We start from the raw sequence: 72089 nt of genomic DNA, 5'->3' as shown, positions 1-72089 counted from the left end.
TCGATTCAGCAAAGAATGTCTGGAATCCATAGCTCTCTCTCTGGATGGCCCCCAGCACCGTCTGACTGTCAATGAAGTGGTACCACTTCTCCACATCTAACCGTCCATGCTTCAATACATATACCTTTAGACGTGTGGCAAAGACAGCCCCGCGATACCTCAGCCTTGACTGCGTCACCTTTTTGGTCGAGGGGGGTTAACTTGGCCTTTGATTCTACCAGCCGGGTGACCACACCATTTGACGTCTCCCATCGCAAGTACAGTACAGCGCCATAGGACTCACAGCTCCCGTCAGAAAACGTGATTCCCCAGGGTTTACCCCACCAGTCAGGGGGCGTGAGGCTTCTGTGGAACTTAATACTGCTCAAACGAGCGTACTCTTTGAACAATTCAATTGCCTTTCCCCTGAGCTCGTCAGACAGAGGTTCATCCCAGGTGTCTTTAGTAAGCTTGCCAGCTTCCTGGAAGGCTCTTCTCACAAGGATAACTCCTTTCTGTTTCACAGGTGTTACTAGACCGATCGGGTCATACAGCCCGGCGATCTGGCTCAGTAGAACACGACGAGTCAGTGGGTTCGGTGTGTTTACTTCCACTTTTTCTTCAGTGAGGTCAATCTCAGTTCTCATCTTCTTCTTCCTTCTGGAGAAGTTGACTGAGACCATCACAAAGAGTTTGTCCTCTTGCACAAGGTAACCAACTCCGAGGGCTTTGTTATCTTCCTCCCTTAGCTGGTTGGGCAACGTCAGAGTCACTGGCTTGGACTCTGCTCCGTCCCTCCTCCCACTTTGACCGGACCGGACCCAAGGCTTGAGGTAGAAGCCTCCTGCTTTCAGTATTTTCTCCACCCCTCTTGGATCTTGTCTAGACAGTGTGGGTCATTGTGGGACGTGAGGAGGTCATCGACGTAGGAGTCTTCCTCGATGACTCTTCTTTCCTCCCTCATATCAGAGAACTGGGGCAACTTCGCGGTCTCTCGCATGGCAACCTGTGCAATGCACCCTGCTGGTTTGTCCCCCATGTTCACCCTCACGACAGCATAATCTTCAATCTCATCCTCTGGTGAGTCTCTCCATAGGAACCGATGCACATGGACCTCTTGTTCCTCCAGCCAAACCGAATTGTACATCTTGGTGATGTCTCCGATGGCTGCATGTTTTCCTTCCTGGAATCTGAGGAGCACCGCTCTGATGGGATTTAGGACGTCTGGGCCTTTGAGCAAAATGCTATTCATGCTCACCCCTCTGAACTCCTGGCTGCTATTCCAGACGAGGCGCACTGGCGTAGTCACTGAGTGGGGATTTGGAGCGGTCAAGTGGCTCACCCACCACACAGCACCTTTCCAGCTGTCCATCATGTCCTTAGTGAGCTTAACAGCAGCTCCTCTCTCCACCATCTCGTGGACTTGCTTCATGTAAGCCTCTTTCCACAGGGGTCTTTCACAAGCCGCTTCTCAGCTCTCAGGAACGTAGCTTCCACAGCTTTTCGGTTGTTGGGAAGAGAGGCTGGGTTTTCCTTCCAGGGGTACTTCGCATCCCAGTGTGGCTGGTCGCTGTGGGCGTCTCTCTCCCTGAAGGTTAGACCTGCCTTTATTATCTCCAGCTCTTTCTCATCAACCAGGGACATCTCCTTTCCTCCTGGTGGGCACTTTCCACAGCGACACCCTCCACAGATAGGGTCACAGGCAGTACCGATACTGTCCCATTTTAGCCACTCAAGGATATCTTTATTGCACACTGCTGTCGTTCGAACTTCTACACTGTTTTCTTGCTCCAAATGGCTTCCTGGCCTTCCCACGAAGTGCTCTTCAACTTTGACGGCTACCGTCCTCATTGAGTGAGCTGAAGTGCGTCTTCGACTGCCACGTGGTCACCTCCACTTCTTCGAAGAGGTCTGGATGCACCCCACTCACGATCTTGCCCAGGGGACCATCCCACAACACCAGGTCGCCAACCCTTTGCAGCCTATGGGGAGCTAATCGACCTTCTCGAGTACTGATCAATAGATCGATCTTCTCTGGGCGGGCCAGTTCTCCCGGCTTAGTTTCAGGGAAGAACTGCTCTAGTCGCTCTGATTTCACCACTCGATCCACTTTGGCGATGTCTTCCATCCCGTAGCAGATCATCTCATGAAACTTCAGGGTTCCTCGTGAGGTCCACACTTTTATAGTCACGAGATACCTTTTTGTATCAACTTTCACTTTCATCGTGCCGACACCATACACGACAAGGGAGATTGGTTCACCCGTCAGTCCGAGCTTTTCTGCAGCTTGGTGTGTGATGTAATTCGTGTCGGAAGCTGAGATCCACCAAGGCTCCGAGACTGTCTCCTCTCTTTGTCGTGACAGGTGCAAGCATCATGAGGACTGGATGTTCTTTCAAGCCACTCTGTTCTATCACACTCTTGCCAGAACACACTGTCGACGTTGCCTTGTTAGTACAGGCTCTGCGGACAGCATCCAACTGGTTAGGAGTCAGTCCCAACTCAGCTGAACACAGCCTCTTGCTCTTCTGTCGGACCACGAGGTCCCCTCTTTTCCTCTGTTTTGTTTTCCCTCTTAGTAGCATCCTTCTCATTTGATGCCTTAGGGCAGAGGAAATAGTGGTGATCTACTGGAGTGTCGCCTTTTTACACTCCTCCTTACGACAAAGGAACTTCGAGTGCAGCCGCTCCCGACCCGTGAACATCCAGGCATTTTGTACATGCTTTTGCCTTTTTAACCTGAGCTCTCTTCTCCGACAGACCGGCCTTCCTGAAAGTTTTACAGCGAAACAGTTTACCTCCATGTTCTTCATTACCACACACGGCACATGGTAACTGTTTGGAGTCTCTTTGACTTCACTTGCCGTAGTCTTAGTAAACGACTTCTTTTCTCTCCATCTGTCACCTGGTTTCTCCCGGTAGCTTGGTCGCTCAGGAGCATTAGCAGGCCATGGCTTGCTGGGCAGCAACTGCTCCAACCTCACTAGCAACGACTTTTGGTCTTCCAGGAACAGCAAGAGCCTGTCGAAACGGTTTCCTGGGTGGACGTCGTTAACAGGGTTTCTCGCACACATGAGCCACTCTCTTTTCATGACATCAGGAGTTTACTCTCCAAAGACCGTATCACTAGCTGATTCTGTACAGCATCTGCACACCCCAGGTCTGTGAGGTCCAATGCTGCCCTCTCCACCGCTAGGATCAACTCTAACGTCTCTCGTGGCTGGTGGTTCTTTACAGCAGGTCGTGATTGAAGCTCCAACACAATCTCTTCTGCCGTTTGTGCTTTGTCACCATAACGGTTCTCTAATTCCCTGAAGATATCGTTTGCATCTCTGCAACGCAACAGTCTGAGTTCACTTTTCACAGACTCGCCTATACTGTCCAGCAAGTGAAGTTTCTTGCATTCCCTTGACCCCGTAGGGTTCCGCCTGCGCCTGGATACTCTCCCATTCAGCCTTCCAGCGCTAATAGTCCCTCCTGTCCCCGGAGAACTTAGGCAAACTTATGGGTGTGAGCCTTATTTTTGGTCGGGCCCATTGAGAGCTGTTATCCCCACCAGTGTATAAACCAGAGCTGCCATATGGCATGCTACTACCCTGTCCCATGCTGAGATTGACGGGCGGAGCAGCATGAACACTCATCAATCGTGGCGTGCTGGCATGGGTCGGAGGTTGGGCGAAACTGACACCAAGTCCACCATCAGACTGTCTTGACTGCAGGTTGGGCCTTAACGTCTCTTGGGGGGCACTGTGTGTGGTAGCTGCTACATACCTGCTCTGAGGACGACTAGTGACAATATCACCTTGAGCAGCATAGGTAGAGATGCCTGCTCTCTCAGATAACTTTATTGAAGGAGAACTTGTTGTATATACAGTTCCCTGCCCATCAGTGGGCTGGATTGATGACAGCATGCCAGGTGTTAACAGGTGGAGTAGCAATAGCAAGGCTTACTGGTTGTGTAAAGGTGATGTTATCTGCAGCTGCTGAGGCTGTCAATATCTGTTCTTACAGGCCCACCAACTGCATCATCGCCTCCCACATCTTCATCCTCTTCCTCCTCACCCCCGTCTACACCGTCTTTTAGTTCTGTACTGTTCCTCTTCATGGCCTCATTTTCACGTCGGCATGTCCACTCATCCATCAGTTGCTCCTTGTCCTCTCTCAATGATCCAAGGAGCATCCATTTATCCTTTCCATGTGGCCGATAGTCTCTCCAAGTGTACACAGCCTCCCTGAGATCATGGAGTTTCCTATCCAGCTTACCACTTTCGACCCCTTGCTGTGTCCATGGCACTACCTTACTTTTCCCGAGCGCCTCAGCCCGATCAAGAGCAGACTTGAACTGTGTTACAAGATCGTCTATGTCCGGCGCTGCATACTTGGACCACAGGATTTCCATGACCTTGCTCTCAGTTTCAAGGAACCTTTGCTCACTGGCATCTCTCTTCGCCAGGGCGTCCCGCGACTCACTGTCATCACCCGTAGGGTCTATCTGGCTCTGTGCGTCAACATATTCATTACTGACATCGAGGAGTTTGTCATAATCATCCTTCAATCTCGCTAACTCTTCTGACAACTCAACTTCACGTAAACGGCCAGCACTAACATTAAGGCGGTTTATACGTGTTGTAAAGTTTCGTTGCGCATTTGAGCGTTTCCGCTTTAAGCTCTCTAGATCTGGCTTGTCATCTGCCATCTTGTCCTTTTTATTTTTATTTTATTTTCTTCTTCTTTCTCTTTTCTAGTGAACAGAATCTCTAAAATCACCTTTAATCAAAATGACTCGTTCAAAGAATCGTTCAAGGGAATCGTTCAAAGGAGTCGTTCCAAAGAATCGTTCAAAAGAATCGTTCGATCCGCGAACAACACAGACGTCTTTGCCAGCTGTTATGTCTCAGAGCAGCGTTGTTTTACAAAGTCACTATAGTATCCCCGCGGCTGTCATCATTATCCACACAGTCTTACTCACGGTTGTAGAAGTTATTCAGCCCTTTAACGGTTCTATCAGCCCTTGACTTTGGCTCCTCCGTTGTCGTGGTGTTGTTGACGGCCGCTCCAGAATCCGACTCTCCGATCCCGGCGCCGGTCATCAACTCTCCTCCGCTCGGGGTTCGTGTACTCTCTAGCACGGCTCCGACAGCGGTTTACAACTGTCCAGTTCTTTACTAAGCAACCTGCTATAGCTCAATAAACTCCCCACTGGAAGGGTTTCAGGACAAGTACGGCGGATACAACTCGTGTCACTTCATGAGCTTTTATTGCGCACATACACAATACTCATCCACAAACAAGGTAGCCAGAATGCTACAGCAACGCTAGCCTGTCAGTTGGACATTTGTGACGTTAGTTAGATTAGTTAGGTTAGGTTGTAAACCTGCAATAAAACACAAACATCAGAATTAACTAATAAAGTTACACAATCATGTGATATTAATTTTTGACATGAATTACTAGCAATGCTATTTTATAGTCTCTCACCGGCAAGGCATACCAGTCCTGAACATCAACTAAATGAAAATGAATATAAAGGCGAGACGCCTGCGCACTGTAACTAATCAAGCATACACAGACACATAGTCTGGGGACCAGGAATAAATAATAAACAAACCTTTAACCTAGTCAGAATATAACATATAACATGAAATATAACATAAATATGCCTTCATTTGGAATAAGTCGGTAAATGTACACACTTATTTTCTCAAATACCCCAGAACAAAATAATAACATCCATCACTTGTAATATATATTTATATATATATATTTATAAACACTAGTTATACCTGCTGGAAAGTTCTACAATTATCAAAGGACATAGATTACTTACTCTAGCCAGCACTGCATGATGTATTGTGTATATGTATCTTTCATATAGAATACACAATGTCTGAGGGATCGGAGATCACGTGCATTCAGAAGCTGTTTTCAAGCAGGACAATGTCAAACCACATTCTGCCCAGATAACAAGTGCATGTCTGTGTAAGCAGAGAGAGCAGGTGCGAGATTGATCTGCAGTCCTGACCTGTCTCAAATTGAGAATGTGTGACACATTATGAAGCGGTAACGAAGGCCCCATACAATTGTGCAGCGGAAGACCTGCATAATGGATAAATGGGGGAAAATTCAGCTTGCTAAACTTAAACTTGTGTCTTCAATGACCTAAAAACTGTCATTAAAAGAAATGGTGATGTCACACAGTGGTAAACTTTTGTAGATTGTGTAACAATCATCTGATTTGAAATGTGTGTGCGTGTTCCAAACACTAATGGTAACACGTTATAATAACAACATGTTATAAAGTATTTGTAAAGCATTAGTTTGTAGTTAATTGATCATTTATTAATGATTGTTCCTACATTATTAATACATTAATAAGCTACATATAAATTAGGGGTGGGAATCACGAGGTAACTGGTGATACAGTATAATATCGATATTTGGGTCATGCTACGATATTATTGCGATTCTTTATTTTTGGTGTATTGCGATTCAAAGCTATGATAAATTGAGATATTTCACCCAAAGTTTCTCATTCGTGCCAAAGAGAAAAAATTTCCCATCACCACAATATTAATATGGAAAAAATGACATTTTAATATCGATATTTGCCATGCAAAAAATCACGATACATCAACGTATCAATATTTTTCCCACCTCTAATATAAATAGTATGATATTTGTTTCTATTCACTTCAGCAAATGATTTATTATTGTTTAATAAGTTCATACTCTATATAGGCAGCTTGATCATGTTTTTTACAACTCTGTTAATCATAACTAACTAATGCATTTTAGTTGATGCAAACCAGTGGTAAAGAAGTGTTTATGATAGCATTAAAAATGCATAAATTCATAGTTAATAAAGACGTGAAATATGGATTTCAATGAATTGGATACACATTTCTGCTTAATTCATGTGTTTATTAATATTTAAGGAGCACTTACTAATAAATCAATGAATGCTTAATAAAGGTCATAATAATGTGCTTACTAATGGCTAGCTAAGCATTTTGCATGGCCTAATCTAAAGTTAGAACTATATACAGCCACAACATTAAAACCACCTGCCTAATATTGTGTAGGTCCCCCCCGTGACACCAAAACAGCGCCAACCCGCATCTCAGTAATAGGATGGAAAATGCTAAAGTGGCATTTGAGCAATTAGAAGATCTCTTTGAATAAGCTCATTATTATGGGTTCCCACGCATCAAAGAAATCCTGGAAAACCTGGAATTTTGCAATGCAGTTTTCCAGTCCTGGACAAGACATGGAAAATGAGAAAAACACCTAAATGTCCTGGAAAATTATTATTTGTCCTGGAAAATATTTGAGTATTTTGATTATGTAGTTGACGATGTTTTAGTTACACCTCTGTATGTAAATGTTTTTTGTAATAATTCAACGATCTGTTTACACCGCCATCACCACATGTAGGGTACTAAGACTTTCACAATGTGGAAAACATGGATAAAAATCACTTGACTTGACTTGACCAATAGTTTATAAATGATCAATTGACAATAAACTAATGCTTTACAAATACTTTTATAAGTTGTTACCAAACTAATATTTTTTTTTTTTTGGCCAATAACCAATATAAAGACCGAAATTATACATCTATACTGCCTGAAGAACAAACAGGATAAAGTGTATTTTTCTCTTGGCTGTAGTTGATGTAATGTTATGTAATTTCACATAAAGTATTTATAAATCCACAGTTAGTGAGTTTTCGACTCTCAGAAGAGAGCAAGCGTGCCACTCAAGCCCTCAAAAGTGAAGCCAAAACGTCTCGATCGCCCCCCGGTGGCTGGTCCTAGTATAGGTCATAAACCCCGCCTCCCCATGTTATTCAACGGGACGTGAGACCAACTAAACAATTCAATTACACTTCACATATCTTTTTTCCAAAGATAGTTTCTGTCATTTACTGTCGTTTCTATCACGTTGATGTCATTTCAAGTGTTTGTTTTCAAAATAAGTTTGTTTTTAGTTATTTGATGCTATAAAAACGCTGCTGTGACATCATGATTGACAGCTGTGATTGACAGGTTCTCTGAGCGAAGTAGTCACTGAAGCACCTACGGACTTTTTTTCGGGATCTTCGGAGGACTGAGGAGCTTGGAGCTTTAAATGTAATATCTAAATTTCTATAATTAATTATTTAAAACCGTCATAAGTCAAAAGTCAAAAGTGCAGGGGCGTGTGCTTGCGATTGATACAAGGACAGTGAGGGCGGGGCCTTGATTTCGCTGCTTTACTTCCTGCTCACTACTGCGCAGGTCTGGTCCCGAAATCGCAACTGTGCAGACTCAAGCCCCAAGATGTCAGCGCCATATCGGGACACTGGCGGCTTCAGTTCTCACCAATGGAAAAGAGCGAAGGGGCGTCGACCATCTTTTTTACAGTCTATGGAAGAGAGAAAGATGCCAAATTTACTGTCACTCGCCCAGCAGCTGTGTGAGAACCCCAATCTCATCAGTTCTGACCATTTTTATTAATGATTCATCATTTTAATAGTACATTTTGATATTAAATAAAAAAACGTTTGCAAAATGCACACTGCTAAATTAAGGCAGAAATGCATCATGAAACTGGAACGTGCTGGTTTAAACTATCACTGCTGTACTTCATTATATTGGGATATCAGTGCGGCATGGACATGTTAATATAAAGTTTTGCTCTATAGGATAAGATAAGGTGAAGTGTCATCTTGACCCTGCTAATGAGCTCATTTTTATTTGACTGAGGCATCATGGGGCTTGTCTCGAGTTTGCATCAGCTTTAGCTATAAAACTCAATTAGCAAGGCTGGAAAGTTTATGTGAATCAGTTTCATGCACGGACATGAATTTTGACATTTATGATGTCGTTTGTTATTTAAACATGGTGATGTAGATAAAAAGCTTGGAGATCCATTAATTATAAAACCAGAAGGAAATGTTGTAGTTGTGCCAATTTATTAGCATTTTACAATATATTTGTATTAACTAACTTTATGGTTTTGATGTAGTGTTTCCAAATCCACTTATTTATTAAGTTTCATCCTGGTATTAATTCGATTTTTATTGTGAATCCTTAAATCTGAAACATAATTACATTAACTCGCATGCCATTTTTTCCCCAAAAAGATTATCAGAGTGCCATAAAAGTGCAAAGCACACAGCAGATGAGCCTCTTTTATGTACATTTATGTACATTCACGTTTTCAGCCAATAGAATATCTGGAAATATCATAAAAGCATGTAGATCCCAACTGAACACTTTCCTTTTGAACAGAATTCTGCACGCTAAGGCCATTTCCTGCAGAATTCATTCTTGGCTGCCGATATCTTCAGTTTAATGACTGATCATTAAGTCAAATTTGATGCGCTGGCTCCCAGTCCTTTGGAGAGAACAGTGCGGCTTTAAACCAAAAGTTCTTGGCCACCCAAGAGTGTGTCTTGCTTTAAACAATGCCTTTGTCCCTTAATAAACTATAAAGTGCGCCGTTACGACCGACCCTGAACTCTAGTCCTTTAAAAGCTCTGGAGATTGTGCAGTTTGGTTAAAAATATCTTTCCAAATGGTTACGAAGAAGAGGAGAATGATAAAGGAATACTTTCGCTTATAATTAGGGTTAGCAATTCAATACAAGTTAAGCTCAATCGACAGCATTTGTGGCACAATGTTGATTACCAATGATTGACATTTTTGAATGTTAAAATACTGTTTCAAATGTATAGCCACAAGACATAAACAATATGCGTGTAAACATTATTTTAGTCTGATAAAATCACTTACTAACCATTTCTGTTTTAAGTTACTGCCAATATTACTTCGTTGCCATGACAATGTACCCTAAAACCCTAAAATTACTGTAAAAATGATGATTTTGCATGTAAGTACTTTTATAAAGCCTTACTGTAACCTCGAATCATTTTGTATTTTTTTTTTAGGGTAATCAACATTATGCCAAAAATGCTGTCGAATGAGCTTAACTTGTATTGAATCCGGAACATTTCTTTAATTCCTGTTCCATAAGGTTCCCCTGGCGGATGGCAGCGGCGATGACTCCGTGACAGCACATCCCTCCTTCTTCCCAGGTTTCGGCACCACTCTAACAGTATCTAACAGAACTGGCTGAACGATCAACATAAACTTTGAATGCATAAATGAACTTAAACATAAACAGACACAAAAGCAATGCAACCGGCGTCTCCAGCCACCCCTTTATCTTGCTCTCCCGCTGATCAGCTGATTCAGCACCAGCCGTGCTCCATCACGGTCTGGCCACGCCCTCCTCCTCATCACAATCATTTCTCAAACCATGGTATAATTTTTATAGCCAATATGCCAAAATAAATGAACAGCAGCCAGCGATCACCAAAGCCACCCTCTTCAGCCACCGGGCAAATTGCAGAATTGGCCCACACAAAAGAGTCATGACTGCTTCCAAGCCATTTTACCACAAGGTCAGTGAAGATCCTCAGGTGATCACACACACTTACATTTACATTTACATTTATGCATTTGGCAGACACTTTTATCCAAAGTGACTTACAGTGCAATTATTACAGGGACAATCCCCGGAGCAACCTGGAGTTAAGTGCCTTGCTCAAGGACACAATGGTGGTGGCTGTGGGGATCGAACCAGCGACCTTCTGATTAACAGATATGTGCTTTAGCCCACTATGCCACCACCACTCTACTTGAACATTAATGGCTGGATAGCCCTTCCCTGAATTTACCACAGGGCTTGATACTGGGATATGGGTGCCATCGATGATGCTAATCACTCTGGGGACATTGGCAGTATTGTGGAACTGTTGATTGGTCTGCTGGATTTCTTGAGGAGTTTGGGGAAAGTCAGTATGCTGTTCATAAGCTGTAACAGCAAAGGTGTTACTGCTGTCACAGTCTTGCTGACTGAAGACTTGCTAAGCCCCAGGCCATCACCAACCACCACCATAAAACTTCCAACAGCATAATAATAAGAACTGCACCGCTGAACTTAAGGCATAGTTTCTACTTGTAACCCTCTGAAGGTGTGGTTTCACAACCTGCAGCAATTCAAGTATCTTGGTCCTTGGAAGCCGGAATTTTCTAACGATGGCATCATCAGATAGAGAGTCAAGTGGGGTCAAATGTGTCCTTATGTAGGCATTTATGTACACTGCCTGATTTCTGCCTGACTTCTGCGTCGCCTTCTGTGCTCAAGCTGTAAGATTCTTTTATTAGTGGAGAGGTGGTGGTGTAGTGGTCCAAACCACAGTACTGGTAAACTGGTAATCAGAAGGTTGTTGGTTTGATCCCCACAGTCACCACCATTGTGTCCTTGAGTAAGACACTTAACTCCAGGTTGCTCCGGGGGGATTGTCCCTGTAATAAGTGCACTGTAAGTCTCTTTGGATAAAAGCGTCTGCCAAATGCATACATGTAAATGTATTTTAAAAGTCATTAGTACACCTGCTATTGATGGATAGATAGAAGGGATGATAGAAACACATTGGTGGCTAACAATCATTCTAAATTAACTAACTAAACGTGAGTGATTCATCAATGATTTGTGACAGTAATAAGGCAAAGCTTCATTATTATAGTTTTTGGCCTAGGACAAAGAAGACCTCTCTTAAAGAGCAACATGCAGGTTGAATTTATAACTGAATTAATACTTTATATTGTCTGCAGAGGTCTTTTAAAAACACATATGTAGAAATTACGAATGAAATCTCATTTGATGTAGAGATTTTGATGAAAATGTGCTAGGCTCTGGAATACGCCTTTCCCGCTATCAACGCGTCATATGACGTAGGGCGAGGCAAACAAAAGAGCTCGCGGTCAGCTCTCATTGTGGGTGTTGATGTAGTTAGAGCAGTAGTGAGAGACAGAAAGTTTTAGAGAAGCCATAATGGTACATTATTGTGTTTGTGCTGGTTGCACGAATTCCAGCCTGTCAGGACATTGTGTCCATCATTTTCCTTCTAGAAAAAACAAGGCTTTTCGGTCTTGAGTGCGTTTTGTGCAGGTGAAGAGAGCAGACTTCACTGCCGCGTCTGTTACCACACACTCGGTCGTTTGTGGCGCACATTTCACTCCGGAGAATTATCGACCTGGAGATTTGTTGGAGTCTCGGATGGGATTTCGGAGTAAGGACCACGTGAGGCTGATTACTGATGCTGTTCCCTCGGTGCACTCGATGGAATCAAGTCCACCGTCAAAGTGTACACCGGATTTTGGCGCGGGCTGGACTGGAGGACAAAGTGCTAACGTTAGCAGACATTCTGTGCAACGAAAACGAGGACTTAGCAGAGTAAGTCTTACTTTTAATTATTTTAACTCTTAATTTGCTCATAATTATAGGCCTGTGGGCCATCATAGGCATGTTCGTCCACACCGGAGAACTCGGTTTCTTCATTCGCATCCATTGTAACCTGAGCTTGAACTTGACCAGACTCCCTCGCCCATCGTCACTTCCGGTTAGTGCTTTATAGACGCGGAAGTTATTTTATCACAATTTATCTCAAAATATCGTTAATGGCTAAATATATATTACTCCAGTTCAGAAAATCTAGTTGTTTTATCATCAACATACACTATGCTATATAGGGGTGTCCAACCTGCATGTTGCGCTTTAAAGGAGGTCTATCATGCCCCTTTTCACAAGATGTCATTTAAATCTTTGGTGTCCCCAGAATATGTCTGTAAAGTTTTAGCTCAAAATACCCTTCAGATCATTTATTATACCATGTTGAAAATGTCTTTAAATGCAAATGAGCTGCTGCTCCCCACCCCGTATCCAGAATAGGGTGGATGGAGTTTTTTCAGCAGTTTTGCAACGATGGATGAGCAACACACACACACACACACACACACACACACACATAATGTTACAATGTTCACTATGCGCTATAATGAAACAACACACAAACAATCATGTTGAACATGTTGCGTAATGTTCACTTATTAATTGGTGTACTAGTGTGGCAGTGACCGTCAACAGTCGTGGGCAGGGCCTATACAATGGGTGGCTGAGGCTCAGGTGGTAGAGCGGGTTGGCCACTAATCGCAGGGTTGGTGGTTTGATTCCCAGCCCACATGACTACACATGCCGAAGTGTCCTTTGGCAAGACACTGAACCCCAAGTTGCTCCCAATGTGCTGGCTAGCACCTTGAATGGAAGCTCTGCCATCATTGGTGTGTGAATGGGTGAATGGGACACAGTGTAAAGCACTTTGAATACTGCTAAGGTTAAAAAAAGCACTATATAAGTGAAGACCATATAAAAAATGATGTGACTTTGTACAGAATCTGCGAACGGCTTGTTCTTAGACAGTGCTTAAGATTAATAGTCCTTTAAAAAAAAGGACTGGGTGGACTTTTCACATTATTGGGTGGTTGTGTACACGCACTGCCAACACACATTTATGTTCAAACACCATGTAAAAGGGAATTTTGCATAATAGGTCCATAGCCAACTTCAGTTACTTGATGGTTGGAGTTTATGTGATGGTTGCTCACCACTGCAAAATAATACCATTTTAAATCCCATTCCATACATATGCTTCATAATCAGACTTGGTCACATTAGTCAGGTATTTAATAAGGGATGACATTGAAGCTGAAGCATGTCTCCAATGCACTCAGCAATTGCTTGCATGATCTGGCATTACTATACTACTTTGATGAATCAAGTTACAATGATGTGCTCATTTCCACATGTTAAAATACTGCATGAATTCCCAGTATATTAGAAAAGCACTTACCCAAAAATACCTTTTATAAAAGAGTATATTTGGTCATCAAATGGGTTATTTTATTTTGTATTTCAATTTAACTGGTGAAGGTTTTTAACTTCTCTGTCGTTGAAGAGCAAATTCAATGCCATGCACCACACAGCTTCACCAGAGCCCCATTTGCCAGACCCAGTCTATTTCCACCTCCCAAAACAAGGAGGGGTTGGATTTTGGAAGGCATGGTGGCCAACAATGTAGCCAAAATACAAAATATAAAAAGAAGAGTGTTACGTCTGTGGATCTGTAAAAAACTACATTTCAAAAAGGTTACAAAGGTGTCAGAGACATATCATTTGACTCTCCATATTGAATAAAGTCTAATGCCATTTGCACTTACTGTCTGTTGGTAAAAACATGGTTAAATAGGGCTTGCAGGCTATTGCTGTAATAGTTCTAATATAGCCCTCCTGTATGCCATAGCCTCCTCATGATGCTAGTCTTGCTGTTCCCTCAGTGTTCTTAATTCCTTCCTGTTTCCCTGGAGTTCAGCTATTTGTTTTTCCTCTCAGACTGAAGCAGCTTCTCACTCCAGCTACAACGTCCCCTGTTTCTCCTTTGGGGGCAGATTATTGGATTGTTCTCTGAAATGTCAAGAGGACGTTGCTCAGCACATAGGGAGGCCTCGGAGTGAGCTGAGTCAGGGGAAGTGAGCAATAGCCCAGTATTAGAACCCATTGCCAATGTTGACAGTCCAGGCTGGTGGGGGCCTGATGTTGAGGATACAGGCTGGAGGGGGTTGAATGTTGAAGGGCCAGGCTGGAGGGGGCCTGATGTTGAAGGGCCAGGCTGAAGGGGGTCTGATGTTGAGGTGCCAGGCTGGAGGGGGCCTGATGTTGAGGGGCCAGGCTGGAGGGGGCCTGATGTTGAAGGGCCAGGCTGAAGGGGGTCTGATGTTGAGGTGCCAGGCTGGAGGGGGCCTGATGTTGAGGGGCCAGGCTGGAGGGGGCCTGATGTTGAAGGGCCAGGCTGGAGGGGGCCTGATGTTGAGGGGCTTGGCTGGAGGGGGCCTGATGTTGAGGGGCTTGGCTGGATGGGGCCTGATGTTGAAGGGCCAGGCTGAAGGGGGCCTGATGTTGAGGTGCCAGGCTGGAGGGGGCCTGATGTTGAGGGGCCAGGCTGGAGGGGGCCTGATGTTGAAGGGCCAGGCTGGAGGGGGCCTGATGTTGAGAGGCCAGGCTGGATGGGGCCTGATGTTGAAGGGCCAGGCTGAAGGGGGCCTGATGTTGAGGTGCCAGGCTGGAGGGGGCCTGATGTTGAGGGGCCAGGCTGGAGGGGGCCTGATGTTGAAGGGCCAGGCTGGAGGGGGCCTGATGTTGAAGGGCCAGGCTGGAGGGGGCCTGATGTTGAGGGGCTTGGCTGGAGGGGGCCTGATGTTGAGGGGCTTGGCTGGATGGGGCCTGATGTTGAAGGGCCAGGCTGAAGGGGGCCTGATGTTGAGGTGCCAGGCTGGAGGGGGCCTGATGTTGAGGGGCCAGGCTGGAGGGGGCCTGATGTTGAAGGGCCAGGCTGGAGGGGGCCTGATGTTGAGAGGCCAGGCTGGATGGGGCCTGATGTTGAAGGGCCAGGCTGAAGGGGGCCTGATGTTGAGGTGCCAGGCTGGAGGGGGCCTGATGTTGAGGGGCCAGGCTGGAGGGGGCCTGATGTTGAAGGGCCAGGCTGGAGGGGGCCTGATGTTGAAGGGCCAGGCTGGAGGGGGTCTGAAGTTGAGGGGCCAGGCTGGAGGGGGCTGGTGTTGAGGGGCCAGGCTGGAGGAGGCCTTATGTTAAGGGGCCAGGCTGGAGGGTGCTGGATGTTGAAGGGCCAGGCTGGAGGGGGCCTGATGTTCCCTGATCAAGAAGGCTCACCAGCGTCTCTTCTTTCTGAGGAGACTCAAGAAGGTCCACCTGTCTCCTCAGATCCTGGTAAACTTCTACCGCTGCACCATTGAGAGCATCCTTACCAACTGTGTCACAGTTTGGTATAGCAACTGCTCTGCCCATGACCGCAAAGCACTGCAGAGGGTAGTGAAAACTGCCCACGCATCACTGGTTCCTCACCCCCCTCCATCGAGGCCATCCAGGGCAAAGGATGCTTGCGTAAGGCGCGCAGCATCATCAAAGACTGTTCCCACCCCAACCACAGACTGTTCACCCCACTCCCCTCCGGGAGGCTTTTCAGGTCCCTCCACACCCGAACCAGCAGGTTCAGAGGAAGCTTCTTTCCTGCGGCTGTCACCCTACTGAACTCTAGCTCTGCATCCCGGTGACAATTGAAAATAACGATGAGACAGCTGTTCGGGAGACGTGGGTGATGTTTTTATTTTCTAATATTTGTTTGTCTGCTGCTTTCCAATGTCTTTTACTCCTCTTGCACTCTTTATATTCGCTGTTGCACATCGCCAGTCTCTCGCTCGTCAGGAAGAGTGCGCCCACCTGACAGCTCGTTAGATAAATGTTAACCAGGTGAGCCTTCTACTCGCAGAACAAACAGGTAGAACAGGGCATTCGAGATGTTAGATAGATTTTTTTATCTCCTGCTTAAAACTCCCACTATTTGTGCCAATTGATCACCTGTGGTGAGGAGTTACTGTGATTTTCTCCAAACCTGCTTATAGTTGAGGGAGACCTGCCAATCACAGGGCAACTTACAATCTAAAAACTCAAATTTTGGTCAAAATGTAAAGTTACTCTGTTTTGCCTTTACACAGCAAAGTAGCACCATTTTTGCACAAAAAAAAAAATGTAGATGTATCAGGAATCAACTATTATTTAATTTTATTTTTTTTACTCTGTAGTGAGATAAGGAGAGACACATTACACGGACACATTATGTCTGTTTTCATGGCAACTGAGCCCAAACAGTTCCCCTAAACAATTTTTGTAGCACTTATTGCCAGTTTTACATACAGTTGGGCAACAGAAGCTTTAAAGCCATTTTGATGGCATTATGGGTAAGAATGTACCGTATGAGCTCACCCTCATTCATAATGAGAGTTGCAGCTGTATGCTACGGTAAAATCCTTTACAACCACTTTGGAAAAAGAATCATCATCTCAGGGCCAAGAAATATAAGTGCTTGCACGCTGTGTCTCCCCGGGTTTCTTTACCAACCTGAAATCTTACAATGTGCAAATGATTTGATAATGAGCCACTGGTGATGACCTCATTGAACAGTTGGCTTATCTCGTAAAGCAGCTTTTTAACATTTGAACTTAAAACTCAGCTGCCTTAGTATGATATCAAATGTATAAACGTTGGAAAACTTGAACATCTTGCCAACATGTTCAAACATATTTTCTTTATTTCATAAGTCAATGACTATAACACGATTGTGGCACATTTATCTTAATAAAGATCATACTGAAATGAAATTTTCAGTATAAAACAAAGTAGATGTATTTGGGGAATTTTGTCAGAACTGTAAGGGTTTCAGGGTCATACCACTCACAGGACATATCCTCATTCCTTCATATGACCTGTTTAAGATTAAATCCAGGCTGGAGAAAGTGATTTTCCAATGGGAAGATTTCAAAAACGTCCTAGTGTTTTTTCTTCTTCGAACTTTTACTGTGGCCTTAGTTCCAGAAGTATTTTTCCTATTCATTTTCTCCATGGGGATTTTAAAATATTCTTCAATAGTTGTGAATCAAAGCAACCAGCTTTAAGACATTATAATCAACTTTGAAAAAAACAGGTACTTATTGTCTTTAGAGGGAATTAACTACAATTCGTTGAAACATTGCAAATAACATAGTTGAATCAAAAGCAACATTACAATATAAAACTCTTTAGACTTAACTCAGATATTGAATATCAGTATCAAAACAATATGGCAAAGTTTCCACATATACAGTACTGTATACCAATGAGTTGTTTGAGAGTGTAGGGAGAGTTACTTACATTCCATGCAAGTGTGCCGCACAAGCCCTCAAAAGTGAAGCCAAAACGTCTCGATCGCCCCCGGTGACTGGTCCTAGTATAGGTCATAAACCCCGCCTCCCCATGTTATTCAACGGGACGTGAGACCAACTAAACAATTAAATTACACTTCACATATCTTTTTTCCAAAGATAGTTTCTGTCATTTACTGTCGTTTCTATCACGTTGATGTCATTTCAAGTGTTTGTTTTCAAAATAAGTTTGTTTTTAGTTATTTGATGCTATAAAAACGGTGCTGTGACATCATGATTGACAGCTGTGATTGACAGGTTCTCTGAGCGAAGTAGTCACTGAAGCACCAAGGACTTTTTTCCGGGATCTTCGGAGGACTGAGGAGATTGGAGCTTTCAATTTAATATCTACATTTCTATAATTAATTATTTCACACCGTCATAAGTCAAAAGTCAAAAGTGCAGGGGCGTGTGGTTGCGATTGATTCAGCGAGAGTGAGGGCGGGGCCTTGATTTCGCTGCTTTACTTCCTGCTCACTACTGCGCAGGTCTGGTCCCGAAATCGCAACTGTGCAGACTCAAGTCCCAAGATGTCAGCGCCATATCGGGACACTGGCGGCTTCAGTTCTCACCAATGGAAAAGAGCGAAGGGGCGTCGTCCATCTTTTTTTACAGTGTATGGTTCCATGGCAGTGGTCGGTCATAGCATTAATTATAGCATTAATGCAAGCTAAAAATATTCATACAAATAGTTCACTATAATTCAAATGGACTATTTTACCAAATATTGGTATGCTATGTGTGTTTAAGCTTATAAGTGTATCGCATTGTTGCATAACCGACATGCTAGTGCCAATCTCTATTGAAATCAGTTTTTGTGTTGCACACTATTTGTGTGGTACTCAGAGTTGTTGACTATGTAGAGCATTTTGCAAGTCAGTTACTTATGAGATTGCATTTCAGTTAGGATGCTGCCTTAAGCCACATTCGAACTACAATATCATTTTCCTCCGCTGAAAACAGAGCGATTCGAACACTTTGGAAACGATGACATTATGAAACTGAAAACGGATTAGTGTGGAAGGAGTCTTATAGAAGATACGTGAGCTTCCATTGTAGGCAGCTGGGCAGCTCTTTATGTTGTGGGACAGAGTCTACCGGTATATAATTCTATAATATTCATTCTTACCAGTGTACCAGTTTTTGCTGACTTTTTGGGGTGAAAATCAAGAGGCCAACTTCACAATTTATCAACCGTATGTGGACTGTGTTCCCCCTTCATGTGCTATGACTTCCTGAGGGTCACTGGAAAAGACAATTTGCAGACGCTTCAGTCCATATAATCTTAGTTTCCTCTGGGAGCTGTGCTTCCATTTGTAAGTTGTAAACAAGTTGTGTGTCTTTAGCTTTTTCCCCTCCTCTAGTAAACCAGTACATTTGTTTCTAACCACATTTTTATGTTTTGTTTATCTTATGTATATCTTCTGTACATATGTACATACTCATATCTCTTTACACACTGTATTAAAACACGCGCTTAAAAAAATAATATGTTGTTGTAGAGCGGACGAGGGCGGGGCCGGGAGGGAACAACGCAAGCCCGTTCCCCTATCAGCCTGAAGGGGGCGCGCGAGGGATAAAGGCGGCCGGTGACGACGGTTCGAGAGACAGAGAGAATGACACGCAGCTGTTCTGTGTTTATGTGTGTGTGTTTTCCGTTCAGTTTATTATTAAAACTATTATTTTTATATTGACAAGCCGGTTCTCGCCTCCTCCTTTCCATTTAACCCGCTTTACAGTTGTCCTCATATTTTACCTGTGATGTTTATTTTAAGTTCTGTTACTATTAAATTACTATTAGTGTTTTTGTTAAGGCAAGCATCACTATTGCTGTTAGAGTTAGACCAATATGTCTAATCCATCAGCACATATCTTGCATTTCCATCTGCATGCTTTGTGAATAATAATAATAATAAACTTTATTCCTCATTAAACCTCATCTAGTGACCTTTTAAGATCATTTTAACTATTATACTAACAAACAATAAGCATTCTTATGGAAATTTCACAGAAAGTGCATCACTATACTTAAACTGTGAGCTGATTTTGATTCCTAAAGAGGCAAACTGAAGTAAAAAAAATGGACATCTATCCAAGACTACATGAATTAGATGTTTCCACTTTAGATTTGCATGTATTCAATAACACCTGACTGTAATTGTAATATTTAGGAGAACATCAAAACTCGTTTAGTGGCTCTTTCTCAGAGTGCGTTCTTTGGCGTTCTTACGTTCTCTTGGAGTCGTTCGACATCATCATCCACTGCCTGCAGTCAATTCCAGTCCTCAAGGCCGCAAGTTCAGGGAATGCATAAAATTACCCGGAAGTGTTCTTTTTTTTTTTTGGAATGCCCAATTCCCAATTAGCTCTAAGTCCTCGTGGTGGCATAGTGCCTCAATCCGGGTGGCGGAGGACGAATCTCAGTCGTCTCCACGTCTGAGATCGGCAATCTGCGCAGCTTATCACGTGGCTTGTTGAGCGCATTACCGCGGATAATTCACGCTATTCTCCGTGGCATCCACGTACAACTCACCACGTGCCCCACCGAGAGCGAGAACCACATTATAGCAACCATGAGGAGGTTACCTCATGTGCCTCTACCCTCCCTAGCAACCAACCAATTTGGGTGCTTAGGAGACCTGGCTTGAGTCACTCAGCACGCCTTGGATTCAAACTCGCGACTCCAGGGGTGATAGTCAGCATCTTTACTCCCTGAGCAACCCAGCACACCACCCCCGGATGTGTTCTTGATCAGGCCGAATATCAAGGACTTGTGGGTTAGAACCCAGTATTACGGTGGCATTTATCTTTGAGTTTTCTCTCAAGAGTTTCCATGATTTTAATCAAGTAATAAGCACATGGAGGAAACAAGAGTTTACAGACTAGTAGTTCTCTGGGACAGGCAACTGCACAGAAGGATTAGCGCAGTAAACCTCAAAGCTTGCAATAGATGCATTCCATGTACTCCTGTCCTTCCAAGTCAGTTCTTCCAAGGTAACTTGTTAAGACTTGTCTTCATAGGAACGCTACTCCATTATCTGTGTTCTTAGCATTGAGAATCACCAATTATTCCTGACTTTAGGCCTCCATGATAGACTCTGTTCCCATAGAATTAACTGCTTCTCCCTTTACGTTTGCATGTGAAACTGTACACACAATCTGAATGTGTGCAAAGCGAGCCGACAGAATGCCACAAAGGTTCTTTTATTTAAAGAGCGCTGAAGGTCAAACCTCCTGTGCAAAGAGATTAAATGTTGCATGTTTACCATAACGCCATAAACGTAAACATATGTTTGAGTGTTGCTCAATCACTTTTTGTGGAAGTTTTTGTTTACTGTAGTGAGTAACTTGACTATTGTGTTTAATTCTTTGTAAGTATCTGTCTAATCGAATTTAAAACATTTAGGAAAGATGGAATTCAGAGTTCAACAGAAGTCACGACTCCTTATAATGTGGTTTCACAAACCTTGTAGTTTTAGTTTCAGAAACCGTTCTCACTATTTTGTTGGATACGTTTCCAAAAGTAAATCAGAACGTTTATTTACACAAATTGTCAAGTTGTTCACAGAGTATCTCTATAATTGTCCATGAATCTCCTCTTTTAATTCTCTTGAGACTGTTTACATTCCTTAATTTAGCCGTACATATGGTGCATCAACCAACATATTATAGCTGATTTAGGACATGCCGTTAGTTCTTCTGATAGCTGTCGATTTCAGTTAAAACCTGCCTGGCTGAACTGCTTCAATTGTTTTAATATGTAGTCGTCAAAAATTAAACAGTTGACCTTTCAACAATTTTCTTGATTTTGATTCCCCCCCTTGTGAAACGTGATAGTCTACAGTTTTGAGGTAATTGTTGTGTTTGTGTTCTCTGAGGGAAAACTCTTAAAACTTTTTGCTACGGTCAGAATCTGTCCGACTTCATCTGCTTTATAATTTCATTTTTTTTCATTTGGCGTCTCGCGTTGGAGTCTCCGCCAAGTGAAGTCTGTGTGCCAAGCGTTCAGTGTTCGCTGTACAATTGTAATCAGAGCTAAGTGTCTTGTTTTCCAGACGTTGCATAACTAGCTTTTCCTCCATCTTCCACATTATTTCCAGTGTTTTTGTCCATCCGAAATGGGCTTTCCACATTGTTGGACTCCATTTGAGTTTCTCTTCAGTGCAAAAATTCCAAAAACACAAAGGAAAGTTTTGGGCTTGACTTGTGACATGACCTCCACTGACCTCTGCTTTTCCCTCTGAGACTGGTTCTTGTGATTAAAATCTTGATAATTCTCTCAGAAATGTGACTATCATCAATGGGCAAAGACATTCTCAGTTTATTAAGTGATCCTTAACAAGCATCAGTTTTACCATTTCTCACATTTAGGGTTAGGGATTGGAACAAATGTCAAATGTAAATATCTAGCTGGAACGATGCACGTCCGGTCCCCAATCAGCCTGATGGGACGCGTAAGGGATAAAGGCAGCCGGTGACAACAGTTCGAGAGAGAGAGAATTACGAGCAGCTGGCTTGTATGTGTTTGTCTTTTTATTTAATTAGTCGGTTCTCGCCTCCTCCTTTCCCTTTAACCCCCTTACACTGTTGCCGAAACCCGGGAGGTGGGAGGGATGCCTGTCGTATGGTCCTCGACACTGCCCGACCGCCCAGACGTAGGGAATGGCCGGCGTCCGCGAGGCGTGGAGGGACGGGACTCCCCGACCGCCTGGAGCGATGGAGTCGCTGCCAGGGGCAGAGGAGTGTACCCACGTGCCGCCAGAAAAGCGGATGGGCGTTCTGTCTGCTGGGGGTCGGAGGTTTGACTCCGGTCCGCCCGGGGAGGAGTGGCTGTCATCCACTTGAGAGTGTGGAGGAGTGATCGGGGACCATCTGACGGCGCATCAAAGAACCGGTGAGTGAGCTTCTTCTCTCTTTCCTCTCTCTCACTCTGATGCTCTGTGTTGGCCTTTCACTCACCTATTTAATTATTTTAAATAATTAAGGCAACGCTGGGAGGAATGTAAAAAAAATTAAGATATCATCTCAAAATATATCATGGTTTCTTATCACTATTTGAAAAGTAACCTGGTCACTTTATCTAGAATTTTGATTCCGATTTGCCTACGATTTCAGGCTTTTGTCGGCGATCTCCACAAAACTGTTGGCGAGCAAAAATCGGGCTTAAAATCGTGTAGTGTAAACTCGGCTTAAGTGGAGCATTAACTTTAAAAACCTCATCTGTTATGGAGCAAATGTACTCACTTTTGGGGGGGAGGGGTTGGGGTAGATGTTCGCTGTCCTTCCTGCATTTCGTGGCAGCGTTTTGTGGTCCGTTCCGCATAACGCGGCGGCTCATTTTTATCTCGTATCGCTGCCCATTTGGCACGTTTCACGGCCAACCCACCGGCCCGCTCGGTTCTCCCCATGGCCAGTCCGCCCTTGATCGGCCCCAAAGTGCGTCGGCCGACCGGGAAAATGCCCAGTATGCCAGATTACCAGTCCAGCCCTGGGGATAGTTTACCCCAAAATGTGTATTCTCTCATTATTTACTCACTCTCATGATATCCCAGATGTGTATGACTTTCATTCTTCAGCAGAACATATTTGAAGAAAAACAGAAAAAGATCTCAGCTCAGTAGGTCCTTAACATGCAAGTGGATGGTGATCAGACCTTTGAAGCTCCAAAACTCACAGACGTCATCCATACGACACCATCGGTTAAAGTAATATCTTCTAAAATGATATGATTGCTTTTGGTGTGAAACAGTTCAATATTGAAGTACTTTTTAACTCTAAATCATTACGTTGGCATGTGAGACGCACAAGAACTGAAGTACGTGTGACACACCCAGAAGACCTGCGATGTTTACAACTGATTAGAAAGGAACGCTGTACAGAAGCTTTGTTGGTTTTGGTTTAGATCTGTATTTATCTGTTTGTTTACACACAATGGTGCATTTATGTGGTTATCCTGGATGTCTCCACCGAGAGAAGAACGTGAGATTACATCCCTAACATGCCAATGCAAATACTTCACATGAGGGACCGCGTGATCTCAGCGCTCTTGTGAAAGCGTGTACGGCTGCTGACCAGAAGTGATGGTTTATAGTTAAAAAGTACTTAAATATTTATCTTTTTCCCGCACCAAATGTGATTGTGTCGCTTTAGAAGATATTGATTTAACTGCTGGTGTCGTATGGATGACATATGGGATTTTTGGAGCTTCAAAGGTCTGATCACCATCCACTTGCATGTTAAGGACCTTCTGAGCTGAGATTGTTTTCTATTTTTCTTCAAATGTGTTCTGCTGAAGAATGAAAGTCATACACACCTGGGATATCATGAGGGTGAGAAAATAATGAGAGAATTATTTTTTTTGGATGAACTATCCCTTTAAATGATGAGCTGTTTCCTGACTAAAGCAGTTTATTCAGCACACTCAAGCATCTCCTCCAAACTAAACGGCCTTTTGTCTCCTCGCCAGTGTACCGCCCATATAATGTCTATGGGACCGCCACGTTATGCATTGCTTTACTAACCTTGTTGGCTCCCTTTGATAGAGGGGTTCTGGTATGGTGCGCAGCTCACTACAATTCGGAACAGCGCTGGAACAGAATTGTAACTAAGGCAGAAATGTTTTTGATTTGGTCATGAATCAAATGGTTTTAATGGTACTGTTGATAAAAGTATGATTGCAAGATATTAACAATGCACTAACACTGTTTGTTTGTTTATTTTTTAAAGAAAGAAAAATCTCAAAAGAATTCGAAAGAGCTGAACACCCGTACAATGATCTTTACTAACAGGTTAATGACCTCACTCAAACACATCCTATATATGTGACATCAATCAGCTATATCTACATCATAAACATAATACTACAACATCTGCACAGACTATCAAGCCAATGAACAGGTGAACTTGAAGTTATGCGCTAGCCAGAATGTGTAACTTGCGTTGTGAATACAACGTTTCTTTTTAAAAAAATGCTACACGTAGCGTAATATCCTAAACTGTCTAAATGTGAGGACAACAGAGTAACTTCTAAAAGTAGCCCATACTTCAGTGTATACATTATATGCTCTTCTTTCAAGAGCTCAGGTTCCCCTTCTGTCGCTCTCTCCACGTTGTGTCGGAGAAGCGACACTAGGGGTCTCTCTTGAGCGCTGATATATGCCTCTGATCTATGAAAAAAGGCCAATGAGAAGTTGGCAGACAGTATTTGCATACCCCACCCCCAGACATACGGGTATTTAAGGGGGCAAATACGGGAGTCCATTCAGGATTTTTCTGAGGAGCCGGAAATGGTCCGGCCACAACAGTGGCTCGGCTCAGCGACATGCCAGGCGCCCCAACCCGATCTGGAGGTGTCGGTCGGGACCAGGACGAGTCGGGACACCTGCTGCAAGGGTACTCCTGCTTGTAGAAAGCAGAGGTCTATCCAGGGTTTGAATGTTTGGCGGCAGGCGGTGGTGATCATCACACAGTGCGTGCCGCAGCGCCATGCTCGTCTCGGGACTCGAGTCTGAAGCCAGTGCTGTAGTGATCTCATATGCATCAACCCCAGCGGCGTGACAGCGTCAAGTTAAATATAGTTTAATACTTTGAACACATCTTGAGATCTCTTAGTTCGAATTTGCGCTCCATCAAGTGTTTTGAACGCAAGAATATAACGCATGTTTGTGTTGTGTGTCTACTGAAGTGTGGTTTTGTTCACTGTATAAACTGTGTGTTGCCACACAGCTGAAGTGTCACTTACTGCCCTCTGGAGTAAACAGGTGGTACTACAAGCTTGCATTTCTCAGGAATCTTCCTTATTACGGTCATTGCGATTAATTGCATTCATTTTTTTAAAGCATTATTTTTTATAAAATTAATCGCACTGAATTAACGCGTTAAATCGACATCCCTAATATACGTTTTTAAAATGTTTGATACATGTTTAAATACTTGTAAGTAAAGTTTGCTTACTGTAAATTTTGGTCTGTTACAGTTAATTTTTTTCATTTTCCACAAAAATGTGTTAAAGCCTGTCAAATCTTTTGCTGGTTCTGTCCGTGTAGCACCTGCAGCTCTGTAGATTCTTCTGAAGAATCCCAAAGTTAGAAACAAGAGGCTAAAGTTGATTTTTAACAAAATCCTTGATCATTTCAGTCTGATTATAACATGTTTGCCTGGATTATTTTGTGAATCTGTCACATTGTAATTCAGGCTTTGCAAACACTCAATAGTCAAAGGTGTCCGTCTAGTGCATGTTTAAACATAAAAACAATTGAAAAACAAACAAAGAATACAAAAACACGTTGGTGTGAAAAGCCACTAAACGTCAGATAAAGGATTGAAAACTTTTTTTTTTTAAACTAAGCTATGATTGTTATTGGTGCTAAAAAGCTTGTGTTGTGTTCCGGTCATTTTGACCCGACGACTTTTTTATTTTATAATTGTACTTGTACAATTCCTTGACATTGTTCACATATGTTATCTGAAAACACTCACTCGCACAAATGATAATAACTGGACCATTTTCTTTACATTTTGGGGGGTTTTTTTACTTTGTTACACAGAATTTGTGTTTCCGGTCAAAAATGACCGGCCATTGGAAATGAATGGATCAGGTTACAAAATACAGAAATATTGAATGTTCAGGAGCATGTGGATGTGTGTATGCGCGTACATGTCCGTGGACTATGTGGACTCACACACACACACACACGCACGCATTCACACACACACACACACACACACACACACACACACACACACACACACACACACACACACACACACACACACACGTAGTGTTTCCATGTTTTATGGGGACTTTCCATAGACATAATGGTTTTTATACTGTACAAACTTTATATTCTATCCCCTAAACCTAACCCTACCCCTAAACCTAACCCTCACAGAAAACATTCTGCATTTTTACATTTTCAAAAAACATCATTTAGTATGATTTATAAGCTGTTTTCCTCATGGGGACCGACAAAATGTCCCCACAAGGTCAAAAATTTCGGGTTTTACTATCCTTATGGGGACATTTGGTCCCCACAAAGTGATAAATACACGCTCACACACACACAGAAATACACACACACACACATACACACACACACACACACACACACACACATCATGTGTTGAATGCCCTCTTGTGCATCATCATCTTTCCATGTCCACTCTTTGAGGATTATTTCAAGATCTCCTTATCATATTATCTTGTATTTGGGCTCATTTGAATCGGGACAGTCTGCTGTAAGTTGTGATACATTATTGTCTAGCTCATATGTATGTTTAGGGAAGTAATAAAAAAAAAAAACATGACAAAAAGACACTCCTGTTTATTATATTTATGTGTGCCAGTGGGAATGTCATACACTAATATTCACTGCACAGGCCTCTGAAACAAATGTACTTATTGCAGTCTACTAATCAAGACCTTTCCAATGATGTATAACACATGGCTATCTCATCATTTTTATGGTTTTACCAACTCTGAATATAGTTGTTGTGATAACACAATTTCAATTGAATAGAACCCCCCACTGGCCCGGTTTATGCTCAGTTTAATGAATCCTTCTAACAATAATATGTATATGTGTATGCATATATACTGTTTGGTTGATTGTGGGTGTGATGATGAAAGCAGGTGTGTATCTTACTGACAGTCACTCTCTTTTTGTGGACGACATCCAGTCAGAAAGCAGAAGAGTTTAAAGTGTGGGCGGGAATTGTGACATCATCTAACCTAACAAACAGACAGTAGTACATGTCTGTCTCACATTGTTAAAGGTACATTGGATTTTCTCCTTTTCCACAATATGAAGCCTTACGTTTTATGATGTGCGAACCTTTGATTACATTACAACTATATTAGCGAAACATGATAAAATGCAATGTTACAATCTCTCTCTCTCTCTCTCTCTCTCTCTCTCTCTCTCTCTCTCTCTCTCTCTCTCTCTTTCACTTTAAAAGTCCTTGCATTGAGTTTTGTGAACATATAGCTATTAACTACAATTATAATTTATGTTCTCTCTCCTGGAACTGAATAACCTGCATTCTCTGGTGTCAGCATTGCAGAGTGCTCATAACTTCAGGCTCTGGAAGATCTGGGCGGTAAGACAAACTCACACATTACCATACTACTCTTACTGTATCTACACTATATACATTTGCACATTGAACATTTGTTCACTTTTTACATTAAAATTATTTTCATATGTCTTTACATATATCCAAGTATGGGGGCATAGAAGCCCTTGTCATGGGCCGGGTCGTAACACACCCGGTCCCTTATCAGGCTAATTAAGCCTTGGAGAGGGATAAAGGCCGATGGCAGACGGTGGTGCAACGAGAGAGAGATAGTTTACAGACATGTCCGTCATGTGTCTTCTGTTTTAAGTTTCTCATTAAAATATTATTTATATTGAAAAGCCGGTTCTCGCCTCCTCCTTTCCCTTGAATCCTTTACACGCATTTATTGCATCTGATTTGATGCAGTATTTCATAAGTAACGGAGGTTTTGTTAGATTTAGCAAACACTCATATTGCAATTACTCATGTTCTAATTGCATTTATTTGTGAAATTAAAATGACAGTAAGTTGGCTAATTTCAATGAATTGTCTCAATACTCTCCTCATTTTACTAAGACTTTGGGGGGGTGGTTAAGGGCATCTGGGAGGCGAAAGGTTGTGTACCTTTAACGATATACACACATTTCTGTATGAAACGATAAACCACAACTTATGCGACAAAGTGTTTTTTAAGCATGACGTCATCACTCACACCATTTTTATCGATAAAAGGCAGTGTGACTGGAAACAGGCAGAAGATGGCAAATTTCGCAAACACGTTTTATTTACGCATTTTCATTTGTCGATAACAAAACAGCACAAAACGTGGATGGAAACTAGGTTGCAAACCTTTGTCTATTTCTGCTGTGCGTATGCCTACATCTGACTTATATATGTGTGTGTTGCTCAGACATCATGAGAATGAAGTTTTCCACACTTTACTCCCTTAGTTGTATAATAATTTTTTCCCCTACTTACAACAACTGTTCCTCTTACAGCATCCCCCATTTTAAAAAAGGAAAATTACACTTCTTTAAAACTAATGTGTGTGAAAAGAGCTACAGCATCCAAACATAACACTTTTCTCAGCCCATATGAGATTTCAATAAGTGTGGATTGCAAAAGAAATTAGCCATAAAAAAATAAGAATTATGATGCACTAAAATGACACTTTTGCCCAAAACCAAAATTCAGAGCACACTTGGAATTTGGCCAGAATAAGATGTTTTAGAGAGCAGTGTAATGTGGTTAGAAAATGTTTTGGATAAGGAAATGTTTCAATTTAATTGCAAAACAGTGCAGATGGAAGCAAAAACACATTATGCGTGAACGACCCTTAGAATTAGGCCGAAGGAAGCTGTCTTGGAAGAATAATTGTGCCACCAGCATTCGTGGAACAGCATTCGTGTCCGGAGAGCACCTTTGATGGCTTAAAATGCTGTCTTGGGAGGCAGCACACTAGGTTTTGAAACAGAGCTAATGTCAATGTCTGATCCACTTTAGCATCCTGTATAATTGTTCAATATATTGCATTTTAAACTCGCATTTGAGCCGCGCTTCTATAAAGTTAACCATTTTTAGCCCCAGGCTTATTTCATTGATTCTTACCTTTGCTTTGGCTGCGGATCATGCCAAGATCAACACAGCAGACAGATTTATAGCCCTGTACATCCACTCTAAGAGAAACACCAGGGATATTTTGTCCACAGACATTGGGAGGGTCAGTGGCGCCGGAGGTCTGGCGTTAGTCAAGGCGACGTGGATGAGAGATACTTGTTTATGTCCAGCATATGAAATAGCAATGTACAGTTTCAGATATGATGTGAAGCACAGATTCATGTACAATATGTAATTGTCAAGGGAAGAACACCAATAAAATAAAAGATGATTCATTGATTGATTGTTGCTCCAAATAAAATAGGCTATGGCTATGCTGATGATTTTAAACGCAGCAAGGCAAGCATCATTTTTACTATTGCTCATATTTAGGGTAAGTTAGTTTGAACAGACTTCTAACCCAGGGCTGTACACGTTCTCACTGGTGCTAGTGGACTTAAAAATGAATTAGCACAAACTGAAATAAATTAGCACAAAGAAAAGTGCTGTCAAAATTGTTTTATTGTTATTTTTGTATTATTATTTACTACTACGGTTCACTACGACTACAAAAATGTTGATACAAGAACATATCTTTAATGATTTTATATAATTATATATTTTTATTACTAAGATAAATCTGAAACATCCTCGTAATTTGTTTGACTGAGTATTTGCCCCGTTGGCAGTGGTGGACTGGGAAGAGAAATCGGCCCGGGATTCAGTGTCGCTGACCTGTTCTACATATCGTTGCACCCTTCGGCATATCGTGGCGACGTTTTGTGGCCTGTTCTGCATAACGCGGTAGCTCATTTCAGTTTAGTCCTGGTTCTCCCGATGGCCAATCCGCCCCTGATCAGCCCCAAAGTGCATTGGCGCACCTGGAAAATGACGGTATGCCAGATTACCAATCCAGCCCTTCCCATTGGCCATCATCACAGATTATGTATTTCCTAATTTCTTGATGTGTTGTAATAAAAAAACGAATCAAAACAACAATACTTAGATTTTTTTAATCATTTTATTAGCAAATTAAATGTAATGAGTTTTAAGAATAGACCACTGAAAAACTCATATCAACAAACCAACCGCCACTTAGTCTCATAGAATAAACGTTACTATAACTACGTTTTTGAAAACTGCCGAATTCTACGTTTTGTCGCAGTTTCCTGGTGAAATGAACACTAGAGGCGCTACAACAACTGCGTGTTTTATTCACTTTCACACAAATCACGACTACAATGGCTGGTATGACTTTATAAACACTTATTTTTCAACCTACTACTCACACACTGCTATGATATGATATCGAAACACTGAAAAGCGATACATTTTATAGCCTGCATTACTTGCACGTTAGCTCACATGATAGATTGTTGGACTTTGGACATGGAAGTACTCGGTTCGAGACCAGTCAAGCACGCAAGGTGACATGAGAGTATTAAAAGCAACACAAAATGACGTGGTTGCTTCAGAAAATGTGCTTGTCATTTCGCATTTTGTTTTTGGACACTATCGTTTAAGGTTTGGCCATTGGTTTAGTGTTGGGGTGTCTGTTTTGTTCACCTCTTATTTGATTTTTAGATCACTATTGGTTAGGTTTAGGTTAAAGATACCTTTTAACATTCCCTTTAAAAACTTTTACGACACAATTTCACTCGCTGTTGGCGCCCCCATTAGTCAACAAAACAAGCCAAATGTACTCAAAGACTCTTAAGTGCTCTCACATCTGCCCAAAGTGAGATATGCCTCTAATCATTATTCTTTTGTCTTATGCACGCATCTTTGTAGTATCGGTGTCATCATAAATTACAATAACAGAGTGTAATTGTCACTTATTATGGTTGCGTACAGCATGTTAGCATATTAGCATATTAGCTGAATGAATTTAGAATGGAAATGAAACAAATTACAAATTATCTACTGCTTATATTTACTTTTAACCACCATTGAGTATTTAAAACTGCTTCTTTTAATGAACTCATGTAAAATCTACTCATAGAATGAGGCCTGAAGTCACTGATAACTTATTTTAATGTCATATTAGTTCATATTTTACATGTTGGCCCCTATTTTAAGAGCGCAAGCGCTAAACGCAGCACTATGCAATAAATCATGAGTGCAAATTCAGTGGGCATGGCCATAAAGTTTGGGTATTTTCGTGCAAGTACGCGCTAAGTCTAGGCGCAGGTGGGTTTGGCAAAAGCGCTAATCGGTAAAATGTGATTGTAAATAAGTCAATGGGAAGGAGGAGGCGAGAACCGGCTTGACAATATAAATAGTAGTTTTAATGATAAACTTAAAAGACAAACACACACATGACGGACATGTCCGTAAACTATCTCTCTCTCCCGCACAATCCTAGGCAGTCGATCTTTATCCCTCTCTGAGGCTTAATTAGCCCAATACCGGACCGGGTGTGTTGTCTCTGTCCTATAATATAGTCCATTATCTATCAAGCACCAGGGATATAAACAGAGAAAGCTTAATTATAAGAAAATGTTTGTATGCTGTAAATTAGAAGTATAGAAATATGGATTTACGTTCTTTTGTGCATTAGCTGCGTCCATTTTTAATGTCAGGCATATTTCTATGACAATGACATGCTCTTTAACACGCATGGAAAATGTGGTTAAGAATTTGCATGTTGGCTCTGTTAAATGTTAGAGAATGTAAGTATTATTAACCATTTTCATGTATGAACAGCTAATATTAATGGGGATTGTATTGGCACGCTCTTCACTTCTACCGGTCGATTTTTAACAATTAAATAAATGTATTGAAACATGAACAAATTTAACAAAACTATTTCTACATTCAAATTACACTTCAAATTAAATGAAATTATATAATTAAAATAACAAAGTGGTCAAAAAAATCGGACCAAATCCAAACATTTTATCATCTCCAACTTCTTCCTCTGGCCCACTGACTTAAAACCCACTCTACGACAACAGGTGGAAAAATACCATCATAAAGATAATAAAAACATAAGCGATGACCTATATATAGTTGAACACAAATCTCATATATTTTTGTTTAATAAAATGGTGATTGTCAGGGACATTGTCTCCTGCTGGTGAAATACCCAAACTGCAAATGAAAGCACCGAATTCAGACTTTGCGCTGAAAACAGACATGGTTTTGAAACCTCTTAGTGCTATGACTTATTTCTCAGGAAAATAGCAAATTGAGCTTTGGGCCACTTTATTAACATACAAAACACCCACAGTTTTTGCACATACACACACAGATAGTGCAAACACTCCCACCCACGCCCTCTTGCACTTTGGGCTGTCACGAAAATTGTACTTAGAATTAGCGCTCTTACGAAAACTGGATAGGAAGTAGTGCACGGTTGTAGCACATAAAGCTTGCTTATGAAAATAAAGCCTGTAGTCTTCAGTGTCCTCATATTTAAATGCTCCTCTAAACACCTCCCCCAGCTGTGTGGCCTGTGTCTGAATGTTCCCAAGCGGTATGTCGTTGGTCAGCTGTTCCAAACGTATTTTTGGCTTTCACAGAAGAATGAAGACGCACTACGCCGTGAGTGTGATGGGGCCTTTATACCACACGTATAAATAGGTTAAAATTTGTCGTTGCAAATTTGCAATCACAAATGCAAAAAGAAATAAAATACAAATGTTACACTGTTAGAGATGCACGGACCTTACAATTAAGCATGAACCCGAACCTTATGGAGTGCTGGTGGCATAGTGGCTAAAGCACAGGGCTGTTAATCAGAAGGATGCTGGTTCGAACCCCACAGCCACCACCATTGTGCCCTTGAGCAAGGCACTTAACTCCAGGTTGCTGTGGGGGATTGTCCCTGTAATAAGGGCACTGTAAGTGAAAAATATGGAATCATATGTGTTCTTCTTTGGAGACATTTTACTGTAAATCTATTAAAAGTAATCCAAAATAACATAACATAAATGAATAACATTGGTCATCTGTATTTTGTTTGTGACTCTTTGAAATGTGTTTCAAAGCACTTGGCAAATCTTTGGATTTCAAAAAGTGCTGTTTCAGACAATTACAGACTTCACCTTTTTAAAAATTTAAGGAATTCGGTCTGTTTTCACTCTTGGTTTGTTTGCTTGGTCAGGATCTGAGTTTGGTTCCACTTTGGTTCTCCCTCTTACCCCCTCTGACCCATGGTATCTTTGCGTCACATATTAGTGCCACCTCAATTACTAGAAGAAGCTATGTGCCACTTTAACTAGGTAGCGACTCAAGACCAGAAGCAGCAAAAATGGAAAGCATTGTTAACTTTAATGTTTAGGTTACATCGTTCGTCCATTTAGTTTACTAAAACTTGCATATGTCTGCCATGGATGCATCACAAGAGATGCAAAGAGTGCATTGTCAGTGCAAATTTGACTGGATTGTTTTCATTACACTTAGAAACCATACTTGAACCATATTCCAGACCGCCGTTTTCAGGCGTACTCAAGGTGTGATTCATTAGTGCCCACATGAGTTTTGACACTAAGCTAACAAATCAAACTCTGATGTCAAACATAGTTTATCTGGTGTGTAATTGCTTTAAAACTTAAAAATCTTCAGTGATATATGAATCTTTTTACTCAAAGTGATTCTGATTTGTCTTGACAGCATGAAACTGGGTAATTTAAGTCCAATCAGACTTTTCATCATAAACTATAGTGGAAATCTAAGCATATATTGTAACTGGAGAAATGCCTTCTTGGAACTGAAAGCACTGTGGTTTCGTGGTTGACAGACTATCAAAGCTGTGCGACAGATTTCAGAAATCATCTGTGCTTTGTTGCATTGAGACATCACATTTATGTGTAATCCACATGACAGTTTTTCCATTGATCGTTTGTTAATGTGTCTTCTTTCATGTGCAATGATGGAATGAAAGTCTTTGCGCCAGGATTCCTCCTGTAAGTCTTTCCCAACATTAAACTTTAATGTGTAAGATGGGAACCATCGTTTTTGATGCGTGTGATGACATAAACCATTTGTCTAGACAATTAAAAAAAGAATACATCTTTTTAAAGTCACTCTCCGTTGATTTTAGTATCCTAAACTTTGGACCTAACCGATGAGTTTGCAGCTGATTTTAAAAAGATAAAAGAGTGATCTTACATGCACATCCTTGCATCTGGCAAGTACTTTTATCCAAAAGAACTTGCGGTGCATTTAATGTTTACTGTACATTATATGGGTGTTTCTTAAACGTCAGGTGTCTGTGTCTCACTGTAATGTTCTGTGTGCACTTGTTTCTCCTATCACCAAAACAAAATAACTTGTGTACGTGAGAACACCTGGCAATAAAGTTCATTCTGATTCTGAACAATGTGCATGTATGTACATGTAGGGCTGGGCCCACATGGTGATAAATGGAAGAGCAGCGTAGTTCTAACGGGAAGACTAGCAGCGTACATCACATCATTAGCTGGGTAATTCCCAGCCAATCTCATGTAAGCCATTGCTTTATAAGTCTGCTCACATTCTATCACATTGCTGTTTCAGTGTGCTAACACGGCAACCTCCACCACCCCACCACCACCAGTTGAGCCCCGTCCCGCACGGGGGTAGGCTCCTCGCCCCTGCCTCCTATCTCCGGCAGGATAGAGGAGGCACCACCAGACGGGGCCTACGCCAAAGAGAGACATTACCGTTCTGTTTTACATTCATCAAATAAATGGCATCTTAAACCTCACTCAAGCCTGCGTGTCTTTCCGATAGAAATGAACTGTAGCCGGTAAAAGCACAGTTTTTTATGTGCTGGTTTAACCCCAGATTCACTAAAGGAATTATGCAGATCAGGCAACGCTGCTAACGTGCTCACAAATGCGTTGCTAATTCTTTGCAATTCTGATATTGCAGGCCGTTTCTCTATAGCACTCTATAGTGGAGGATGTAGCAGTCCACCATGATCTGACACACTCTAATGTGCAGCATCACTGTTATCTAGACACCTGAAACATCTCTTTAACATGCCGAGGTGTGCTTGACTACATCGCACATCTGAACTTCTCCATCATTTGATGAATTATTGCTGATATGATCAATAGAAAAGTCAAGAAAATTAAAAGGAACTTGCTATTAAGAGTTGCGACATCTGTGGTGTGGGTTCATAAAAGCCGACGGGAGAAAATGAATTCTGCAAAGTGTGTAGCACAATGATTATCACGCGTGAATCCAGACATCGTTAGTGCCAACATGAATAACAATCTTAGAAAATCTACATTTAGCTTTAGCCAGCACTTGTAAATGTAATCTGATGTTAGGCGCTCTGGAACCCAGAATGCATTTAACAATAGTGGCTGGAGTCTTTATTTCCTCATTCCTTACAATAGAGTCACTAATAACAAGGGTTCTTTCAACATGATTCTCAGTGGATGCAGTGGGGAGAATTGATTGGAAATCCTAACAGGAAGGGGTGTTGTTTGCCTTACAACTATGCTGCTGAAACGTCACTCAAACGCCCTGCTGCGGTGGCTCTACAGCCGGAACCAAAGCGTGTGTGTTGCTCTCTGTACTACCCGCATCCGAAACATTATCTACAAGCTTCTCTTTCTCACTGACCTCCTCTAGCATTCGGATGTGTTTCTCTAACTCATTTATCTTCTCCGTCAGCTTGACTATTAATTTATATTCATCACATGTAAATCCCTCACTGCTGATAAAAAAGCTATAGTAAACATGTAATGTGTTGTTAGTAACGATAACGTGAGGTGATGCCATGACTTTCCGCAATTGTTTGCTGTCCATTTAAGAATACCTCAGGTTTCGAAGCATTGTCCGTGTGTGTGTGTGTGTGTGTGTGTGTGTGTGTGTGTGTGTGTGTGTGTGTGTGTGTGTGTGTGTGTGTGTGTGTGTGTGTGTGAGCATGTATTTATCACTTTGTCCCCATAAGGTTAGTAAAACCCAATATTTTTGCAGTTGTGGGGACATTTTGTGGGGACATTCCCCATGAGGAGAACAGCTTATAAATTATACTAAATTGTAATTGTAAAAATGCCGAAAGTTTTCTGTGAGGGTTAGTTTAAGGGGTAGGGTTAGGGGATAGAATTTAAAGTTTGTACAGTATAAAAGCCATTATGTCTATGGAAATTCCCCATAAAACATGGAAACCCAACATGTGTGTGTGTGTGTGTGTGTGTGTGTGTGCGTTCATATAATCTACACTCCCATGTTTCCTATAGGTCTCAAACTCCATCCATCCATCCATCTTCAACCGCTTATCCAAAGTCGGGTCGCGGGGGGCAGCTGCTCCAGCAGGGGGCCCCAAACTTCCCTATCCTGAGACACATTAACCAGCTCTGACTGGGGGACCCCGGGGCGTTCCCAGGCCAGTGTGGAGATGTAATCTCTCCACCTAATCCTGGGTCTTCCCCGAGGCCTCCTCCCAGCTGGGCATGCCTGAAACACCTCCCTAGAGAGGCGGCCAGGGGGCATCCTTACCAGATGCCCAAACCACATCAACTGACTCCTTTCGATGCAAAGGAGCAGCGGCTCTACTCCGAGCTCCTCACGGATGACTGAGCTCCTCACCCTATCTCTAAGGCAGAAGCCCGCCACCCTTCTGAGGAAGCCCATTTCGGCTGCTTGTACCGGTCTCAAACTCTTCCATTGCAATTTATCCACTCTGTGCATCCGTGTTCACAGAACGGATCATGAAGCCATTTACTTCCGCACATTAAACATATTCATCAATCATTTTTGTATTGTTTTTCTGTAAAATATATAAAAATCCTTAAAAAAAAGATCAGTTTGATTGATCTTGTTTTAGAAACAACGCTGCATAAGATATTTCGGTTTTTCAGAGAATGTATTTATAACATGTGTATTTTGTCGTACTGTACTGACAGAGCTTTATAGATAAAAGAAGTGAAAAAGTCTATCAGTGCTGAAGAAGTAATCCAAAGTATATAGAATATGTTACTGACCTCGAGTAATCTAATGGAATACTTTACAAATTACATTTTACAGCATGTATTCTGTAATCTGTAGTGGAATATATTTCAAAAGTAACCCTCACAACTCTGCTCATATCCCATATCAGGTCACTCTCAGTTTCTATAAGGCTAGAGTTTGATTTCTCTATCTAGTGTCTCTATAAATCAATGCTTCAAGTGTTCATTTAGCTTAATCTCAAATCCCATCATAACATTTTTCTTATGTAGCCACAGAAAGGATATTTGTCTGCTTACACACTCTGAAAGGGTCGTGTCAGTGTTGAGTGATATATTACTGCAATCTCTACACCGCCTGCAAAGAAATTCCCTCCTGCTGTGCAATCATTTTTCCATCGACCCCACAATGCTTCTTTAGCCTCTTATGTCCATGTAATTGATATGAAATCATAATTACTACTATTGTTCATAGTTAGGGATTTCGACAAACTCCTGACTCTTTAGTGTTTTTATGTTGCACAAATCTTTTTGTATTTGAAAGCGTGATTGTGTGTGTTTGTATGTGCAATCTGACCCTAAAAAAATAATCCCAATGTAACATTTTTAGGGGTAGGGTAATTTTGCCTTTTTTAAGTGGATATAGTGTAGAGGGGCCAGGAAATTATTGGAAAGAGAGGAGGGGATTGGACTGTTGGTGGCTAGACTCAAACCTGTACCACAATAGCCAAACTTATGGGTCAGGATCAGTTTTTGTAATAGATTAAAGCACAGATACGCTATAGGCTGCCCGCTGCCCTCCAAAAGTTATATTATTAATTTTACGCATACAGCAATATAATTTATGGAAGCGCAGCGTAGTTCTAGCGGGAAGACTAGCAGGTGTACATCATTACATCATTAGCTTGATAACTCCTAGCCAATCGCATGTAAGCCATTGCTTTATAAGTCTGCTCACAATCTATTACATTGCTGTTCCAGTGTGCTAACATGGCAACCTCCACCACCCCACCACCACCAGTTGAGCCCCGTCTCGCATGGAGGTAGGCTCCTCGCCCCTGCCTCCTATCTCCGGCAGGATATGACGATTCCAAGTACAACTCCCTCGGACCGCCAGACGAGGCCTACCCCAAAGAGAGAAATTACCTTTCTGTTTTACATTCATCAAATAAATGTCATCTTAAACCTCACTCAAGCCTGCGTGTCTTCCCGATAGAAATCTATTTATCGCAAAAGCTCATCAATTAAACCAATGTCGATGATGGCAAAAGTATACACTACATCGAAAGACAGACATAGACAGATAGACGGACAGACAGGCAGGCAGAGGTAGAGAGAGGCATGGGCAGGCATCGTACAATACATAAAGAAATAAATTATAGTGTAATTAAAATCAAGCAGTGCCACATTGAGAGCTGCAAAACAGTCTCCTCGTGGAGAGGTGGCACTGAACATTCACAGGAAAACATAGGCGTCAAAGCGGGAAGATTGATTACTGTAAATTTTACAGTAGCGGTACAGCTTGTTGAATTTGCCAAACAATGGTGTCATGCCTCGGCTCTATTGTACATGAAACATGCCGTTTTATTTATGCCGACATCGCAGCACAAATCGGTGGATTAGAGACTAGACTCTTGTGTTGTTTTCTTGTCAAAGACATGAGCCCAAATGCCCTCTGTTAGCACTGACGTGCGGTGATGTCTTAAAGAGGCTAGGCACTGAGTTATGAAAGCCAGATTACCTGATTTATTGTTTAAGCTAATAATACGTAATAACAGTGAACGTTACACACAAGCGCGGCATATCAAGAAATGTACAAATCAGGATGTATATCGTGTACTCACACTCTCTCTCTCTCTCACGCACACACACACACACAAGTGCGTAAACAGTGAACGTTATGCATTTATCAGATCCTTCAAAACCTCTCGGTTTTCCTTTACCTTTTCATTGTGGTAGGTTATATACAGCTTCCTTTGCTCGTCAAGTGCAAGGTCGATCCGAGATTTTCCAAAGGTTTTCAGTGTAATTTGACACTGGATGTGAGCTGACGACTTTTCATGCTTGGTTAAAGCTGCGGGCAGGTTGTTCAAATCACAATATCCCGCTGAAGTCCAAACAGTCTGACTGATTGAAAGAAGCAGGCAGGGATAGCAGTACAGCCGCTGATTGTTAGCACAGCCACATAGCCAATCTTTTCTTACATGCCAATCAGTTTGAAATGATCGGATAATTTTTGGGCCCCATCTAAGGCTGGCGTAGACCTCCCTCTTGCAATTAACTCCTATTTGGAATTAAAATCGAGCTTGGAAAAATTTCTTAATTCCGTGATTATGGCTGGTGCTGTCATTTTTAATTTTGCGGGGATTAGGCATGTACGCTAGCTGTGGTGTAATGACGTTAGCTACGCAAATATCCAGGAATATCTCGATTTTAATTGGTCCATGTCTGATACGTAACGGAGATGATTACGGGCATAACATATTTACGTCAAAAGGCACAGCAGATTTGTGCTTTTTGCCGTACATGTTAAAGAATACAGGATCGAAGTGCGCATGCGCAACATGGGTTTTCCGCTTGTCTTCTGCAATGAATGGCGTAACTGCTACATTTGTCATCATAACGTCTAAACAATTGGAATAACACACATATTGCATATATAAATCACAAGAATAAAAAGTAAAAATCCAAATACAAGTTTATTATTTAATAAACATTTTATTTTTGAATTTTGGCAGGGTAGGCAGTGCCTAGTTTGCCTACCCAGACCGCACGTCAGTGTCTGTTAGTTTTACTCACAGTTTTCTGCAGAAGTCAGTGGAATTTCAAATGTGTCTATTTCTTCCCATCATGCGGTGTTTACCACTGTAGATGTTTAAGTTTTAAGTATTGTCCCCAGAGTCTAGTTAACCAATGAGCTCTCAACTTCCATGAGCTCATGCTGTGACCTGCTGGAGCCATTAATAATGAGGCACATGTATGAAACGGGGGTGTTTCTTAAATTTTACACCATATTTCCACTTTGGATTTATAATTGTTTGTACACTAGAAAAAGCTGGGCGGGCAGAGGTGTATTTGGCAGGGAGGAGGGCATGGCCGGGTTCCACACACCCGGCCCCTGATTAGGCTATTTAAGCCCGGGAGGGATAAAGACGGGTGGAAGGCCCCCCAGAGAAAGGTGCTCCCTGGCTTAAACGAACGAGGGAGGAATGTGGCAGGGCGGGGCCGGGTCGTGATTCTGCACACCCGGCATCTAATTAGGCTGATAAAGCCCAAGAGGGACAAAGGTGACCGGAGACGGCGGTGTGACAGAGAGAGAGATACGGCCAGCTTTTTGACACCTGTGTGTGTGTGTGCGTGCATGTGTGCGTGCGTGTGTGTGTGTGTGTGTGTGTGTGTGTGTGTCTTTTGGTTCAGTTTCTCATTACATTATTATTTATATCATCAAGCCGGTTCTCTCCTCCTCCTTTCCATTGAACTTTGTTACACTGGTGCCACAACCCAGGAAGGAGGAGGGATGTGCCATAGTAGAGTCCTCGCCACTACCATCCACCCCAACGGAGAAGCCGCGGCCATCCGCCGGGGGACGGAGGAGCCCGGCCACCTGAGAGTGGAGGAATGAGGAGACCCCAACCAGCTCTCTCTCCTTCATCACATCTTTATGTTGTTGAGAAAAACCTAACAAAATCTTTAGGATGATACTAAGTGTTGGGGGTGTTACCAAATCTTATGTAATGGTACAATTAATTTTATCTCATCAGCGAAATTGCTGATAAAATGAGTAGTGACGAGATTAACAATAATCTAAAATAACTTGATCTAATGAACTAAACCCCCTCACCACACACACACACCCACACCCTTGGGATTAATAACAAGTTGACAGGTGTGTCTTTTTATCATAGACATTTTTTTGTTCATCCAAAGAACACACTGCTTCCTCACACTAATACTTGATGCATCCCAATGTTTCTGCATTGAACTGAAGTCTAACACAGATTACAGACATATGGATCTTATTACGGCACAGATTTGCTGTAAAGTCCACAGACTCAACAATAAATTGATTCCATACGCTATCTCTGTTTACACTGATGTCGATGACCAGGGATTGTTGGAAACTATGTCTCATATTGCTTATCATTGAAACATTCACAACCTCTGTTAGGTTCAATTGGAAGAACAAGTAAGGATGCCACATGAGTCTGTATCGTATTAGATTTTCTACCCTCAAGGCTTATGTCAAGAAGTCTAGTTCTATCAGGAAGACACACAGGCTTGAGTGAAGTTTAAGATGCCATTTATTTGATAAATGTAAAACAGAAAGTAATGTCTCAATCTTTGGCGTAGGCCACATCCGGCGGTCCGAGGGAGTTGTACCCGGATCCGTCATGTCCTGCCGGAGATAGGAAGCAGGGGCGAGGAGCCTACCCCCGTGCGGGACAGGGCTCAACTGGTGGTGGAGGTTGCCGTGTTAGCACACTGAAGCAACAATGTGATAGATTGTGAGCAGACTTATAAAGCAATGGCTTACATGCGATTGGCTAGGAATTACCCAGCTAATGATGTGATGATGTACAGCTGCTAGTCTTCCCACTAGAACTATGCTGTGCTTCCATTTCTATCAGGAAGACACACAGGCTTGAGTGAAGTTTAAGATGCCATTTATTTGATAAATGTAAAACAGAAAGTAATGTCTCTCTTTGGCGTAGGCCCCGTCCAGGGGTCCGAGGGAGTTGTACCCGGAACCGTCATGTCCTGTCAGAGATAGGAGGCAGGGGCGAGGAGCCTACCCCCAAAAAGAGAGAAAGTAGTATACTACCCCCAAAAGAGATGATCTAGTTTGGTACGAACCAGGTCTTGTGTTAGGCGTTCATTCTGGAGAAGGAGAAAATAAGAGATGTGAGCATGAGAATTGACTTGAAATTTGCGATATCTCTGGTATGGTTGTGTGAAGCCTTTGCAATAGGAAAGTTTTTTTTTTGGGGTGTGATTTTGGGCTCTCCGTCGAAGCCCCTGGTTGTGCAGAATCTGCCTAAGGTGAGCAGCGTGATATGCGGCCCTACGTTAGGCCGGCGTTGCTGTGCAGTATCTTTGTTGAAAGACAACATTTGATATGAAAACCCTCTGATGAGGGAAGAGTTGTTTGAGGTATCTTTGCTGAAGGTGGGCAACGTGTCTAAAGCCATACGATAATGGCGACGTTGCGCGCAGTCCCTTTGTGTCTATTTGCCGTGTTAGCACACTGGAACAGCAATGTGATAGATTGTGAGCAGACTTATAAAGCAATGGCTTACATGCGATTTGCTAGCAATTACCCAGCTAATGATGTGATGATGTACAGCTGCTAGTCTTCCCGCTAGAACTACGCTGCGCTTCCATGTCTGATTTTACGCAATAATGCATACGTTTTCTACATAATCACCAAGATTTTGTTAGCTTGATATTTTGATGGTCAGTCTTGTATGTACTGTGTTTATATTTTGGTAGTTTTGTAGTTGATGTCTTAAAGTATGTTGTCCAGACTAGTTGGTAATTTAGATGAATCCCTTATACCCTGAAGGCATTTTTGAAAGATTTAGCTTCTTATAGGCAAACATAAAATAAATGCTCATAACTTTAAGCAAAAATTAAATGGGTAAATTGTATGGATTAATTTGATAGAAAACCTTTTGAAAGATGAAAAAATTCTGAAAAAATTCAGCAATTTTCTGTATTAGACACTGCTGAGAAAACGTGGTAGTTGCCAAAAGTAAAGGAGAGCCATCCGGCCTGTCACTTACAGGCTAAAAGCTCCTTCTCTATCATGCTGTACCTAGTCTCCCACAGTGAGAGTTTGTGACTAATGTACAGCACGGGGCGCTCCTCCCCCTCCACCATCTGGGGCAGTACCACTCCCAACCTCCTGTACGATGCGTTAGTCTGCAATATAATAGGGAGAGAGAAGTCAGGTGAGTGGTCCGAGCTCCTCCCTGTCCGGGAGCACCTTCGATAAAGTCATGAGGACCGCCTATCTCCATGGTTTTAGGAGGTTGAGGTGGTAAATTTGCCGTGCTCTGCCTCTCTGTTCGTTTCACCTCATAATGGCGAGTAATTTAGAGTTGATGTGGGGAGCAATACAAGGACTTTTCCTTGTATATTTCCTGGTGTAAATTCCTGTAGCCAAGTACCCCTATTATACAGTCGGCTTTGATATTCTTGAGCCTGGAGCAAATTCTCCTGTGTTAATTGCCCCAGTGTGTGGAGTTTTGCTCTTAGGTCAAGAATGTTTTGAATAAAATTTTTAATGATCCCTTCTCTTAATTTTGTCATAGGACGTCGTGCATGGCACATGGTCAATAATTACAATAATTTAAATGGGGAGAACCCCGTGGAGGCTTGCAGGACCTCTCGTACAGAAAATAATAGGAGCTTGAGCCTCTTGTCCCACTTTCGAGCATACCTGTGCAGGAATTTAGGAATCATATTTATTAGTGTTTGATTAAACTGTTCGACCAAGCTGTCCATTTGGGGGTGGTAAACGCTGGTCCAAATCGATTTAATCCCAAATAATTCATACAGTTAGCATAGTGTATGTGACATAAACATTGTGACTTGATCAGTGAGGATTTCTTTTGGAATCCCCACTCGGGAGATTATTATGAAGAGTGCCTCCGCTACACTACATGTTGAGATGTTGTGCAGAGTCACTGCTTCTGCATATCGTGTTGAGTAGTCCAACAGAACCAACACAAAGCAATTCCTGCATGCCATCGGCACCAAAGGCCTGAAGAGGTCCATACCAACTATTAAGAAGGGGATCAATGGAAAACGTCACAAAGGCGCTTTTAGGGGTGGCCGCCGGATTCACCAGCTGACATTCATGGCATGCTGCACACTACATGTGAACATCCCTGATCAATAGAAATGGGCCATTAGAACGTTCAGTGTCCTTTCCTACCCTAAGTGACCCGCCATCGGATTATAAAGAGCCATCTGGAATAGCATTTTCTGACGGCTCTGCGGTATTAACAATTTGTTGTATCCTCCTTTGTCTGAGCGCCCTGCATCACACAACCAATACTTGATCATTGAAAAATACGGATATGCAAAGTCTTGCTGGAGGCATTGACCCTTCATCACTTTCACTTGTTCAAAGGTGTGTCTAAGGGTCTCATCTTGAATCTGCTCCAGAGGGAAATCCCTTGCAGGGAGTCCTCTAAGGGCTGAGGAAGCCAAGACTTCCCCCTCTCTTACGTCCTCCTGACATGGAGCTGATGTAGACTGACCTGGCTCCGCCTCCCCAGCCAGTGAGTCACACACCACACACTGATAAGCTTTGTTGCAGGACCCATCCACACACACTCCCCTTATGAAAGTAGTAAATGCCAACCAATTAATTCCCAAGATTAGTGGATGGGTAAGGCGGGAATTAACCACAGACTCAACACCATTTTTTTGTCTCTGAAATTGAATAGTGACCATCACTACAGGGTCATTTTGAATATCCCCATGCACACACCTTAACTTCACCTGCCAGCTTGTATCCAAAGCCTTGGATTGAACCAATCTTTGGTGAATGAAGGTTTTATTACAACCTGAATCCACCAAGGCTTGATATTTACCCTACCTTAATACTCCCAGATATCCAGTACCCTCCTGCTCGATCGGGGGCGGCCTGTGGTGTGTAGGGGACCCAGACCAATGTCTCAACCTCCATCATGGGGCATTGGTCCTGGAAATGCCCAGGTTCCTCGCAGCTCCAACAGACTGGCCCAGTCTTCACGCCCCCACACGTGGCAGCAGATTCACCAGCCTGTGGGGGAGAGTGGAGAAGGTTAGTGGAAACTGGCAGGATGCCGTTTCTGGGGCATAGGAACAGGATGAGGTGAAGAAGAGGAGGCAGGAGAGAGACAGGGAGAGAGAAAAGAAGAGGGCTCGCCGGCCCGCCGCCATATGGTCCTCAGCCAGCTGGACCGCCTTGTCCAGCGATTCCAGTTGGTGGCACTTGACACTTATAAGGTGTATTATGAGACCTTACAAATGCATTAAAATGTGTTTCTAATGTCTTTACAATGCATTATAAATATGGGCAAGAATAAGTGTTATTCTTGTTTTGTTTTTGTTTTTTTATAAACTGCTGTCCATACAGTAGATATTAACTTATATTCAAACTGGAACACTCCTTTAAATCTTTTGACTCTACCACATACAAAATTACACACATAAGCCTACATAATAACACACATAAACAAATTATATTCATGAGTTATTGCATGCTTTGTGCAGTGGATCATAAAAGAGCTCATCTCTACACCACAGTATCTGTACATAATTTATTGAAATGTTGTGGTATTACACACACAGCTAAGCATTGCATTACAAAACACTCACTCTTTATTTTTTCTGTACAAATTGGATCCAAAAAAATAAAAATAAAATAATATTAAACAATTGTTGCACTAAAAGAGTCATGTCGACAATAGCAAACTAGACAAACATGTTTTCGACTTGTGACGTTGGAAAGGCTTTGCATTTGTGATAAAATGTGTGTGTTCATTGTAATATGTAAACAAGTGCAAGCACTTAAAGTACTGAAGTGGCACACAATGATGAATAAACTTCCCTATCTACTTCATGTTATCATGATTGATTCTTCCTATTGCTGTTTGCAATGCCCTTTTATTGAGCATATACTGGACAGCCTCTCCCTACGACTTGAAATCTCACTAATGATGTCTGACCACCCTGCTTAGTTCACTTTGCAGGTCCCTGATTGGGACGCACCCTTTACTAGTCAATGCGATGAGAATATGGCTCAAATGAGGATGTATATGTTGCTCTATGTGCATGCTCCCACATTGTGGAACCCCTATTTCCAGGTTTAACTTACTGAAGATTAAATATGTTTTCCTAGCAGATGCACTTGCTTGATGGGGATCTGTCTTTCCAAGGATCCCAAGACAGGTTGTCTCTCCTCCAATGAAAAGTCATTGCACTTTCATAGTTTTGAATGTAGAAATGTATGACTAAATTATATGAATTCATAAGACCGATAAACAAAGTAAACAATCAACCATTATTGAAAATGAAACATTAACAATCATAAAAACAGTTTTTGAGTTGTGTCATGTTCGATTCGTGTTCTTCCTCCACATGATGCTCTAATGGAAAGTGTTGGGATTCGGACGGATCATCATTGAGACCTTCTTCAAAGAATACGACCCACCACGGAATTCCGCCCAGTAAACTCCGTCTTGGTAGCGGCTGCGGTAATGCCCGCCTCGGTACCAAACGCCATTCAGGTTAGAGTGGGCACAAGCATTGTACCACCAACCACCCTTCTGATAGTGGGCACAATTTCCTGTTTGAGTCAAGACAGAAGACACAAAAGTTATACAGGTTATCATATTTTGGTGAACTACTGTATACCTTTAATGGAAAACAATCTATGGGACAATTTCTGTTAAAGGAATAGTTCATCCAAAAATTATAATTCTCTCATAATTTACATACCCTTATGCCATCTCATACGCCAATGACTTCCTTTCTTCTGCAGAACACAAATATTTTTTTGAAAGATGTATGATGTGAATAAATATCCATCCGATGCAGGTGAGAAAAGACCAAAATTTAACTCCTTTTTCACTGTCAATCTTGCCAAGAAGACTACAGATGTCAAGATTTACAATATAGTGCAAGAGGAGTTAAATTTTGGTCTGTTCTCACCCAAAACCAATTGGATCACTCCAGAAGACGTGGATTAAACCACTCGAGGCATATGGATTACGTTTATGATGGCTTTATGTACTTGTTGGTGTTTGAAAGTTTTATATCCTATTGACTTGCATTGAAAGGGTGATCAGATTTTCTCGTGTTCCATGGAGGAGAAAGTCAGATGGGTTTGAGCGCCATCAGTGTGAATGAATGAATGACTGAATGAGATCATTATTATTTTAGGGTGAACTATTTCTTTTTGTTTTTTTGTGATACCTGTGTATGCATCATGATCTCTGTCCAGGGTGGTAAACTGCTTTCCATTGTGCCAGGTGAGCGAATCTCCAGCGTTGCCATGATAACGACCCACCCTCAGTTTGTAGAATTCAGCCTCTGGTTCTATTCGAAAACTGGCATATTCCGCAAACGTCTTCCTGCCTGACCAGTCCTCGAGAGTCACTAGCAGCTTATAGTTGCCTTGGTTGGTCAACCAATAGATATTCTCCAAACCAAGCCAGTATTCCCCATCGATGTTCCCAAATCCTTGCTGAGAAAGAGAAGACCAAAGAAGGAAAATAAATTATATAGGAGCTCAAGAGTTGCCCTCCAACTTTCCAAGCCATCCTGGTTCCAGAAGTATTTTTCCAATTAATTTAATTCATAGGGATTTCATAAAATCCTTCATAAAAGAGTTATCTATGAACCAAACTAACCAGCTCTGAGGTGAATCAGAACATTACAAATTTTGATTTGAAGCAAAAAAGAATTTGATAATCGGACAAAAACACAAAGATACAAGACCGTGTATTGAAAGTTGTAGATTGGAGGAGGACGGGGCCGGGCTGGAACAACGCACGCCCGGTCCCCAATCAGCCTGAAGGGGGCGTGTAATGGATAAAGGCGGCCGGTGACAAATGTTTGAGAGAGAGAGAGAGAGAATGACATGGAGCTGCTCTTTGTTTATGTTTGTGTGTTTTCCGTTCAGTTTATTATTAAAACTACTATTTATATTGCCAAGCCGGTTCTCGCCTCCTCCTTTCCATTAACTGCTTTACAATATATATATATATACAATATATATATATACAATATATATATATATATATATGCACACACACACACACACACACACTGGGGTTTTTGATCAAATCTAGACAATCTACCCCATTTCCAGCAGTCATCAGTCCAACACTGATGCCAAAAGGCATCCTTGAGTTATCATGCTAAATTGCTAATTTGGTACTAGAAAATCACTTGCCATTATATCAAACACATTTACATTTATGCATTTGGCAGATGCTTTTATACAAAGCAACTTACAGTGCAATTATTACAGGGACAATCCCCCCGGAGCAACCTGGAGTTAAGTGCCTTGCTCAAGGACACAATGGCTGTGGGGTTAGAACCTGTGTGTTTGTTTTTGAGTTGCCACAGTATGCAATAGACGGGCATGACTTAAGTTCAATATTAGGCCAAAAATGGCAAAAAACAAACAGCTTTCTCTAGAAACTCATCAGTCAATCATTGTTTTGAGGAATGAAGGCGATACCAGGCTTGAAATTGCCAAAAAATGAAAAAGATTTCATACAAAGGTGTAACTACAGTCTTCAAAGACAAAGGACAACTGTCTCTAACAAGGACAGAAAGAGATGTGGAAGACCAGATGTACAACTAAACAAGAGGATCAGTACATCAGAGTCTCTAGTTTGAGAAATAGACGCCTCACATGTCCTCCGCTGACAGCTTCATTGAATTCTACCCGCTCAACACCAGTTTCATGTACAACAGTAAAGAGAAGACTCAGGAGGACTTATGGGAAAAATTGCAAAGAAAAAGCCACTTTTGAAACAGAAAATCAAAAAGAAAAGGTTTGAGTGGGCAAAGAAACACAGACATCGGACAACAGATAATTGGAAAAGAGTGTTACGGATCTTCACCCCATTGAGCTTTTGTGGGATCAGCTAGACTATAAGGTCCGTGAGAAGTGCCCGACAAGACTGTCACATATATGGCAAGTGCTACAGGAAGTGTGGGGTGAAAGATCAAGTGCTACAGGAAGTGAGGGGTGAAAGGTCACCTGAGTATCTGGACAAAATGACCGCTAGAATAACAAGATCTGCAAAGCTGTTATTGCTGCACATGGAGGCTGTTTTTATGAGAACCATTTTGAAGTAGTTTAAATTTTTTTTTAGTACATTTAGTAATTTTTTACATTATTAATGTCCTGACTATTCACTGTGATCAGTTGAATGCAACTTTGGTGAATAAACGTACCAATTTCTTTCCATAAGAGCAAAATCTGTATATTATTCCAAACTTTTGGCCGCCAGTATATGTTTATACACACAGGGTTGGAGAGTAACGGAATACATGTAACGGGATTACTTAAATTATATAAATACAAAATATAAGTAACTGTATTCCACTACTACTATTGAAATCATTGGTAATCAGAATACAGTTACATTCAAAAGGCATTTTGATTACTGAAGAGATTACTTTTGTATTTTATTGTAATTTGTTTAATTTAATATTTAGTCCTTTCAGATGGAAAACATTTGTACATATAAATTATGAGATCCAAAGTTTATTTGAACAGCGGTGAAACACTTTCTCATGATGTGTCACATTCATACGAGCAGACAGAGAATGAGTTTGAAGTAAGTTTGGAGCAGAAGAAATAGAAATAAACCTTGTGTAAATTGTCAGATTTACGCTAAGCTAAAATGCTATTTCTAGCCATATTACATGCACATGTTACCAGACATGATCATATTATTTTATTAAGAAAATTCACATTAGATCATTATTTCTTATTTCCAGTAAGATCTTTGATATTAGGGCTAAAATTGTATTCTTGATAATAGTTTTTGTATTGTTTTCCTGTAAAAAATATCTAAAGATCCTTGAAACAAGATCAGTTTGAGAAACAACACTGCATAAGATATTTCGTTTTTTCAGAGAATGTATTTTTAACGTGTATTTTTGAGTTTTTATAGTCAAAACAAGTGAAAAAATCTACCTGTGCTGAAGAAGTAATCCAAAGTATTTATAATACGTTACTGACCTTGAGTAATCTAATGAAGTACGTTACAAATTACATTTTACAGCATTCTGTAATCTGTAGTGGAATACATGTCAAAAGTAACCCTCACAACCCTGTATATATATATACACTTCACTTCAGTTGTGTCACATTACAAACCGTGTTTTTAGGATGCTATGTAAAAACATAAATTGGTACTTCAAACTTGAATTGCTCCGATGGTTGGAATATTCCATATTATGGTTCAGGGGCGTGATTAATTGGGTAACATATTTGAACACATTTTGTATATAATTAATCACACTCTATTAACAAGTTAAATTGACAGCCCTAATTTGAACGATTTCCACACTTACCAGACCAGCATGGTCATTAAAACATTTCCCTTTACTGTAAGGATTCATCTGGTCATGATTCTAATACTGGGCTCTGTTGGCATCAACGGAGGGTTTACGTCAGACAGTGTTATTGTGCCTTACCCAGCTTGCATAACCAAATCCCATAGATGCCTCCCGTTTAAAAGCAATGTTCTGGATGAGTTCATAGATTACAAAAATCGATTTTAGAGATACACTTCAGTCGAGACTTCTTGACATTTTGGTGTCTGTTTTTCTCCATGCATAAATTGATCATCATGGCAGGATTGCACAACAATGTGCAACTTGTTACTTTAACTAACTATGACTAAGTCAAGCAGTAGAAAAGTTCTTGCTATCATACAGTGCTAAAAATCTGAAGCATTAAATTTGGGTTTATCGGCTCTGAAAAACTGGCATGTGCACAGCAAATGACCTCAGAGTGATCAACACAGTGATCTTTATTTTTGTACAAAATATTCGTTGATTTTCAAAGCGTAAAGCTAGAGTTGACAGTTTTCCCTAAATTTTGTTATAAACAATATGTCATCATATTTCTACCAACGCTTCTTGTTCTGGCTATGAAGGAACTTTGCCCCATAGACTTATGTTAATTAAAATAGAAAGTTAAAGTAAAATGTTAATTTCCTATAACTGTGATACCATATTTCTAAGTCAGTCGTGAATATGTCACAGTTGCTTACCCAATGAAAAGGAGGGACTAGTTTAACATTGAACATTGGGGCGGCTGTGGCTCATGTGTTAGAGCAGGTTGGCCGCTAATTGCAGGGTTGGCGGTTTGATTCCCGGCCCACATGTCTCCAAGTGTCCTTGGGCAAGACACTGAACTCCAAGTTGCTCCCAATGGCAGGCTAGCACCTTGCATGGCAGCTCTACCGTCATTGGTGTGTGAATGAGAGTGTGAATGTGTGTGTTAATGGGTGAATGGGACACAGTGTAAAGCGCTTTGGTAACCGCTAAGGTTAAAAAAAGGTGCTATATAAGTGCAGACCATTTACCATTATGCAACAAATGCTGTCTTAAGCTTAACTAGTATTGAACCCGGAATATTCCTTGAAGTGTGCGTCAATGTGGTAAACACATCAAGGTTACACACTATATTGTTTGCACCTACTATAGCTTCTTATTCCAAGAACTGACCTTATAAGTCTCCCAGTTTCTGAAGAAGTTGACCGATCCGTCCATGCGTCTTTGGATGACGGTCCAGCCACCAGGGTCATGCCTCTGGTCACACCAGACCTGCATCAGTTTGTTGGTATTTTCTGGCTTCACTAAATACATGCCACTGTTGGTATGCCCTTCCTCCAGAGCCTTCAAGCAATCTTTGAATGGGCCTGTCGATAAAACAGAGACACGTTATATTGAATAATAACCAGGAACCATTTGAGTTGGACTTTACGTGGTTCTTCTAAAGCAACTCTGAATTTAATTTGTTTTGCGTCAAACTTCGGCCTTAATTCAGCTTTTGGGTCATAGTTTCTGTAGATTAGCGCATAAGCGCCATGAACCATGACATGAACATGCTGCTTTCTTTGTTTCTGGAAAAGCTGATTTCCTCTCTTGGAGAGCAAAATTGCGGAAGATATTGCCTGGAAGAATTAGGACTTTTAAAACATTACAGTATCAGTTTCTGTTACAACATAATGTTCTGTAAAGCTGCTTTGAAACTGTGTGAAAAGCCCTATACAAATAAAAATGACTTGGTCTTGAGTTTCCAACGTGATTGAGTCAATGTTGTTTTCATTATAACTGCAGTTGTCTCCACATCTCGCTGGACAATGTAAGAAGTGCCCTTAGGAGATGGAAAAAGATCTAAAATGTCTCGTGGATCTCATGGATCCTCCGTCGTGAAACCTGCTACTGCTCCTGTGTTTACGCTATCCTGTCTCAAGGTGTCTTGTAAAGGAGTTTAATGAGATTGCTAACAAGCTTCAGTCCCAGAGCCAGATCTCACTTTTCCAGCATCTCCATTCTTAAGGCCTATTTGAATGGCAATTCTTTAACATGGGGATGTGAGGTAATTCCAGTGATTTTATTGTCATCCTAATGCGAAATGTCAGTGAGTTTCTCCCACCTCCCACGAGAACATTCCTGGCCAACAAAAATGGAAATCCTTTTTGACCCCTGCTAAGTGCCGTACATTTGCGCTGTGCGTGGTAACAGCTCTGGTGGTAATAGACAGTTGTGAAGGTTGGAGGATTGTATAACAGAAATAATTCACAATAATAGAATTACATTGCCACTCCACCACAGTGAGTGGGAACGCTTAAGTAGAAGGGAAAGAAAAAACAAGAGCCAGATCACGTAAACTTTTGAAATGGTCCACTATTATGGTAGCAATGTAATAAAATTGTAATATATCACATATTAATGTAGAAACGTTTACTAAATACCTGTATACATAGGGCTTGCACTCATTTATACGGGTCGGGTACTCCCAGAAAAGTTGCCATAAACTTTCCATAGAATTTTCCATATAACAAATGCAACTGCAATCATGTGATTGAAGACAAAAAGTCTTGCATGTCCCTTTGATTTAATTGTCATCCAAACGCATGAGTTTTATCACAGAGGAGCCATAAAAATGTGCTTTTACAGACGTCACCCATGGAAACAATTGCTGCCCAAATAGGGCTTTAGACAGGACAATTTTGGTTATTGTTTCCAGGGGTGTAAAGTAACAAATTACCAATACACATTGCTGTAATTAAGTTTTTCCAGTGGAAAAGTGGTTTACAAATGGTATACTTGAGTACATTTTAAATGCTGTAACTGTACTTTTCCCCTCTGTCTGTTCTGTTTTTATTGTTATCCATCAATGTGATTGGCTAGGGGGAGTCTCGTGACTCCCGTCAAATCACTCCAGTCATAATCAATCACACAAAAACTTGAACGGTAGCTGTATAGATTGGGCTCCAACTGCTATGGGTGTGGAGGATGCCTCAAGCACAGTCGAAAACCTGAAAATCACAGCCGCACCTCAAAGGCCTTTTCACCGTGAAAAAGGCCAATTACTTGATTGCGTCATGTGCGTTTAGCTTGCTCAAGCCAGATATCAGCATTAATCCTGCAAAAGTAGGTTGAAGATACATATCGAGGTAAATGTCATACTTCTGCTTACCAGATCTGTGTGTCTATAACGTAGCCTGTAATTTCTCTATCACTGAGATTATTAGGTTGCTGTGAGAGATTAATACAATGTTATGAATAGGGCTGGGCGATAAAACGATCTCGATGTTTATCTGAAAAAAGTTTGTCCTCGATCAAACTTTTGAATAATTTTATATACTTAACCTATGATCTACATCTAGTCCAGGGGTATTCATTACATCGATCGTGATAGCAAGACAAGCACTGGTTGGTTGATCTAGATAAAATATTAAATACGGTCAAATACACTTCATAATTCCGCCAATGCGGAATTGATCATGGTATAAATATTGGGGGTGCTGCCCCCCACGGAATTTAATTTTGGGGTGAATTGTTCCTCATTACACCCAAACAGCCCCTGTACCAAACTCCTTTTCCCACCCCTGCTCTACCTCCTCTATTGTGCAGGACTTGACGCACCAAGTGACCCTAATTATTTTGCATTGTTTTGAACATAAGCACAATAATTACTTGATCTGTAGGCATTAAGGGAAATTTAGACTACAACCTGGAGTTAAGTGCCTTACTCAAGGACACAATGGTGGTGGCTGTGGGGTTAGAACCTGTGACCTTCTGATTAACAGCCCTGTGCTTTAGCCACTATGCCACCACCACTCCAGACTACAAATAAACTGATTTTAATGTAATTTTTCATACATTACAATTAAAAATGGTGATTAGTGTATTGAAAATAACTTTTTCATCTTTCCATTTCTGTAATCATGTCACCCTTTGATTTATTTATTTTTTATTCAGATTTGTGTAGTGTTTAGAGTATCATAGATAAGTGATGTATTTTAAAAGTTGGCAGTCTATAAAATATCGCCATGAAAGGGAATGTAAATTACACTATGTGTGCTACATTTTTAAATTGCAGAATAGTGTTTATTATAACGGGGCATAGATTTTGCAACTCAGTACTCAATACTCACTACTCATGAGTACTTTTAAATGAGCTACTTTTTACTCTTACTTGAGTAGTTTTAAGGACAGTTACATTTACTCTACTCACACTCAATTTTTTGGGAAGTAACAGTACTTGAGTATGATTTTTCAGTACTCTTTCCGCCCCTGATTGTTTCCATATTGTCCTGCCTCTTGCCAGTTCCTTCTGCCAAAGACCTTAATGTTAAAGACTGGTTGATGTTTTTCCATTTGGAAGGCTAATGGTTTGGGTGGACGATGCATGGATGAGGTTTTTGGTTGGAGTGAGATCACTCCGTTCGGTCCACCCAATACCCCAAACAAATAACCGACTACTAGTGTCCTAAATGCAGGTAAATGCATTTTTGTGTTCTAATTTGTCAGAAAGTTTTAAGCAACCTTTAGTTTTTTCATGTTGTTCAGATTAGGAGACAAGCATGTCATAAAAAACAAGCACAAACAATCAAATAATCACCTCATGATCACATATAATAATACGTTTTTGTTGTGAGTGAAAATCTGTGCTAATAGCTACCAGATGCACCATTTAATGGCATTCTATAAAGAAAACAAGCTGTACTAATTCATTTTTATTTTTCCAAGATGAATTTACATAGACAGTAGATGCATTGAATTGATGTAATATGTGTGCGTATGTTTTGAAGAGCATTTTGAGAAAGTGTGTTGTATACGTGTGTATACAGTGCATTCGGAAAATATTCAGACCCCTTCACATTTTGTTGTTTCAGCCTTATGCTAACATTTTTTAATTATATTTTATCACATCAATCTACACTCCATACGCTATAATGACAAAGCAAAACCAGATTTTTTAGAACTTTGCAAATTTGTAAAAAATAAAAAACTGAAAAATCACATTTACATAAGTATTCAGACCCTTTGCTATGACACTTGATATTTAGCTCAGGTGCATCCCATTTCTCTGGATCATCTTGGGGATGTTTCTACACTTTGATTGGAGTCCACCTGTTGCAAATTCAACTGATTTGAAAAGGCACACACCTGTCTATATAAGGTCTCACACCTGAAAATGCATATCAGAGCAAAAAACAAGCTATTACGTCAAAGGAGAGCTCAGAGACAGGATTGTGTCGAGACATAGATCTGAGGAATGCTACAAGAAATCTTTGCCTGCATTGAAGATTCAAGCATAGAGGCCTCCATAATTCTTAAATGGAAGAAGTTTTGACTCCCAGGACTCTTACTAGAGCAGGTCGCCCAGCCAAACTGAGCAATTGGTCATGTGTGGAGATGGGAGAAATTTTTAGAAGGACAACCATTATTGCAACACTCCACCAATCTGGGCTTTATTGCAGATTGGGCTGATGTAAGCCTCTCCTCGGTGCAAGACACAAAAAAGCACCTAAAAGACTCAAGACTGTGAGAAGCAAGATTCTCTGATCTGATGAAACTAAGATTGAACAGTTTGGCAGCATCATGTCTGGAGGAAACCAGGCACTGCTAATCTCCTGCGCAATACCATCCCAACGGTGAAGCATGATCATCACCCCCAGATCATCATCAATCCTCCACCAAATTTCACAGTGGGTGCGAGACACTGTGCCTTGTAGGCCTCTCCAGGTCTCCGTCTAACCATTAGACGATCAGGTGGAGGATCGGTGATGATCTGGGGGTGCTTCTGCAAGGCTGGTATCAGGCAGATTCATCTTTGTGATGGATGCATGAATCAAGTCGCATACAAGGGTGTTCTTGTTAGAAAACTTGCTTCCTTCTGCTCTGACAATGTTCCCCAACTCTGATGATTGTTTTTTCCGTAAGGGCAATGCTCCATGCCACACAGTCAGGTCAATCAAGGTGTGGATGGAGGACCTCCGGATCAAGACCCTGAATATTATTCTCACCACATAGTTGGCAATTGCAGAGCAGTTATCTGAGTTACGGTAGACTTTGTCGGCTCGAACCAGTCTGGCCATTCCCTGTTGACCTCTCTCATTAACAAGGCATTTCTGTCCAGAGAACTTTTCACTTTTCACTTTAACTCCCAGCAAATATATCATAAACCTTTAAATTTAGAAAATGAAAACATGATCATCAAATTAAAGGTGTAAGTAAATTAATTGTGTGAATTTATTTTATTATTATGCATTCTTGAAAAATAATAAGACTGATCTGGACAAAACAATGAGCATCTCTGTATGCATATACAGGTTTCCTATTCTCCAGCACCTACCCTCTCCCAAAAATGTACCCCTTGAGGTCGAACGCCCCTCAGTTACGTCTCCGTTTCCATGCAGAAATACACCCTGTGGCCCACACAACAAGTCGAAAAACAACCCTTAAAAAACTGCTCTCATCAAACAATGGATTTATCTTGTAAAGTTTCTCATGCTCACTTGTACAATCGTCTCGCTTCGCCCGACTGGTTCCTGGAATCCTTTAGTCAAGGATTTAATTATTCATGTCTCAGAGGGTTTTCCTTCAAAGATTAATGAGCACTTGTAGTTCAAAAGAAAAGCTGCCAGATTATTGTGTTGTAATTGGACAGACCCCAGGCTTCCCAAGAGTGATTAGCTGGGAAATCCACGTGTCTTCATGTTGCTTGTGCTGGCGAACATTCAGGCTGTTTTCTTTGGATCGGCTGTACAGCCTGATCTAACCAAACCGCTTGAGCATATCCATGCACTCGTTATTTACAATGCTCAGTATGCAAAAGACAATTAACCTTGTAAATTTGCTGAAAAGCTGCAGGAAAAAGAAGATTGCTGGCTATGTAATGTTCAGCAGTTCTTCATTAGTCATGCCTGCCAGCCCCGTTTCGAATGTATGATGTGTTGATGGAGTTTTCATGAGGAGGCTTACAACTCAATTCACGTCAAGCTTTTTGCAAGGAAATTCTTTTCTTTAACGTTTTCGGTACCTTGGACAGGGCTGTAAGTGGGGCCGGATTCATGAAACAAGAATAAAATATTTTTTTAACTTAAGAAAACAAGTTAAGAATACCGTGAAGGCAGTATACTTTGAAAGGCTGAATGCTTGACCGTACGTAAGACTGAATGGTACGCTGAAAAACAAAATATACACTCCAAAAAAAGTTGTTGTTTAAGGTACAAAGCAATCACTGGGGTAGAACCCTTGTTTTGGGTACATATTTGCATCCTTAATGAAAAATAAAGGTATGTTTTATTGTTCCCAGAGGAACAAAACATATAAGTGTATCTTTAAAAAGTTCACAATACGGCCTTGAGGCGTTCGCACACTGGACGAGGGGCGCCATGCCGCGTCGCAGCTAGATAGCTAGGAACTAGGCAGTTCAGGTATCAAACACAGAGCATGTCGATGCGGTTCAGGTGGCAGACAGTACACACAAAAGTAATGCTAGAGTAAATAATCAATGTCTTTTGATAGTGATTTTGGTTGAATTTAATGGAAAATATCCAAGTTGCGCTGCATGGCATGGTAGACATTTGAGCAGCCTCCGGAGTCGTAGCTGACCGCCACCGAAAGACACCAAGCCAGGGCTCCAGACTAAAAATATTACTTAGGAGACATTGGCTCCTTAATTGAAACATTAATGGATTGCCAAATGGATGTTTTTAGTCAACAAATAGCATAATTGCTCAATTTAGACTTCCAATGAGTTATTTGGTAATGACTCTCTCACGCTGGGTTTGTGCGGTACATCGAGATCGTCATCACAACAGAATGGGTGAAAAGCGGCGTGAGACAAACTGGTGCATGCTCTAAAGATGTATTCACTAACAAGATGATATCTGACGAAACCGTATATGAACGCATACAACCCGACTGTCGCCAGTGGTGACTAGAATTTAAACTATTGTCGCAATCGTTTATTTTTAGTCGCAGTCTGGAGCCCTGCATTTGGCAGTGGCAGTGTGCTTACCTTCATTAAAAACAGTAACAATTTAGTATACAATTATGTTCCCAAAATGAGAGGTTCCCTTTGAGGGTACAACCCCAGTTACAGCAATTGTACCTAAAAACGGTACCTTTCTTTCTTGGAGTGTACTCTACATTTACAGTAGAAACTTATCTTCACTATTGCAGAATAAATTGTAAAGTTCCCACCTGTAACTATAAGTAGTGGCATCGAAAACAGACTCACCTGAGGGTTTATCTGTTGAGAAACTGTTGGTTCCAGAAGGCATGGTTGGTAAAGTCGGTGGAATCGCTTTGGCATTCTGGTCACTCTGGATTTCGTTGGTGATTTGGTTATGGCGGGTGTAGGTAGGTGGGTGGAATGGTCTGGCTGGGGCATGAGGAACAGGGGGTGGAGGCGGCTGGCGATGCTGGGGTGGTTGTGGTGGGATTACAGGGGGCTGGTAGGGACGTGCCTGTCGGACCATGCCTCCACCTCCACCACTAACTCCACCACCACCGAGAAAGCCTCCTCTTCTACAATGCGCCTCTAGCTGCACTAAAAGTGCACTCTGGTTGCTCGCAAGAGATGCCAAGTGTTGGTACTTGTGCTCCAAGTCCCGATAGCGTGCAGTTAGCTGCTGCATCTCCGATGTGTGGTTTAGTATGCGGTTCTCCAATTGCGAAACTTCAAGCGCATTGTCCCTCTTGCGGATGATCTCGTGCAACAGTTGCATGTATAGTTGCGTCACTCGGGCGTTCATATTGCGCGACTCCTTGCGAAGGAGCTTGACTTCATTTGCCATGCCGCCATCTACCTCCACGAGCTGTTGGAGCGACTCGATCTGTCGCCGCTGTTTGTGAAGCTCTCCGTTCAATAGTTCCAGTTCCTGTTTGTTCACACGATTATCCAGCAGGGATTCTGGCTCTTTAGAGTTCACGCAAATGGCCCCGGTGGTCTTCTGCTGAGGCACAATGAAGGTGTAGGAACATTTGTCCACTTGGGATGCGCTGGGAGGGTCAACAGAGCGTTTGGGGCGACCAGTGTAAAGGAACTCTTTTTCAAGTACATCATCTTGGCTTTCAAACTCCTGAGCGAACCCAAGTAAGGTTGAGTTAGGTCTGGATAGGGTGATAGTAAGCAGCATCAGCAGTAAGTGTTTCATGGTGAGGATAGCCATCTGCAAGAAAATTTAAAGGAGATAAAACAGAGGGTTATTGTTAACTGTTAAACAGTTGAGTTAATTTTTACTGTAATCATTTTTACAGTGTAAAAGTAGTTTCATCATTTGATTCTTTTATCAATTTATCAATGTTTACTTGAATATTAAAACTGCTGTTAAAGATCTTCATTTGTGTCTTTGTCCTATTGTTTTTATGTCTTCTATTGCTCGTAATTTGTTACTTTGTTCTCATTTTATCACTGCTGTTTATTTGTATTGAATAATTATTTGCGAACTTGAAATAATCATTAGTATTTTACTAGTATTTTGTTGTGCTGTCGAAATTGGTATTGAGATTCATCAAATTGTTTTCATATGTAAGCCTCTAAAATACATGCAAAGTAATCTGAATTGAGTTGGATCGAATGGGAGTCCAATTGAATTGAGAGTTTGTGAATTAGAAGTCTGTATCGATACAAGAATGTGTCATGTGTGAACGCCCCTTGGAGTTCACGGTAACCTGTCCAGGGGCCGAGGGATCTCTCAGAAATGCTCCTAAGAATAGCCTTAAGCTATGACTTAAGTGTCTAAACATTCTTAGCAAAGAGTTGGACTTTCAGCAAAGTCTCAGACTGATTCATAGGTGCTGTCGGAGGCAATGCTTAAGTGTTTTCAAATAAAGACTACAATGATGTCAACCTAAAATAGCCGCCCTTGAACACTGAATCAGCCAATAGTGAGTCTGTAAAGGTAATATGTTCCAGCTGGTATGACATCAGTAAATAACTCATGATTTAATACAACGCATTATACAAAACAATATTTTGATAATAGGTTATTGATTGTTGATTCATTCTTTGATTAATCAAATGAGAAAGGCAAATTTAATTTCCTTTTATTTAAAAAAAAATTATTCCACATCTTGCCAAATGTTGTCCTCAAATAATGAACAAATTGAAAGCTACAAAAATAAAAATGCAAAATCTTCCGATATAAATATCAATAGAAGAAATACACACTGGCAGCCAAAAGTTTGAAATAATGTACAGATTTTGCTCTTATGGAAGGAAATTGTTACTTTTATTCACCAAAGTGGCGTTCAACTGATCACAATGTAATAACGCGAAAAATGACTATTATAATTTTTACAAATATTCAGAACTTCGATTTCTCATCAGAAAATCCTCCATGTGCAGCGATGACAGCTTTGCAGATCCTTGTTATTCTAGTGGTCAATTTGTCCAGATACTCAGGTGACCTTTCACCCCACACTTCCTGTAGCACTTGCTATAGATGTGTCTGTCTTGTCGGGCACTTCTCATGCACCTTACAGTCTAGCTGATCCCACAAAAGCTCAATGGGGTTAAGATCCGTAACACTCTTTTCCAATTATCTGTTGTCCAATGTCTGTGTTTCTTTGCCCACTCGAACCTTTTCTTTTTGATTTTCTGTTTCAAAAGTGTCTTTTCTTTGCAATTCTTCCTATAAGTCCTCCTGAGTCTTTTCTTTACTGTTGTACATGAAACTGGTGTTGAGCGGGTAGAATTCAATGAAGCCGTCAGCGGAGGACATGTGAGGCGTCTATTTCTCAAACTAGAGACTCTGATGTACTTATCCTCTTGTTTAGTTGCACATCTGGTCTTCCACATCTCGTTCTGTCCTTGTTAGAGACAGTTGTGCTTTGTCTTTGAAGACTGTAGTTACACCTTTGAATGAAATCTTCAGTTTTTTGGCAATTTCAAGCATTGTATCGCCCTCATTCCTCAAAACAATGATTGACTGAGTTTCTAGAGAAAGCTGTTTCTTTTTTTTTTGCCATGTTTGACCTACTATTGACCTTAAGACATGCCAGTCTATTGCACACAGTGGCAACTCAAAAACAAACATTGTACAAGACTGTTCCTTAAGTGCTGACTGAGGTGACACTTAAGTGTTGTGAAATAAGAACTACAATGCTGTCTACACAAACTGGCCACCCTCAAACACTGAATCAGCCAATAGTGAGCCTGCAAGGGTATTACATCATCACTCATTCAATCATGATTTAATACCACACATTATTAAACAATATTTTTCATAACAGGTTATTTTCATTAGTTTTGCATTATAAAACATAGTAAATAGCGGTAAATAGCGGTTATGCGCTGGAGAGAAACAACTCTTAAGCGCATTAAACAGAACAATCATTCTGTCAATGCACCCGAAGCAGCAGCAGCACCACATTAAACTGGATGCTTATTATGATCTTCTTTAAAGTGTTTATAAAGTGCTCTCATATGCTGGACAACTTTGCTTATGTTTTTTTCCACTTCAACTTGTCTCCATCATTATTCAAGCGAGTTTCATCATGCAACACATTTTCACTGGGCTGTAAAGTGACGTCACTGATGGAGCTTCTCCATTCTCGCCACAAATATCCAACAAATCGATAATGAAATTAGTTTTTGATGATTTCCATTATCAATAATTATCGATTTTATTGATTAGTTGTTGCAGCCCTAGATCTCAACAGCCTCTGTTCTTCTGTGTAGCTTCTAAGATTACAAAAGCATAAGAAGGGTTTAGATTGTCACAATACAGTTTACAGTGGCCCCAAAGCATATTTGGAAACTTTAGTCACACTAAAATATGTTATGGAACAACATGAGTGTGAGTAAATGATGAGTGTGAGTAAATAATTAAGTTTCTTTTTTGGGTGAACTATCCCTTTAAATCAGGCTAAATTTACATACTGTACATGTTTAGTAGTTTATGTTTGACTCTCTCTCTCTCTCTCTCTCTCTCTCTCTCTCTCTCTCTCTCTCTCTCTCTCTCTCTCTCTCTCTCTCTAATATCCCATCTTTGCAACACAACTGGATCTATTCTAGTGGTATTTGAACTGACTCATATGTTTACATGGCAGGACTGGAATGCATTAATTCCCAGATGGGAAAAATCTATCACATTCAGTGCCTGGTGTAATGTGTTATGTGTACAGGGTGTCTCCCATAGCAACGGAATGAGCATGTTATTTGATTGTGCTCATTAGTTTGTAAAGGGTTCTCCCCTTTGTTACAGATACAAATATTGTACAAGTGCTGCTGATGGTATTTCCATACAAATAAAACATGGTAATATCATGTTTTTTAGAGACTACCATGATGGTAATGACTTGTTTTTCTAACCCTCTTGTACCTTTTTGGGGGGGTACCTTTTTTTGGGGGGGGGTTGAAATACTTTTGTGCTTCAAATCAAAGTTTGTAATGTTGTGATTCGCCTATCTACTAGAAGCCTCCGCTTCTGAGACATCAATCCGCGCATCTGATCACGTGACTCATTGTGCATGACACCACGGAGACCCACAGTATGTGGAGGCTCATGCTACTCTCCGCAATCCACACACAACTCACCACACGCCCTGTTGAGAGCGAGAACCACTAATCACCACCACGACGAGGTTATCCCATGTGACTCTACCCTCCCTAGCAACCGGGCCAATTTGGTTGCTTAGGAGACCTGGTTGGAGTGACTCAGCACGCCCTGGATTCAAACTCACGACTCTAGGGGTGATAGTCAGCATCACTCGCTGAGATACCCAGACGCCATGTGTGCACATTTTTGAATCTACTGTAGATGTTGTTTATGCAAAATGCTATATATATATTTTTTTTATATATATATATATATTTTTTTTTTTTCATTATAATACAGGACCAAAGGTTGAAGGTTTAACTTAAATTCTAATTTTCAAGTAATCAATTGTGATCACATTACTTTCTCCAGAACAAAAGATTGAGAACTAAACCCGATTTGTTGTACTTTTTGTTCTGGCATCCATAAAAAATGGACTATGTCCACTATCTGTTACGCATTATGTGCATGTATGTAATTACTCTACATGCAAAGCAGAACTGTATTGAAATTTCTCAAAGTTGCTGTTATTATTATTATCTTCCACTATTTTCTTTATGCCCTAAAACTGATGGTGCAGACCAAACCGTAAGGCCTAGAGACTTGACACTTACAGGGATTGTAGTTCTCTGGTTGGCTAGACGTATGCATGGAATCGGCCCATAGGTGGCGCTATAGTGAACATGAAAAAAGAAAATTGGGCCTATAACTCTTGACCCATAAGTGCTAGAAGCAAAATATTTTGTCCACTGATTCCTTCCATCATGTCAAATTAATTCTAAGTTCTGGTCAATTTTGGCTCCGCCCCCTAATTTTCCTGCTATTTTGAATTTTTGTTGTTTGCTCGATCAGAAACAAACCAGTGCAGAAAGAGTCAGCAGAGTCCCAATATGAAAATTTACTAAAGGAATTTTGAACTGTAGATTTAAAGTCAAATGGTACGCCAAAACGTTCGTAGAGGGCGTGGCCACATGTACTAAAACGGTTATAACTTTTGAAAGGATTGAGATATTATTACCAAATTGGGTACATTTATGTATGGGGTCATTCTGAGGACATACAAAGAAATTGCACGCCTCTGCCTCTTGGTGGCACTATAATAACTAACAATAGAAAAATGGCTCTAACTATTGAACCGTTGGTCCGATCAACTTCTTGCAATTTAGAAATTTTGCATGCAGAGTCTTTGTCCAAGGTACCATCAAGTTCTATGAGGACAGTTGCATATCTTGAAAAACATGGCCGCCATTGCCCAATCAGGTTTTGGCAGCTATTTGATAAGGTTAAAAAATAACATTTTTGTCTCTTGGCCTGAAAAGTCTGTGCAAAAAAATTCCACCAGGAGGCACAATTGCATTTTAAACACGTTGAAATCGATGTATATATGGTTGTCTTTCACAAAGACACATGCTATTCGTATCATATGATAGAACTCTTCTTACCGAACAACCTTTCCTCAAGAACTATTGGTGTCAATCAAACCGTTCGTTAAATCGTTTCGATTATTTAACAAAACTACTTTTTCTAACTAGTCCTAGGCCATTCAAACCAGTGCAGAAAGATTATCTGGTGAACCACTATGAATAATTATGAAAAAAAGTTTGAACTTTCGATTCATTTTCGCAAAGGTACGCCAAAACGGAAGTTGGGGGCATGTTCACTTTTACTAAAATGGTTACTCTTGAAAGGAATGAGATTTTATAACCAAATTTGGTACACAGATGTATAGGGTCACACGAAGAAATAGCACGCCTCTGCCTCTTGGTGGCACTACAGTAATTACAAATCTAAAAATGGCCCTAACTATTGAACCGTTCGTCCGATCGACTTGAAATTTTGCATGCAGTGTCTTTGTCAAAGGTTTCATCAAGTTCTACGAGGACAGTCACATATCTTGAAAAACATGGCCGCCATTGACCAATCAGCAGCTATTTGACCTTGTACCTAGGCCGTTCACTCTGGAGTCCCAATCTCAATAATTATCAAAAAGTTTGAACTTTCGATATACCATTGCAACGGTACGCCAAAATACGTAAATTGGGAGTGGCCACTACTTAAATGGTTAAAACTCTTGATTGGAATGAGATATCATCACCAAATTTAAAACACATATGTAGGAGGTCAATCTGAGGACACGTGAAAAAATTGGGTACCTCTGCCTCTTGTTGGCGGTATAACAGTCAGAAATGTAAAAAATACCATATCTCTGTGGTTCCTAACCTGAAGTTTCTGAATATTTAGGCACTTTATCGTTGTTTTAGTTGCAAACAGACAGTCTAATTAATACTTAATATCTGTTACATTTGTACTTAAAGGACTTTAAAGGCTATTTTATTTTGTATAGAAGCTTTTTAAGTTTTCAAATCTGCCATTGACTGATTTTAAACTTATCCAAAATCGAACTGGCATGCGATTAGGGCCGCACAAATTATTGAATAAATAATCAAGATCACAATTACAGCTGCTACAATTAACTAATCGTGAAAAGTCTCCATTATGGCTTTCCATTTACGCCTATTCTCACTGTCAAGATATTCCAGCAATGTGTTTTTTCCCCCACAGCAGTGCATTTATGCATTTGGCAGACGCTTTTATCCGAAGCGACGTACAGTGCACTTATTACAGGGACAATCCCCCCGGAGCAACCTGGAGTTAAGTGCCTTGCTCAAGGACACAATGGTGGTGGCTGTGGGGATCGAACCAGCGACCTTCTGATTACCAGATTACCAGTTATGTGCTTAGACCACTACACCACCACCACTCATTGGTATTAACCAATACACAAACAATTTATCAAAATGAATCTCAATTACAATATCAAGGGAAATAATCAACTATTATGATTTTGAAATACTTGTGCAGCTCTTCAGACCAAATCTGATCAGCTGTACGGTTTTGCATAGGTTGACAACAAGTTTATGTTGGAAGGGAAATAGTCTCACTTTACAGCCGATTATATGCAGGGCCGTAGTAGTGAAAGGTGGTTAAGATTCTAGGGGCCCACAGGTCCAGGGGGGCCCCACAACAAATTCTAAACTTTCTTTTTTGTTAAGGAAAAGGGCCCTGACCATTATACAGTCAGGGGCCACAAAGTACCTTGCAACAACCCTGATTATATGGCTAAGAATGATCACTAAGTGAATATAACAATCACATGTTCAAACTAAACCTAATGCACTAATCACATCTTCCCTACTCGATTGCATAATACTCTGTTCAGTCAATAATTGTAGCTGTGGATTGAGTAATTGTAGCTATAAACGCTCTTCAAAGTGTCTGCACATTTTGTTTTGTCTATTGTCAGTCTTATGAACATGAGGCATTGCATCATTAATGTGGAACATTTCTCGTTTAAGTATATAATTTGCAACAAGTTCATTTAATTTATGAGTGTATTGTAAATATTTCTGCTATTGATCAGTGTTTAACATAGTGATAGAAGTGTAGAGGACACAGAACATGCCCGTTTTTGTATCAGCATCAAGATTTTAGGTTAAAATGGATATATCAGATTATTTTAGGTGCTGTAACTGGTTACCGTTTCTCTAATATTTTTTTAAAATGTCTTTTTACCTCCATCAGTTCATTTCAAATTGTTCTTTGGTGTGAAAAATACATTTTTAAAAGTACAAAACTTCATTGTAGTCTCTCAATCAATATATTAGGACACACAAGCTGCATGCATAATAATAATAATAATAATAATAATAATAATAATATATAAAAGAAAATTGGCAAAATTTTGTTTGCATTTTATTTTTACTTCAATAGCATAATTAGTGTGTTATGTTTTGAATGCTCTGTGTTACAGGTCAGTTTATAAACTAAAATCCAAACCATTATGAGGACTTCAGTTAAATGCAAACATTCATCTGTTACCACTATACTGTGTTAATGTTCCTTGTCTCCTCCACTCTTTTTCTCTGGTTTATCCTTTTAATCCCTCGCCAGACAGGTTGAATGTTGTCGATCCTGGACAAAAAGTCATCACCAAGCCACTAAAGTCCTTTCTGTCCAATTTCGGCCCTCTTCTCTTGTTACCCGTCTCCGTTTGCTGTCATATGGCGTCCTTAGTCGGGTGACATTCGCATTTTTAGTCTTAAATACTTGTTGAAGGGCTGTTTGGTCTGTCAGTCTCAGCATGTGTTGGCATGGACATCTGCGAGTATCTCTGTCCAAATGATCAATGTACAGTTCAATTAAATTGACACAGTGATTTAGACAGAGTCTTCCTTAACTTCCTTGTCATGCTGCAGACAAGAGATAGTCTGCTCTCTGTCTCACTCTTTCCCTCTCAGTATCTCTCTCTCTCTCACTCAGCATTAGTTGGTTGTAATAGTGTTGTAATGTGGCTCCTCCCCTTTCCCCTCCTCTTGGCACAGCAGGAATGGTCATCAATGAAGTGAATCATCGATATGGTGCTTAACAGTACAAATGAAAGTCTCTTAACCTCTCTCTCTCTCTATAACTATTGCACATATTTAGAGTTAGTTATTGAATATTCCCTTATGTGTGTGCAATAGTAATACTGATGCTTTCCACCAGCAAAAGCCACTAATGAACAAATTATGCAACCCCAGTCAATGGAAAGTTAGCTTGGTTTGTATTAAAGAATATCAAGCCCATTTGGCATATAAGGTCCATTAAGGAATAAGTTGTAAATAAAGCTTTTAAAAGCCTTCCTAGTAAATTTTTTGGTTCTTTATGCTGTGATATTTGCAGTAGATTGGTGACATTTAGTCATTTAGCCACCATAGGATGTGCAGAAAGCGCAGAAATTTAGGTCTTATCACTTTTAGTGATGTTTCATACATGTTTCAAGTCGGCACCCTTGGAGAGTTGGGCATGCAAGAAAATGTACAGAAACCGTATAGTGCTTTACGATGCAGACATGATCTCACATCCTGTGTCTCTTTCCATCCATCCATTTCTCTTCTTCCTTTTATGGCTAAATCATTGTCAACTAGCTTGATTGATTGAAAACACAGGTGAGATGCGATTATCTGCGCTGAAGAGAAGTGCAAAAGGAAGAAAGGAAATCGAGATATGGATTCGCTTGGTTAAATTTAAAAAGCACTTCAGAATGGAAATAGTGTCTGTGTTTTAAAGTGGTTGTGCTTGCGACGTGCGCTCCATTATGCCTTTCTAAATGCCAAACCTTGCGACTGGCAGATATTTGTTTTGTGTCTGCAGCAACACATTTTTCCTGACTGCTCACGATTCTTGCTTGACTCAGAAATATGTATATAGTTATGGCTGCATTTCAGCTCTGTGAAAGTGATGCTGCTAGATAGAAAGATAGACAGATACTTATAGAAGAACAGAGCTTGAAAAATGTAAATCAAGTCATTTTGACCATAAAGATTCCGATGGAAAGTGATGGTGGCCTTTGGGATTTCGAGGTGAAAGGTCAGTATCAGGGCCAACTGCAAGCTACAAGTGTGGCCAACTGTTAGAACAACTCCTGCAGAAACAAAGAAGAGCATTCAAACCACTACATGCTCACACACACATTCACACTGACTTTCTCTTCACCTGTCAGGACAAATCTCTCATTTTACGAGCTCTTATTGCCCCACTTTTTTAAAGGGATAGTTCACAATTATTATTTTTTTTAATTCTGTCATCATTTACTCACCCTCATGTGGTTGCAAACCCAGATTACTTTCTTATGTGGAACATAAAATAAATTGTTTTCTCAATACAGTGGCACATTTTGTGGGTGAGTAAATAACTTTAACAACCACTTCAAACACCTTAGCAACCGCATAGCAATGTGCTAAAAACAAACTCATAATGGCTTAGTAACGGTATTAGCAATGCACTGTCAACAACCCAAAACACCATGGAATCATGCTGGTGAGTTTTGAGGGTGAGTAAATTACCCTAACAACCAATCAGAACACCTAGGCAACTGCATAGCAGTGCACTGGCAACCACCGATAACACCATCAAATCGTGATGGCGAGTTACGAAGGTGAGAAAATGACCCTATTAACCACCCATAACACCTTAGCAAATGCTAAGTAACACACTAAATACACTCAGAATAACTTGGAAACCGCATAGCAACGCACTGCCAACAACCCATAAAATCATAGAATCGTGGTGGGAGTTTTGAGGGCTAGTAAAAGACCCTAACAACTATTCAGGACACATTAGTAACCACAAAACAGCATTCTAAAAAAACACTCTGATTAACTTAGCAACCATATAGCAACACACTGGTACCCACCCATAACACAACAGAATCTTTGTGGTGAGTTTTAAGGGTGAGTAAATGACCCTAGCAACCACCCAGAACACTTAAGCAACTGCATAGAACCATGTTTAAATACACTCGGAATAACTAAGCAACCAAATAGCAACGCATTGGCAACCACCCATAATACCATAGAGTCTTACTGGCAAGTTAAAAGGGTGAGTAAATAATGTCATGGACCACTCAGAACACCCAAGTAACCGCAACTTAAGGATGAATAAATACACGTGTTCACTGCATTGCTTCACTTCAGAAGGCTTTTATTAACCCCCTGTAGCCGTATGGGTTACTTTTTTGATGGATGGATGTTCTTTTTTGGGCCTCAAAATCTAAGGTACCATTCAATCCCATTATAAAGCTTGGAAGAGCCAGGATATTTTTTTTATATAACTCAGATTGTGTTTTGCTGAAAGAAGAACGTCATATACAACTAGGATGGCTTGAGGGTGAGTAAATTATGGGATAATTGTCATTTTTGGGTGAACTAACCCCTTAAATACACTCAGAATAACCTAGCAATGCACTAGCAACCACACAAAACACCATAGAATCTTAGTGGCGAGTTTAAAGGGTAAGTAACACCAAGGACCACACAGAACACCTTAGCAACATTAACAACATTCTAAAAAAACACTCTGAATAACTTAGCAACCATATAGCAATGCACTGGCAACCACCAAAAACACTATATAATCTTAGAGGCGAGTTTTAAGGGTGAGTAATTGACCCTAACATCCACCCAGAACACCTAAGCAACTGCATAGCAACACACTAAATACAGTGAGAATAACTTAGAAACAGCATAGCAACGCACTGGCAACCACCCATAAAACCGTAAAATCATGGTGGGGAGTTTTGAGGGTGAGTAAATGACCCTAACAACTATTCATAACATGTTAACAACCTCAAAGCAATGTGCCTAAATACACTCAGAATAACTTAGCAACCGTATAGCAATGCACTGGCAACCACCCACAACACAATTAAATCGTGTTTCCGTGTTTTTCACATGTAAGCACCGTTCACTTTTTTCCATTTTGTTTCATAAAATGTAAAAATGTAGTCGTGTTTTATTAGAGTTGGTTGTCACCCTATTTCTCCCTTCCAAATGGGAGTTCTGGCCACTTCTGTGATGAGATTACTGAAGGACCAGCTGATGGGTGTTTTCACGTCTTGCTGAGTCACTCATTTGCCCTGCCATATCCCTGGCACACTTTCATGTGTCAATCATTCTTACAATATCATCTTAAGCCCCAATAAAAGAAGTTGCAATCCAGTCAATGCTCAGAGGAAAGTTCTTTGAGAGACTTTGCTTGGAAAGAGATAGTAGGAGTTTTCCAGAGAGAAGAAAAGGGCTGAAAAAAATCACTCTGGATCCCACTCACCCAGCCCACTACCTATTTGAACTGTTGCCACCTGAGCGGAGCTACAGAGCTCTGAGCACCAGAACCGTCAGGCACAAGAACAGTTTTTTCCCTCAGACGTCCATCTCATGAACAGTTAAAACCACTCCAATGAGGAATAATTATGTGCAATACACAGCTCAGTCTATTTATATTTGTCCAACATATCATACCACTTCTGCCATTACATTCCCTTGCACTATTTGTATATAACAGATTTGTATTTGTACATACATACATATATATACAGCTGACGCACTTTGGGACCGATCAGAGGCAGACTGGCCATTGGGAGCAGCAATCGGGCCGGTGGGTCGGCCGCGAAATGTGCCGAATGTGCCATGATAAGCTCAAATGAGCTGCCGCGTTTAGAACAGACCACAAAACGGTGCCGCGATATGCAGAAAAGGACAGCGAAACCCCCCCTACTTTTTGGAACTGGAATAGCTCTAATGTACTCCTGGGAGTCACTTGCAATTTAAAGCGGCTTTGCAGCATGTCCTCGCTTTGATCAATATAAATCCATTTCTAAAAACAGTGGTGCGATGCATGCCAACATTAAATCTGCCTCGAGCTGTTTTTGGCCACAGAAAATGACTGAATGGCAATTAATTTCAGGAATCCTGTGAAAATCTACAAAGCAAATCCTTTGGGAACACTACTGCATTTCAGCAACCAGTTTTATCTAGCTAGGGTAGAGCCAACTGAATTTTTTAGATGAGACCTCTGTGAAATTGGTCCACTCCAAATGAATGGATTCATAGTGAATTGAAATGTTACTCTCAAGGTTTTCAAAGGAACAATTTACCCAAAAATGGAACACAAAAGGGGATAAGTCGCATGTCCTTGCAGGTCATTTCCATATCAATTCTTCTGAAGCCATACAATATAGTTGAATAAGTTATTTATTCTAATGATTCTCTCCACCATAGCTTTTAAACCTCATTTATACTTGCGTTCAGATCGAACATTTTAAACGTGTCAAATCAAAATCAGTCACAAGACACTTGAGGATTAATGATGTCTACATGTGTAGTGTTTAAGACTTTTTATACACCTGTGACGGTGCGGAGGGCGGGGCCGGGTCGTAATGCTACACACCCGGCCCCAAATCAGGCTAATCAAAACTAATTGGGGAACCCTTGTATAATGTAATATTTACTGTAAAAATAATTGATTATGTTTAAGCAATAGCGTCCTGTATGTACTGAATACAACTGCTAATCAATGTTTAACTTTATTTTTCTCTTTATTGGACAAAAATTAGCCCAATGTTGTGTTTTTGATTATGCAGTGAGAATCTTCACACACACAAAAAAAGGATATTTTATAACAAAAAAATGCTGAAAAGTAATGTTTTATTAAATTTTCTTAATTATTTATTTAATTGGACCTGTCCAGGGTGTCCCCCGCCTTTCGCCCAATGTTAGCTGGGATAGGCTCCAGCCCCCCGCGACCCTGTACACAGGATAAGCGGTTGACGATGGATGGATGGATGGATGGATGGATTTATTTAATCTACATTTACATTTATGCATTTGGCAGACGCTTTTATCCAAAGCGACTTACAGTGCACTTATTACAGGGACAATCCCCCCGGA

At 41.0% G+C, this 72089-nt stretch overlaps 1 protein-coding gene across 1 annotated transcript; it reads right to left on the bottom strand.

The window, feature by feature from the left end:
• Positions 1-45520: 45520 nt before the first annotated feature.
• Positions 45521-67115, bottom strand: angptl2a (angiopoietin-like 2a). The gene is made up of 5 exons (XM_052125548.1): positions 66703-67115; positions 58518-59451; positions 51479-51672; positions 47192-47462; positions 45521-46562 (listed from the first exon to the last, which is right to left on the bottom strand). The coding sequence occupies exons 2-5, from the start codon at positions 59449-59451 to the stop codon at positions 46363-46365; spliced, it is 1599 nt and encodes a 532-aa protein (XP_051981508.1). The 5' UTR covers positions 66703-67115; the 3' UTR covers positions 45521-46362.
• Positions 67116-72089: the final 4974 nt, after the last annotated feature.

Source organism: Xyrauchen texanus, chromosome 4, assembly GCF_025860055.1.
Source record: "Xyrauchen texanus isolate HMW12.3.18 chromosome 4, RBS_HiC_50CHRs, whole genome shotgun sequence".
Lineage (NCBI taxonomy): Eukaryota > Metazoa > Chordata > Actinopteri > Cypriniformes > Catostomidae > Xyrauchen > Xyrauchen texanus.
Note: the sequence above shows the minus strand (reverse complement) of the source record. Positions and strands in the feature narration are given on the sequence as shown.

Excerpts from the sequence above, each read along its gene's own strand:
- angptl2a (XM_052125548.1), bottom strand. The coding sequence starts at position 59,451 with ATGGCTATCCTCACCATGAAACACTTACTGCTGATGCTGCTTACTATC. Across the intron at positions 51,673-58,517 it reads CTCAACAGATAAACCCTCAG|GCCCATTCAAAGATTGCTTG; the intron begins GTGAGTCTGTTT and ends TTTTATCGACAG. Across the intron at positions 47,463-51,478 it reads GAAACTGGGAGACTTATAAG|CAAGGATTTGGGAACATCGA; the intron begins GTCAGTTCTTGG and ends TCTCTTTCTCAG.